The 68,126-nt window shown below is 62.3% G+C and overlaps 1 protein-coding gene and 1 long non-coding RNA gene across 2 annotated transcripts; one reads left to right on the forward strand and one right to left on the reverse strand.

Annotated features, from left to right (window-relative positions):
- The first annotated feature begins 10,648 nt into the window (after positions 1-10,648).
- Prr5 (proline rich 5) lies at positions 10,649-36,402 on the forward strand. Its single transcript, XM_047549141.1, has 8 exons — positions 10,649-11,037; positions 19,645-19,725; positions 26,462-26,510; positions 27,681-27,738; positions 30,966-31,057; positions 31,292-31,432; positions 32,704-32,839; positions 33,958-36,402. The coding sequence occupies exons 1-8, from the start codon at positions 10,901-10,903 to the stop codon at positions 34,422-34,424; spliced, it is 1,161 nt and encodes a 386-aa protein (XP_047405097.1). The 5' UTR covers positions 10,649-10,900; the 3' UTR covers positions 34,425-36,402.
- Positions 36,403-39,310: 2,908 nt separating this feature from the next.
- LOC124982462 (uncharacterized) lies at positions 39,311-42,818 on the reverse strand. Its single transcript, XR_007108284.1, has 4 exons — positions 42,604-42,818; positions 41,824-41,929; positions 39,504-39,969; positions 39,311-39,404 (listed from the first exon to the last, which is right to left on the reverse strand). It is a non-coding gene; the product is annotated as an uncharacterized LOC124982462 (long non-coding RNA).
- Between the last annotated feature and the right edge of the window lie 25,308 nt (positions 42,819-68,126).

Genomic DNA, 68,126 nt, shown 5'->3' on the forward strand with positions numbered 1-68,126 from the left:
CGCACCGGCTTCCATGGGGCCTTGTTCTGTTTTGGGTCCCAGCTGCCATCAGGGGACCTGGTCCTGGTGCTCCTGGCACCCGTCTCCCGCGTGGGGGCTGCTGCCTTGTGGCTGGGTGAGTGGCGTTCATCTCGCAGGGCCGTCCCAGGGGATGCTTCCCAGGCCTTCCCAGGACTTGCTTTTGATCTGTGTGTTGGTGCTGGGGATCCAACACGGTGGGCACAGCGCCCGCAGCCGCCCAGCCCGGCGCACTTAGGATATCACTCTGTGCACTCCGAGGCCCGGCGCCCGCGGGCCGCCCGTCAGTGGGCTCAGGCCGAGGCAGACCGGCTTTTCCGTGTCGCTGGTAACCACTTTCCTGGCTGCCACTGACCGAGGCCGGGCTCAGGCCGGCGATCTGCACCGAGCAGGCGGTCTTAGTGTTTAGTGTTAGAGCACGCGTGCTGGAAGCATCTTGGGATATGTTGGCCTTGGCGATAATATTAACCCCCTGGTGGAGAGTGGTATAGTCTTAACGGTGACATTGCTCTGATCCTGCTGAACCCTGGTGACTCCCTCGCTTTCCTACAAGCAGGTGGTCATCTTGCATTTGCAAGTACAGGATGTAGGCGGGAGCTTTCAGGTTATCTGATTCTCTTGATTTTTTTTTTTTCCCAGTACCACTGAGCTACATCCCCAGTCCTTTTAGTTTTTATTTTGAGACAGGGTCTCACTAAGTTGTCGAGGCTGCCTCAGCCTCCCGAGTATCTGGGATCACGGGTGTGGGCCACTGGCTGTTCTCCTGATCTTCCCAAGGCCAACATGGTACTGTATAAGAACACCCCTCTTGTTGCGCCTTGCCAGGCGCTGTCCAGAGCTGGCCTGCCGGTCACCTCTGGAGTGCCTGGAACCCAGCGCCATCCACCCCCTGCCACCAACAGCCTGGTGACTCACCCTGTATCTGCAGATCTTCCAGCCCTTATCAGAAACCCTGATGTGCTTTTGGAATTCCTGTTGGACCTTGGAGTAATAATACAGGACCTGTCCCTTGATGTCCCCTTCAGGCATCTGGCAGCATGTGACAGTCACTCCCAGGGAAGTTCCTGCTTGGAGAAGTGGGGTAAACAAAGACTCCAAGGAGCAGCTGCAGGTTAGGGTGTGTCCAGGGACTGAGCTCCGTGCAGACTGGGACCTGGCCACTGGTGACCAGGACAGCAACCCTGCAGGGGAGTGGGGGACACAATCTTTCCCTGGAGTTTTGCTCCAAGAGGAGGCAGGAGAAGGTGGTGCCGGCTCAGGGCATCAGGGGCTGTGAGCAGAGCACATCCAGAGGGCGAGGGGTGAGGCTGAGGGTGGGGGCAGGGAAGCAGGCTGCAGGTGGCAGGAAGGAGACGCAGGTGCCCAGCTGGCCAGGATGGCAGGGAGGCAGCTCAGGCGTGGAGGAAGGCCCTGTGGGGGCAGGCGAATGGCGAGCTGTGTCCCCCAGTCTGATGGGGCAGGCAAGCACAGTCCCAAAGTCCTGCCACCCGATGGAGGGACGGAGGAGTGGGCGGGGGCTGCTTCCCACTCAGGGGCCCAGGGCAAGTTGGCACCTGGGCATGGAGGACCAGAGGCCACCCTGGAAGAGTAGGTAGGCTTATTTGTGATGCCAGAGTTAAAAGACAAAATTTCAACAAATCCGAAGACCTTAATTGGTTTTTCTTTGGGGTTCTAGAATCTGGCAGCACTGCATTCCATAAACTAGAACACCAGCTGCCCTGCTGAGCGCAGGGGAGACTGTGCAGACAGGGCTCGGGGAAGCAGGCACAGCGACAGAAAGAGGGTAGGTCGGTTCTCAGGGACTCTTGCAGAGGCTGGGGCAGAGGGGACTTCCTTGTCCTGTGGCTGGAACTGGCTCGTCGGGGAAGCTGGTTGTCGCCTCTCTCCTGAGCTCAGGCGAACAGCTCTCAGCTTGGAGCCTGGATGGCGTGGAACCTCAGCTCGTGACCCCACTTTGGTTCCCACTGTTGTGCCTGGTACGGGAGCTCAGTCCAAACCAGAAGCTTCCGGTGGGTCTTCTTGAGCCAGGGCCGTGCGCAGGGAGCACCTGCCTGGTGAACACAGGCACAGCCTGGCCAGCCCCGGGGGCAGGGGGTAACTGGGACTCCCATTCTGCAGACGGGGAAACCGAGGCGCAGCTAAACAGAAGTCATCAGCCCAAGGCTGATGGCGACGCATGGCAAGGTCACAGCAGTTCTCTGGACGCCACTCCGCACTGCCATTTATGTGGTTACCGATGAAGGACTAAATGCCAGCTGGGTGGGCAGGGCAGAGCCTGGGCCAGGCCTGGAGGCAGGAAGCAGGCAGAGGGTGAAGGGGCAAGGGACCTGGAGGGTCAGTAGCAGAGGACACAGGGGAGGCTAATGCTGCAGGCGGAGGGCCTGGCCCAAAGCCCGTGAGTAGGCAGGGCAGGATCACACCCGGGATCTGAGCAAGGGTGGCTTCCAGCAGGCAGCCAGGGAGGCCGGGGCGGAGGAGTCCTGAGCCCACGGCCTGCGGGATGGAGGGGCACGCCGGCTGCAGAGGTCAGGAAGGCAGCAGCAGAGTCCAAGCCCCGGGCGTCAGGCAGGCAAGGCCTGGGCCACCTTCAGGATTGGGGTCTGCACCCGGCCATGCGGGAAGCTGGGGAATGGAACTGGGACTCTGGAGCCAATCCTGACCCTGCTTCTCCCTAGCCTGTGACTCTGTGGGGACCTCAGAATTCAGACCCTCAGCATCTGCCTCCGCGGCTTGGGGATGAGACTGCGGCCTGGGCTGGGCACAGGCAGGAACTCAGCAAGGGACATTCTTCCCCTGGACTTCGGCCAGGCACGCTGGGGTGGCTGCCACCCCTCCAGGAAATCCAGTCACAGCTCCTGCTCACAGGAGAGTTAGAAGGAGCCCCTCGCACAGGCGCAGGGTCCTCCTGGGACTGTCTCAGCCTCCCCACCCGTGACACGGCCCGCTCCCCAGCCCAAGGGCCTGGCAGGCATGCTAAATGCCTCCATCTAGGGACTGGCAGGTCCAGATGACCCGACAGCAGCCCCACGACAACGTGGAGCTTGATTTACAAAGTCAAGGATGCAGCCAGGTCTTGGCATGGCTCTTAGTGACTGAATCCCTGGCTGGGAGCAGCAGCTCCTACCTCACGGGGTGTTTGGAATGGTAATGAAACAATGACTTTGAAACATGCACTTCCCAAGGCCCCAAGCCCCACAGCAAGCAGGGCGCAGGGGTGTCCGGCTCCTCGTCCGGGGCAGTGTCAGCTGAGGTCTGATTTCCTAAGCAGCGTCCTTCTTTCCAAGGATTCTTCTGAGAAAGGCTGCTGGCAGGGAAGGAGCGTGGAGGTAGGGCGGGAAGGCAAGCCAGCCCGCGCCCGCCTGTGCAGCTTTCCTACTGGGGCACGTGATCCCAGTGACTGCAGAGGCTCAGGCAGGAGGATCGCAAGTTCAAGGCCAGCCTGGGCAAGTTAGTGAGACCCTATCTCAGAATCAAACGGGCTGGGGATGTGGCTCAGTGGGTTCAGTCCCACTGATAAACAGGGATGGGGCCTGCCGCCACAGCCACTGGGGATTGCAGGTCACATTCCTTGGCCAGTGTTCAGAGCTCAGGTGGCAGAGGTGAGCGCTCCCTCCCCACACCCCGGAGTTGTGTTTCCCTGCTGCAGAAAGCAGGTGCGGGGACAAGGGGGTCTCCAGTGTGTGGATGGGGTGGCTGCAGGTTTCCTGAGGGCCGCAGCCAGGGCAGGGCAGGCGTGTGGCCCTGTTGGAGGAAAGCGGCGTGCTCGCGTCCTAGAGCCCTGGCAGGACCAAGCCTGCTGGCCCGGCAGGAGCTGGGTTTCTCCCTTCTGGAAGCGAGGAGTCTGAGAGCAGGCTGTCCGCAGGCCCGGGCACCTCCCCACCTCCCGCACCGGCTGCCGCGCTTTGGTGTCCCTCAGCTTGTCGCTGTGGCTCTCACGTTCTGCCCCCATCGTCGAGCCTGGCCTCTGGTCCTGCGCCCGGTGCCTTTCTGGGAGGACGTTGTCCCTGCGTTAGGACCTGCCTCGCTCCAGCATGACCTCCTCTTAGCCTAGGGCCTCTGCAAAGACCCTCCACCAATAAAGTGGCATGCCAGCACCAGAGGGCAGGACGTCAGCTTGTCTTCTTTTGGGGGTCTCGGTGCAGCCCTCTGCAGGTCAGTGGTCTGATGCCCCAGGTCCAGCTGGCCAGGAAGACCATTTTGTCTGGCTTCAGTTTTAATGGGGATTGCCAGGCAGGCTGGCAGGGTGGTTCTCAGGACGAGAGGCTGCAGGGGTCAGGCCCTGGGTGGGGCTGGCCTGGATGTCCCACCAGCTCTCTGCCAGCATCGCCTCTGACCCTGATGCTGGTTAAGTGAACATGGCTGCTCTTCATGCTGGACCCGCCCTGCCTGGGTCCCTGGCAGACAGGGCGGCAGCTGAGTGCTGAGCGCAGCTTTGCCGAAGCCAGACCTCCTGGGATGAGGACCCGCTGGCCCAAGCCTGGTGACCATGGAGGACACTTAGCCCTGCAGGGCCCACTGACTCACCTGCAAGCTCGAATGATGGGAGGGAGCAGCTGCCTCCTGGGACCGTGTGGAGTTCGAGGGGGACACTGCCCCTTGCTGGCCATGAGGAGCCCAGGGTGCTGGGAGGTGCCCCTTTCACCTCCCCAGTCAGGATGCCAAGACAGGGCTCAGGGGAGGGGCTTGTGGGGCAGGGTACTGCAGGCAGGTGTGGGGCCGGAGCAACCTGGTTGGTGGGTGCATGCTCCAGCGCTGACAGGAGCCCCGCTGGACCTGGGGCACCTGTTGATCAGCCAGCATCAGGTTTGTGAAACACCTGCCCCAGAGAACCTTAGGAAACTTGTGCTCAAGCCGGGTGCAGTGGACACCTGTCCTCTGAGCAGCTCAAGAGGCCGAGGCAGGAGGATCACAAGTTTGAGGCCAGCCTCAGCAACTGAGCAAGTCCCTGTCTCTAAATCATAACAAGGGCTGGGGATGTGGCTCAGTGGTTGAGCACCCCCGAGTTCAATCCCTGGTACCACAAAAAAGAAAAGAAAGAAATTGGTTGTTCTCAACCTTGTTTACAGATGGGAAACAAGGCTTAAAGAGTCTTGGCTGCACTTGTGAGGTTAGGCGGTCCTCTCTGCAGACGAGAGCCGCTCACTCACCCCACCCGGGACCAGGAACAGAACTGAGGGAGGGTCAGTGTGGAAGGGCCGAGCTCAGGCCTGCTGGGCTGCGGGGGAGCAGGGGATCCTGGGACTCAGCTGGGAAAGGGAAGGCCTGAGAGAAGAGGCCATCTGTCCCCAAACCTCCGTGGACAAGGTAGCAGACGGTAGAGAGGCTGGGCCGTGAGCTCAGTCACAGCTACGGGACCCTGTCTTTCTGTCCCCCACTGTTTGCCTAATACCTACAACAGGGCCTGCATACAGTAAGTGATCAATAAAAGTGCTAGCAAGGGCTGGGGGTACAGCTCAGGGGTGGGGCACTGGCTGGCACGCAGTGCTGGGGAGGTGCCATTGTCACCAAGAGCAGTTGGCCAGCTCCCCCGCTCTCTGCCGCCAGCCGCAGCCCGAGCAGCGGCTTTCCTCCCAGCCTCAGTCTCCATTCACGCAGCGCGCGAGAAGAGCTGGTGCCGGCTGGGGCCCTGGAGGGACAGTCCTGCAGAGCAGCCTTAGCTCTGGCGCTGGCCCCCGCCTGTCACTTCCGATGGGCCTGACTGGCACCCGTCTGCCCTGCGCACTGGCCTGGAGATCCAGGCTGAGAATCAGTTTACAGAGCAGGACCTGCGCGGCTACAGCCCGGGGTCACCAGTGCTGGGGTCCCTGCGGGGCTCCAGGCTCACCTCCACCAGCAGCCCGGCTCAGGGCTCCCTTGCCAATGCTCAGCCACAGCGGCAGCCGTTCCCTAGCCCAAGCCTGCTCCATGTGCACGAGTTGCCCACTCCACCCTGCCCCTCACAAGGTAGTGGGGTCACTGTCCCCATCCAGGGACGCTGGCACAGACCCTCCCTGTGCTCCCCATGCCAGCCCCTCCCCAGGTGTCTAGATCCCCAGGGTGCAGAGACTTTACCAGCCCACCACAAGGGGCAGGAGGGATGTGGGGAATCGGCTTGGAGGAAGCACCAGTTTTTGCCACCGGGGGGCAGAAGTGCCTCTTGGGAGCAGGCAGTGCCTGGGAGGAGGGCAGGGCGCCCATTGAGGTCGGTGACGATGACAGAGCTGGGCTGCCTCTTCCCACTCTGCTGTTGGGCTCCAGCTCAGCTCTGCCGCTTGCCGACTGTGACTTGGAGCTCAGGCCTCTGCCGCCCTGTGCCTGAGCTGATCTGTCGGTAACCCGCGGCCTGTCACCTGGGGCAGCAGCCCCGGGAGGACTCAGGAGGTCTTGTGTGTAAGTGCCACCCTGCCCTGCCTCAGGGGACCCTCCTGAGCTGGCCCCTGAGGGACAGGCTGTCTGCCCCCTCTGATCACACGGAAAAAGGAGCTGGTGACATGGAGACCATGAACTTGGCCCAGGGGACTAGAAGTCCAGGGGTCTACATGAGAGATCTGCCGCTGACTTCCTGTGGTCCCTTCCTGTCCCCAGATGCCAGGCTACCCATCTGTAAAGTGAGGGGCCAGGACAGGCTTGGGGTCAGAGGCCCCCGGGCACCACCAGAGCTTCCCAGGTGCTTCTTGGCAGTTGTTGGCAATCCCCAGCTGCCCCCCAAATTCTGAGTTCAGGGTTCGGGCAGGGCTGGGAAGGGCATTCTGGGCCGGCCCTGGGGACTTCGATGCCAAGTCCTGGAGCAGAGTCCGCCCGCGTGTCCAGGCCTGTTTTGAGGGTCAGCGCCAGGATGCATCATCCTGGAGATGAACCTAGACAGCCCCTCAGCTGAGGTTCACCAGAGTCAGTCCTCTGTCTGAGGCCCTAGAGGTCACCCGACTCGGTGACAGGGCTGTGTTTTCATTTCCAGTCACCCCCTGAGGCTTGCTCTCCATCAGAAGGGCACATCCTGGGCTCTTAGGGTTCCCTTTGGTCATCGGGGTCCTACCCCAGCTCCCTGCACCCTACTGGGCAGGCGGGGGCGGGATGAAGTTTGGGTCTGGGGGAGGAGAGGGGTGGCTCTGGAGTGGGGTGACTGGTGGCTTTGGGGACTGTGAATGTGTCTCCTACCTCCCATGCCCTCAGAGGGGCATTTGCCTTCCCTGAGTCTCAGACACAGATGGACCCTGCCCAGAGCCACCCCAATACGACTGCTCAATCCCCAACCCCTCTCTTGGGCTTAGAGGGCCCTGCAGGGGCATGGAGGGCCCAGTGGCCACCAGAGCCTTCCTGCCTGCTGGCAGGGCAACAGCCCAGCCTAGAGCGGTGGCAGGGCTGGCCCAGAAGGTGTCCCAGGGAGCCAGAGCAGGTGCTGCCGGCCACGCCACTGTAACCAGGGGCGGGGGTGGTCAGGGGCTGAGCTGGCACCTAGCTCCCCAGTTGCCCGCTGCTCTGGGTTCATGATGGCCTCTGTCTCAGATCTCCAAGCTCAGGAGCTGAGCCTGTCACCGAGCAAATGCATGGGGCACAGCACCTCCGCACCTGCCCTGCTCTCCTGACACAGGCTGTGGGTGTGGACTCACGGCAACCCCACCTCCGCCTGGAGATGGCCCTTTTTCAGTCGTCCTGGGGACGGAACCAGGGCCTTGCCCATGTTAGGCAAATGGGTCACATCCCAGCCCCTTCAAAAGTTTGTTTTGAGAGAGGATCTCGCAAAGTTGAACTTCGAACCCTTCTGCCTCAGCTTCCTAAGTGACTGGAAGACAGGCGTGTGACACCCCCTTCATGAGAGAGGCCTTCTGGATGGATTACTGGCTGCTGGACCCTCCCCCAGACCCCCGAGAGCCCCTCCTCCCACTCCTCCTCCCTCATCCTGCTCCTCCTCCTCCTCCTCCTCTCTCCTCCCGCTCCTCCTTCTGCTCCTCCTCCTGCTCCTCCTCCTGCTCCTCCTCCTCCTGCTCCTCCTCCTCCTGCTCCTCCTCCTCCTCCTCCTGCTCCTCCTCCTCCTCCTCCCTCCTCCCGCTCCTCCTCCCGCTCCTCCTCCTGCTCCTCCTCCTTCTCCTGCTCCTCCTCCTCCTCCTCCTGCTCCTCCTCCTTCTCCTGCTCCTCCTCCTCCTCCCTCCTCCCACTCCTCCTCCTGCTCCTCCTCCTCCTGCTCCTCCTCCTCCTGCTCCTCCTCCTCCTCCCTCCTCCTGCTCCTCCTCCTGCTCCTCCTCCTGCTCCCTGAGATTCGCATCCACAGCAGTCCCACCTCCCCCACAGCCCAGCTCCTCCCACCCCAATGTGCTGAGCACACAAGCAGCCCTCCCGGCAGAGCCTACCCCAGCCCCAGCGTGGGCACCGGTCGTCCTGGTCATTCCGAGGTCCTGGGGGCTCTGCTGCATCATCGCCAGTGGCAGCAATGTGACAGTCTCATGTCTGGTGTGGGGCTCCTCAGCCCTTCCACAGGACGGTCGAATGCGATCCTCGTCCTGTGAGATGAATGTGTACCCAGCCATTCAACCGAGTGCCCGCTGAGCGGCTGTGTGGGCTGGCTTGGCACCAGAGACTGTGGCGGTGAACCAGTCCTAGTCCCTGCCCATGAGTCCCAGTGGCTCACGGCAAAGGATGGAAAAAGGCGTCGACTGACAGGAGGGCCAGCCGAGCCCCACTGAGGATGCAGCCAGTCAGGGAGAGGGCAGGAGCTTCGGCCTTGGCCAAGGCAGTGCTGGGCCTGGGGAGCAGGCAGGTCCTAAGGTCCCTCAAGGCTTGGAGGCTGGGCTTCTCATCCAGCGCGGAGACAGGGCAGCACTGGGGGCTCGCCACCCAGAGAGGGGCCTGTGGTCCAGGCTGAGATGCCAGGAGCTGGGGAAGGGAAGGCGGGCAGTGGACGGGACACGAGGTACATCTTAAGGGGGAGAGACCACCGGGGCTTTGCCTGGTGCCATCGGGGACAGGAGGAGTCCCAGCTGTGTCCACCCTCCCCACACTAGAAACAGGCTCAAGGTACATGGTGGGCCCAGGGCACCACAAGACCAGCGCAGCAGACGTGGCCCTGTTAGGGACCCTGGGGAGCACCCCAGCCACCCTGACTGCACCCCACCCCTGTGGGCTGCTGGTCTCCCGGTGGCTGTCTTCACAGGCGTACTTTTCCAACGCGGACCAGCGATCCCGGCACTTCTGCGTACTGCTGTGACAACAGCCAGGGAGGAAGCCCTCGTCCAGCTGCGACCTGGGGCCAGGGAGGCAGAGCACACCTGTGGCCACCTGAACGTGGGAGGGTGTGAGGAAGGGGTCCGGGCAGGCCCCGCCTCCCCTGAGCAGAGTTCCTGGGGACAGGTCTGAGCATGTGCACACCTGCTGAGGGAGCCCCCATCCCGCACCTCAACCTTCCAGCCCTGACTAGCTGCTCACCCTCATGGGGTCCTTGCCACCCACTGTCCCCTTCCATCCCAGAAGAAGCCATCAGCACCTCCTCTGTTGACCCCAGCTGCTCCTCCCTGGTCCTGGCTGAGGCATGCTGGGCACCCGAGCCCAGGGCCCTTGACTGTGGGCAGGGGAGCCTGACCCCTCCTGGCAACTCAAGTGGCTCATGAGGGCCTCAGTCTCAGGGTGACAGGCTCTGTGGGAGGTTCTTGGGGAAGAGGAGTGGTCCCTCTGGCTCTGCCTCCCTAGGACAGGTGATGTCTGGCACATAGCAGGTGCTCAGGAACACGAGTTGGGTTGAACTGCACAGCGACTCCTTGCAAGGTTCTATTCCACTCCAGGTGGGGCTCCCCCAGCAGGGGGACGAGTGCCTGTCAGCGCCCTATGGAGCAGGCAGGTGAGCCCTGTGGGAATCCCAGGAGCTGGGGCAGGGAGGCCCTGTGCCAGGCACTGGCCTGCTTCGCCACTTGGTGATTGCTCAGCTTTGGGGCATGTTTACCGTGAGCCTCAGTCTCCTCCGCTGGGGAATGGGGAGATTCCTGAGCTCAGGCATCCGAGAGTGCTCTGCACACCGGAAGCACCTAGGTTGTGCCCTTCCTTGACTGAAATCACTGCCCCAGACAAGGGACTTAGGAGAACGCACTCGCTTCCACCATCCTGGGGGACAGGTCGTCACAGTGTGGCAGGTCTGTGCCCTGGAATGACAACTAATATTCCTTCAAACTCCAGTCCAGCAACTCCTCTGGGCGGCCAGACAAGACTACCCGCCTCCCTGAGCTGCGGCTCTGGGTCCGCGGGACCCACCGTGGGGGCTCAGGGCCGGAGGCTCGTCTGGGGCCAAAAGCCTTGACCCCAAATTGAGTGAAAACCGCAGAGGAATCTGTCAAGCAAAACGATCTCGAGGGGCTCTGTGTGGGCCCAACCTTCTGGAGGACGGGAGAGAAGGAATGACTGCGGGAGACTTGTCTGGGGGGTCTCAGGCTGCGGTCCTGTGCACGGTGTGGGTGTGACTGCGGCGTGGGGTGGGGCTGTGCGTCCTGTGTGCGCTGGCTTCCTGTGGGCACGTGTGGCCCTCAGAAGAAGGGAGGGGGCTGTGTGCGACCCCCGCGACCACGCACGGAGGGACACATTGGTCGCCTCGGCCGCGCCTAGCTCGTAGCCACGCCCCGTGTCCGCCCCTCGCGGAGGCCCCGCCCCTCGGCCCGGGCCCCGCCCCCGGCTTGCGTTTGCGCGGGGCCGGTGCCCGCGGCGCTCCTGGCTCTGCACGCTGCAGCCTCTGGGAGCAATGATTAACCCGGCGGGGCGGCCGGCGCGCGGCCCGGGGCGGAGGCGCGGGGCCGGGGCGGGACCCCGCAGGGCCGCTCAGCTTCCTGCTCTCGCCCAAGTTTCCTTGTAGAGGGCGCAGCGCCGGCCGGGCCCGCGGCGTGGCGCAGCGCAGGGCGCGCGTGGGCGCCGAGCGGGCCGCCGGGTCACCATGAGGACTCTCCGCAGGTTGAAGTTCATGAGTTCGCCCAGCCTCAGTGACCTGGGCAAGAGAGAGCCGGCGGCCGCCGCCGCGGACGAGCGGGTCACGCAGCAGCGCCGGGCCTGCGCCAACGCCACCTGGAACAGGTAAGTCCGCGCCCTCCCGCCCCTGCGTCGGCCCCGGGCCGGGGCGCCTGGGAGGGGGTCTCGGAGCCCGACCGCGGGCGAGTGGCCGCCCCGCGCGGGGAACGGCGCCGGGGCACCGCGTTCAGCAGTTTGCGAAGAACTTGCTCCGCCCGCCGGAGTGGCGCGGGCCGGAGGGAAGTTTAGTGCAACGTGTTCCTGGAGCGGAGACCGAGGCCCGCGAGGACCCGGGGTGGGTCGGAGCGCCCCGCCAGGGGCCCGGGGCGCTTCCAGGTCTGCGCCCGGTGGGCGTGGCGGCCGGGAGGTGAGCAGCAGGAAGCGTTTTCCCCATTTTCAGATGAGCTCTGAGCCTCGCGGCTGCCCGGTGGGGTGCCGCCGCACTTCCTGTGTCTGCGTGTAAAGTCCGGCGAGGGTGGGCGGTGACTCTCCTCGAGTGGCCCCCTGCGCCGCCGGCTGTCAGCAGGGGTGCGGCAGCTGCCTCGCATTCCTTACAGACCCTCCCCGGGAGGCGCGACCCCAGCCCAGCGGGGGCGTGGGAAGCCCCTCCCGCAGCCGTTTGCAGGCGTGCTGGGATCTGCGGAGTGCGCTCATCTGCTCCTGAGCGCTTTCAGAAATAGGAACTTCCACCAGAAAGACACCGGGGGCTGAAGGGGTGAGGCAGGCTGTTCGGGGGTTCTGCCGACCCCACCTCCACCGTGCCATCCTGCCAGATGCTCCTCCCAAGCTGTGGGCTCAGCCACAAGAACCTGGCTGTCACTTAGACACATGTCTGTTCATTCCGTCCTTCACGGGCACCCTGGTGGGCATGGGGCTGCCAGGTGGGACCCTGTCTGAACACTGGGCAGGACCTGGTTTATCTTGTGTCCTCTACTACATCGCAAGCTGCTTGAGGGCTGGGGCATGGCTGCCTTGGTTTCCCTCTCTGGGGGGCATGCACAGTCCTCACAGGGTGGGTGGCACAGAGGGGAAGGAAGATTCCTGTTGGGGAGTCTCACTGGCCCTGTGACTCCTACTGCTGGCCTCAAGCCTGGTTTCCTCCTCTGCACTACTGTGGATGGAGAGTCTCCTTGTTTCTTGCCTTGGTTTAGTGGAAGGAGCCGGGCAGACTTCTAGTTCAGATCCCAACTCTGCCCTTGCCCTGCTGTGTGACCTTGAGCAAATCACTTCACATCTCTGCTCAGATTTATCTATACAGTGGGTAAATAATGGTGCCCACCTGTCAGGGCAGTTGTTGGGACTGAACGTGAAAATGGATAGTGAAGCCCCCGGCATGGTGCTTGGCACGTGGAAGGTTCTGACTTGGAACTCAAGCCCAGCCCCACACAGTGCATGCCTGTAATCCCAGCCACTTGGGAAGCTGAGGCAGGAGGGTATAGGTTCAAGCCTGGGCAACTTAGCAAGGCCCAGCCTCAAAATATAAAAGGATGGGGATGTGGCTTAGTGGTAGAGAGCCCCTGGGTCCAATCCCCAGCACCAAAAAAAAAAATCCCAGGCCCAGAGTCGCTCAGGGCAGCATCTGGGGAGCTCCTGGGGAGCCAGCCACTTGCCGAACCTTCCGTGACGGCAACTTTGCGAGCCGCCCACTTGCCAGTCTCCTCCTGCCATTTCCAGGTGGGAGCCCTGGCTGGGCCCTTGCTTAGAAGACTAGGAATCCCCTCCCTGACCTGCGTGACCCTGGGGGGCTGGGTCTCGGGTGTCTTTGGGAGCCCAAGTCCCTCCACTGGTGTGTCACTGGGTGGCCCTGCACACTGCAGAGAAATGCCAGCCCTTTCCCAGGGCTCTTGCCCTGCCAGCCCCTTGCCTCGCAGCCTGGGATCCCATCAGCTGTCTCCTGACCTGGGCAGCAGGCCTGCCGTGTCCTTGCTTCCGCTGTGTGCCAGGCCCCATAAACACCCGTGCTGCCCTCTGCCCAGCCTGGGTCACAGCCCGCCCGCATGGGCCCGTGCTGCCCTCGGTGGGCAGGTGTGTGCTGAGCTCAGGAGAGTGAAAGTGCCTTCCCTGTTTAGGGTGGAAGCAGTGGCGTCCAAGGTCCCCTTCTGGTCCCTGACCTCATCTGCCCGCCCCCTCTCCTGGCCCATCCCTGGTGTAGTGTCAGGGAGCTGGATACCCCCTTCTGTCCGTATGGCCACCATAGTTTTCCTGGGACTGCCGGAATCAATGACCACAAGCTGGGTGACTTTAAACCAGCAGGAGTCCTCTCGTAGTTATGGAGGCCAGAAGTCCATCAGGGTGTGGCTGGCTGTGCCCCTGCTGGCGGTTCCGGGGCAGTGTCCTTGGCCTCCGCAGGCTCGCTGGCTCCAGCCCTGCCTCGTCTCCTCGGGGCCTCTTCCTCTTACTGCCCCAAACCCGGCACGGCTCCACCTCGGGCCCCTTCCCCGTCCCACCTGCCCAGAGCCCACTTCCCAGGCGCAGCTGAGGTCGTGGGTGCACAGGAACAGGGCGGGCGTCGTTCGCCACTGCAGCGACCCCAGGCCCCCCACCCCCAGCTGGCACACCTGCGTCTCCTCTGGCAGGAGGCCGGAGCCCACAGCCCCACCGGTCCCTCCTTCTGTCCCGCACTTGGTCCCCTGCTGGCGCTCGGCTGCCCAAGCCAGAGGAGGAGCCAGGAAATAAGCAGGGAGACGAGCCACGGCCAGGTAATTGCAGGTGGTGCCTCGCTCAGGAAGGTGGCAGCCTGGGCCTGACCGCACCGCTGGCCGGTGCCCCTGGAGCCGGCGTGTTGGTGCTGCCGCTGGACCTCCCGCGCAGACTGTGAACGAGATACCCGAGGCCGCCTCCTGACACTGCTGCCTCGCTGGGCAGATGTGGCCCTTTCCCGGCCTGGGCTGAGCCACAGACCACGGGGCACTCCTGGGAGTCCACAAGGGTGCCCGAAGGTGCCCCTGACCTACGTCACCGCAGCCCCAGTTCCCTCCTCACTGCCTGTTGGCCCCTTGCTTGCTTGGAGCTCTAGTTCCCTGAAGTTCGTGCCCTTGAACCGAGGGGCCAACCCTGGTGGAGCAGGAGATGCAGGGGGTGGCAGCTGGGTGTACCCTGAGGGGCAAGGACCACAGGCCTCTGGGACCAGGGCCTGGTGGGGATGCCCAGCAGCCCTCTGACCCTCTGGCCAGGCCTGCGGGCATGCCACAGGCCCCTGGCAGGGGTGCACCTCCCATGCCCCCCACCTCCCCCATCCCCAGGTCCCCCAGAGACACTCCTGGAAGATGCCCAAGATCCACGGAGGTCCCAAGGTGCTAGGCTGTCTCAGCCAGCGCCTAGACAGGGTCCCCACCTTTGTCTGGGAAGCCCCAGTTGGGGTGGGAGGGGCCTCCCCAAGCCCACCTGCAGGCCCACCCATCAGGAAGTGCCTCCTCCTCGCCAGCCCTGCTCTGCCTAGAGGCTGGGGCCTTGGAGAGCAGGTGCCCACCCTGCTCCAAGCAGAGGCCGTGCAGGCAGGAGCAGGGTCGGGCGCGTGCCCGAAGCAGGCCCAACTCCCAGGCTGGCCAGCTGTCCTCAGCTTACACACAGTGAAACAAGGCCAGAGGGGAAAGGGACGGAATTGGGGTCCCCATTCTGAAGGGCCATCCTCCTGGGACACATGAGTTCCCCACTAGGGCCAGGGTGAGGTGGGTGTGAGGGGCAGAGCCGTATTCCACAGCTAGTGGCAGGCAAGGGGCGGGGTCAGCTCCTCCGCTGGTCTGGACGGGAGCCGACTGGCCCCATCCTCCAAGCGTGGCTGAGCACCCCATTCCCTCCCAGCAGCCGACCCCAGCCTGTGCTGGGACCTGGGCCTGGTGCCCTCCCCTCATCCCCACGGCCCTTGAGGTGAGGTGGAGTTTGACGCGCCCATTTTGCAGATGAGCAAACAGGGCTCAGAGAGGTGCACACATGGGTCAGGGCAGAGGCTAGCGTCCTATTGGGTCCACCTCCGCCGGCAGCCTGGAGGCAGGCGGTGAATCTCTTTTTCTAGTAGGTTCTAGGAGGTTGAACCAACCGCTTTACCACTGGGCCCACCCCGGCGCACCTTGTTTTTTATTTTGAGACAGGGTCTTGCTCAGCTGCTGAGGCTTTGGCCTCAGCCTTCCTGGCCTCTGGGACAACAGGCATGCACCAGGCCCAGGAGGGTCCTAAAGGGCCAAAGCTCGTGGGCTGAAGCTTCCAGACTGGCTGGGGTTGGCAGAGTCAGGCTGGAGGTGGCAGAGCTGCCCGGGGCCCCATGCTTGCTGGGCACACTGGTCCTGAGCCAGCCCCGAGAAGCAGTGGGTGTGGTCAGCAGGGCAGCGGCCACACTGAAGGTGTCCACACCTGGTCCTCAGCACCTGTGAACGTGGGGTTGTGCGGGACAGAAAGGACTTGGCAGCTGTCACCCAGTTAAGAGTCTTAGGTGGCCCTGGACTAGCCGGCAGGCTCTGCATAATCATAGGGTCAGAATCAGAGGAGGAAATGACAGAAGCAGAGAGGGACTTGAAATTGTCACACTGCCGTCCTTGAAGGCAAAGTAAGGAGCCAGCAGCCAAGTAATAGGGGGCTTGTGGAAGCTGGAAAAGGCAAAGAGTGTCCTCCCAGAGCCCCTAGCCCAAGGTCACCAACCCACCTGGAGCCGAGCCAGCCAGGCTGAGCACAAACTTGTGTGCTCTGAACCATGAGAGAACAGATTTGGGTCATTTTAGGAAATTCGTGGCAGTTTGTCTGTCTATACCAGGGGTTGAACCCAGGGGTGCTCACCCACAGAGCTACACCCCCGTCCCTTTTTGTTTTTTTGTTCTGAGACAGGGTTCCACCAAGTCACTGAGGGTCTTGCTTAGCTGCTGAGGCTGAACTCAGGTTTGCAATCCTCCTGCCTCAGCCTTCTGTCGCTGGGATCTCAGGTGTGTGTCACTGTGCCAGCACCTGCCAGCACACTCATATACCAGGCTTCTGTCCCTCCCCAGCCCCAGCCAGTCAGAACCCGGCCTCAGCAGGTGGAAGACTGAGGAGGGACGGGAGGCAGAGGTGGCTTGGGACAGGCAGGCAGCAGGGGGAGCACACGGACACACCTCAGTGTCCCTGCAGCCTGACTGTGGCAGGGGGACTAGGTGCCTGCCTACCAGCCTGGACCCAGGAGCCTCCCGGAGGACCCAGTGGGCTCACACCTGCCCACTCAGGTGCTGTGTGTCCCTGGGGCGTGCAGCTCGGTGCCAGTACTCACCTAGCATCGCAAGGCCCTCTGCTGTGTCCCCAGCACCAGAAAACCTGCGGTGACGTGCAGGTCCTAAGAGGAGCAGAGCCAGGCTGCTGCTGGCGGGAGGCCTCAGCGGGCGCAGTGAGGAGGGGGCCTAGCAGGCGCTGAGTCTCCTCTCCGAGCCCTCTGGGGCCTGGGACAGAGGGGACCCTGCCTCCTGGGGACCCCTGATTAGGCAGGTGCGCCTCCCACCTGCCAGCCCCAGCCCACCTGCTTCGTGGCCCCCAGGACCCGCCTCCGTCTCAGCAAGAGCCCGTCCAGCCTGGTGGCCGCTGACCCACACTTCAAGTCCTGGCCTCTCTCCTGTGCCCACCCAGCACGCAGCCGGGACAGGCTGGCCCCAGCCCTGGGACGTGGCTGTCCCCCTCGCGTGTGGGAGGCTGCCCCATGGGGGGACACAGGGCCCAGAGGGGCTCCCGGAGGAGGGGGTCGTGGATAGTTTCCTCCTGCCCCACCCGGAGTCCCCTCTGGGTCCTGTGGGTTCCACCAGACTGTCTGCAGATGCGCAGACTGGCCCTGCCCCACCCTGGTCGAGGCGGCCGTGGCGGGACAGCCAGGGTTTCACTTCTGTTTTGCGGGTGACAGTCACGTGAGGCCCTCCGGGGCTCCCCACCCTTCCTCAGCCTCCGAGTGGCCCACAGGGCTCTTTTGTTCACCCAGCTTGGATTTTGCAGAGAACAGGGAGCCTCCTGGCGCTCAGGAGGGAGCGGAGGGGTCTGACTTGTGCACCCGAGGGTCCTGTGGGGCGTGGGCGGGGACCTGGGCCAGGGTCCTGCTCGACTCTGGCTCTGCTGGGTGTCCAGCGGGGGGACCCCAGCAAGCCCCGCGGCCTCTGCGCCTGGGGGTTGTCTTCTGTGGCCTGGGCTAATGTCCCCACTGCCTGCTGGTGGTGAGCAGGAGACAGACGCTGGGCACACAGGGCTTAGGTGGCCTGGCCGTCCAGGAGGCTGGAGGAGGCCCAGGGTCCACCGCGGGGTCGGGGTGAGGGGCGAGGATGGCGGAGCCCTGGGCGTGCCCTGGAGCCCTGGAGCCTGCTGGGAATTCCCGGGCATTGTGCATCTCGTGTCCTGGCCTCCCTCAGCCTGCGGGACTGACAGCCAGAGAGCCGCCTCCTGGCCCAGGGAGGCCACTGCCCGGCTAGCCGTCCACACAGCACCGGGGAGGAGGACCCTGGTCCTGCGGGCCGGGACACTTCCCTGGGACAGGGAGGGGACCCTCCGGGGAGAGGGAACAGCACAGGTGGGCCCGAGGCAGCAGGGAGGACCTTGTCCACTCACCTCTGAGCAGGGGCCCACAGCAGGCCGGGTTCCTCCAGAGGTGTCATGGGGAGGAGGAAGGACAGGCTGGCAAGGTGGGTCCCTGAAGACAGTGGCAGAACCAGGCCACCTGAGCCAGCAGGCCCCTGGGTCCTCCCACCCCGGAGCCTTTGGGCTCCTTCCCCTCCCCCCACCTGGGGGCTTGGCCTGACATAAGTCCATGGCAGTGGGGGCCTGCACCCAGGGGACAGCCTCGGCCAGGGGCCAGGAAGACTGCCCCTGCCACACGCCTGAGCTCCGCCCTCCCCTGCCTGAGGTGGGCAGAGAGCTTCCTGCCCTGGGGTTCCAGGGCGGCAGCTGGACTTCCTGAGGACTGGCGTCTGTGTCTAGTCTGTTCGGGGAGCAGCTTTACATGGGCCTGGGGCCGCTACCAGAGATGGTGGCCAGAAGGAGCGCTGAGTCAGGTTTAGACACTGAATGCAGCCTGGGCACAGGGTCTGTGACCCTGTTCCACAGACGGCATGAGTCAGGGGGCTTTGCGCCAGACACATGAAGGGGGATGTCAGCCAGGGTAGTCGGCAGCCAGGTCAATGGCACGTGCCCGGCGTGGTCTTGGCCAGTGGCTGCTGAGAGGCCAGCAGTACCTCCTGGCAGGGTGGGGCCTCGGCCTCTGGCCTGGCACCAGCTGTGGAGTCCCCTCGGCACATCTGGGACACGAGGCCTGGGGCCCGCCTGCCCCCCCAGGGCCTGGAGATGGGACACGTTACCAGGCTTGGCTCCATGCGGGGACACTGGCTAGGGAGAGGGTGTGACAGGGGACACTAGATTGCTAGCTCTGTGACGTCTGGCATGGGATCCGGTCTCTCTGGGCCTTGGTGTCCGTGTCTGCAGGATGGGCCGCCAGCAGGGAAGGTTGATGAACGGATACCAGGAGCACAGGGCCTCCGCTGCTTCCTGTGTGGGTGGCAGCGCGTGACCAGCTGTCCCTCAGGGCTGAGAAGAGTGGCAGCTGGTGTAGTGCTGAGCTTTAGTGACACTCGGCCCTGCCTGGAAAGCTGCGGGCCCAGCCCTGGATTCCTACCACGGGACTCTGGGTGGTGGCAGGACTAGCGGGCATGAGGGTCCGCACGTGCTGGTATGTGACTGGGCATGGGGAGGGGAGGGCAGGAGGGCTTCCTGGAGGCAGTGGACACCAAGACCCAGAGGTGTGGCCTGGCCTGGGGCCCTGTGCTTTGTGGGGCTTGAGCCCAGGATGCCTGGGTGGCCGGGAGGGAATGCCACTCTCAGGACCTTGGGCAGGGGACAGCTGGCCACTGCGGGGCGGGGGGCAGGAGAGGTCCAGGAGCGGGCAGGGAGTCGAGTGACAGCAGCCTGAGCAGGTGCCCGGGATAGGCGCAGCCAGGAGCAGGGCCACCCTCTGAGGTCACGCGTCGGGTGCAGAGACCCGGAATCCCAGGCAACGGCACACCGGCCAACGCAGGGCAGGCACGGAGCCGCGCAGGAGCCAGGCCTGGGCGGAACCACATGGCCAGGCACAGCAAACATGGACACAGGCCGGGCCCAGCAGGGTGCCACTCGGGTCCTTGACCACCTGCTTGTCCAGACCCGGCTTTACTGGGACACAGCCCCTCGTGCACACCTGTCTGTACCCACCTTCCACCACCTTGGCGAAAGGCTGGATGGTCACCAGCGTCCGTCCGGTGGTCAGTAAGGCTGGAAGAGCCCCTCCGGTCTTCACAGAGGGTGCGTGGTGCTACTCCAACAGGCTGGGGCTGGGGAGCCAGGGTCGCCTGGGGCAGGAGTGGCCACGGAGGTGGAGAAGGGTCCCAGGCAACAGGCCTTGAGCAGGCAAGTCAGTGGGACGTGGACACCCTGGGGGCAGGAGAGGCCAGCGGAGGGGCCCCCTCCCGTTTCCAGCCCAACGAAGGGGTTAGGAGCTTGGGAAGGAAGTGAAGCTGGACAAGGTGTGACCAGGAGGGTGCAGGGTGGCCAGGAGGCACCTGGTGACACCGGCCTTCGCTCCGAGGAGGCCAGGGCTGAAGTCTGGGTGTGCGGCAGATCCTGAGGGACCCGCCAGCCTGCTGTCCCTGCTCCCGGGAGGCTGAGCAGGAGAGGGAGGCCAGCCTCGGGTGACGCGCCCCTCTGCCCCCGCAGCATCCACAACGGGGTGATCGCCGTCTTCCAGCGCAGGGGCCTGCCCGACCAGGAGCTCTTCAGCCTCAACGAGGGCGTCCGGTGAGTGCCCACCTCCGCCTGGGCCCCAGTCTGAGTGGCCAGGACCTGGACCCCCGTGACCTCGGCCAGCCACTCTAGGTGTGGGGGCTGGGTCTCCACGCCTCCCGGGACGTCCTTCAGGAGGAAGCGGGTGGAACTGGGCATGAGAGGACACCCACGTTGCCCGCCAGTGTGGGGCATCGTGAAGGGCATTCACTGTCAGAGAGGAAGGGCCCACCTGCCTGATGACCAGGGAAAAGCACCCTCAGCCAGGAACGCCCCTCATTTCCTGTGGCCAGCTGGGAAATGAGGGGACGGAAGCAGCCGGGGACTGACGAGCACCCTCGGGGCCACTGCTGCAAAGCAGGCAGCTGCAGCTAGAGACGTGTGGCAGAGGAAGCCAGAGCTCAGAGTGGTCAAGCCACTTGCCCAGGGTCACACAGCACTGACCCATGCTGCCCTGTCCCCATGTCGAAAGCATATATGGAAAAATAGGCAGTAAACCTCGGCCTTGTTATCCAGGGCGGGTGGAAGGTAAGCCCGGGTGTTTCTTAGCAGGTGCCCAGGACATAAGGTTAGCGGAGCCCAGGGAGGGAAGAAGGCGTCATGGAGAACTGAAGCTCCAGTCTCCCAGGCCCTTGTGGTTCTGCTTTTCTGGTTGCCCAGGCGCCACTTGCTTTTCTGCTCAGGGAATCGGGTTCGTGACAGGCCTCGGGCGCCTGCCTGGTGTTGAAGCAGCGAGCAGGGGCAGCGCCCCGCCGAGCCCCAGGCCTGGTGCACCTCCCACAGCCCTGGCCTTGGCGCTCACCTTGGCCGCAGCCTGGCCTGTCCCCCCTCAGGAGGGTGCGCGGGGCTGGGCACAGAGAAGCTGCCAGCACCACGATCTGGGGCAAGTTGGTTTTAGCCAGCTGGAGATGAAGCGTCGGGAACCTTCAGTAGTAGCAACGGGGTCTTCCGCGGAGCCTCAGGGCGCCAGCTTCACGCCAAGAGCTTTCTGTCCCCTTGCGCACTCTGTGCTGCAGCCCTGGGGCCTATTGTCTCATTTGACAGATGGGGAAACTGAGGCACGGCAGTGGAGTGGCTTGCCTGCAGTCAGAGCTGGTGAGCTGGAACTCAGCCTGGGGGTCATTCAGAACTGCCCGCCCCCTACCAGCTCCTGACCACGCGCCCACCTCAAGGTCAGTGGGCCTGGTTGAGCGTTGACGCCACAGCAGCTGATTAGCTGTGGTCCTGCGAGTCCAGCTGGAGCCATGAGAGCTGTGTCCAGATGTCCCCAGAGCTGCTCAGTGAGGCGGCCCCTCGGCCGGGCAGGCACAGTGGCCAAGGGCCCTGAGGGGGCACCACTCACCCCTGTGATCCTCGCAGCTCCTCACCAGTCCACGTTCCAGAAATGCCCCCTTAGGTGACTTTGTCCTCCTGCCGACATCACAGAGGGCCACCCCGGCTGAGGCTGCGTGGCAGAGCCTGGCACTCCTAGCCCCCGAGGGACGCTGGTGTCCAAGGATCTGGACACGGGAGGGCGCGGCAGGACTGCGGTCGCGCACCGTACCCTGGTGGTCATCTCGTGAGGCCGTCGCAGTCAGGCCCCCTTGTCTGTGGGTGTGACTCCCTGCCATGAAAGACCCCGAAGCTGCTCTAGCACGTCCACAGTAGCTGCCAGGCCCCTGCCTCCTGACCACGTCCACCAGCCCAGGAAGAGCCCCCAGCGTCAGTGCGCTCTGCCCACCGCCTGCCCCTGCCCTCCGGAGCTGCGCGTGCCTGGCGCCCCTTGCTTGGCCGGCCGGCCCTCACTCGAGCTGGAGCATGTCGGGGCTTTGTGTCCACTCACCGGGATGGGGACACAGCTGTCCCTGCCCCGACCATGATGGTGCTGCTGCTCACGTCTGTGCACAGGATTTGGTGGCCTGTGTGACCTCGTTCCTCCCTGTCTGTCCAGGGCTGGAGCTGCTGGGCTCTGTGGGAACCAGGTGGGTTTGGGGGTCAGCAACTGCCCCACTTGCTGGCCCCTGATGACGCTGACCACGCGGAGCCCCTTCCCAGGTGCTGTCTTGGGGCAGCCTGTCCACCCCCTCCTGCTGTCCTTCCTCGCGCACCTGGGTCTAGACCCTGTTGGTGCTGCGTGGCAAGTGTCCCTCCGCCGCTTGTCCTCTCACCTTCCTGTGGGTCCTTTGAGGCAGGACGGACCTTTGGGTTGTGAGAAGGCCTGTTGTCTGACCCTGTGCTCGTCCCCTCCTTGGCTAGCGTCCTTCCAAGGTGCAGAGGTGAACTCTCTTGGAGAAAGGTCCCAGGGAGCAGGTCCAGCTGGTCACCTTGGCACCATGTGCTCACCCCGCCTGTCCCGCCTCTGTGGCCTTGTGAGGGGTCATGCCCCGCTGGCCAGCTTCCCCTGGGCTTGGTGGCCCACCTGCTCTGTGCTGCACGTCCTGGTGCCTGGCTTGTCCCCTCGGGTTGCGTCAGGGCCCTTGTCCCAGGCAGCCTCTCTGCGGCGCCCGGGGCTGCTGCTGGTCTGCCTGGGGCAGGACGGGCGCTCACTGCTTCGGTCACCATGACAGCCCTCCCTGCTGGGCTCCAGCCGAGCACCGGGTCACCCATCCCTGCCCAGCTGCAGCACGAGGTGCCCGGCCCTGCCCTGCCCAGAGTCGGTCCCTCCGCGCCCCTCCCCCCACGGGCGGCGCCCGTGTTCCCAGGTGCCCTGGGAGGGCTTGGGGCTTCCTGGGGTGGTGCCCCTTCCCGCGGTGAGCAGACCCTGCTGGGAGCGAGGTGGCCGTGTGGCTGTGGCCGGCACCGCCTCCATTGTGAGTTTCCCACAAGCCTGGCTGTCCCCTGCGGGGCGGGCCCCTTCCTGAGGTCCTAGCAGGGGTGCTGGGGAGGAGCCTGTTGCTTTGTTTCGTGAGCGGGGTCCGGACTCCAGCTCCTGGGCTCCAGCGCTCCTCCTGCCTCGGCCTCCCGAGGAGGAGCTGGGGGCCCAGCTGCTTTCGCCCGGCTGGGACGTGGGTTGTGACCTGCAGGACTAGGGAGCGGGGCGGCTCCCTGCCCGAGCACAGGCCCTCCCAGAGCCCGTTCCCCATCTGAGGGGGGCAGGGCCCTGGCGAGGCTGGGGTCCTTGTGGGTGACCCGCTCCTGTCTGGAACGTGTCCCCGGAGTCCTGCGGTGCTGCGGGCTGCTGGGTGGCAGTCAGCTCCATCCTCCTGGCCCAGCTCCTGCTACGCCAGCCTCTGGAGGTCCACCGGGAGGCTGCCGGCCGCGTCCCCAGGCAGGGGCAGGGGGCTGACCCTTCACCACCAGCCACGGTCAGCACAGGCCTAAGAACGCTCTGGGCAGCCACGTGGCCTTGTCTTACAGAAGCCGAGTGCACGGTGTCAGTGGCTCAGCCCAAGTCGGGGAGACCGGCTAGCAGGAGCCTGGCCTGCCCAGGGAGGTGCAGCTTGGGCTGACCCAGTGTGAGCTGCCCTGGGCCGGGAGGCCCGGGCAGGGCAGCCTCGCCAGACACGCTCCGGCCCCCCTGAGCGAGCCAGGGGCTGCTGGCCCTGTGGGGACCCTCACCCCTCACCTTGTCTGCACTCCCACTGCAGACAGCACTGTCCGGGGCAGGAAGAGGCGAGGAGGTCTCTGCTGAGCGCCTGCTGCATGCACTGAGGGCCAGCCGTGATCCCGGGCCCCAGAACCCCCACCCTGCGTCCAGGCTCCCTCAGGCCATGGACGAGGAGGGGCTCACCCGGCATGGCTCGCTGTGCCTGCAAGCCTGGGGGTCACTGCCAGCCCCACCCCAGGACCACACGGACACGTCCTTCTCCCCGGCCAGTGTGCTGGCCTTGCTCAGGGTGGCCTTCAGGTGTGGTGACCTTGAGACAGGCCACCTGGACATGGGATGGCTCACAGCCTGTCCTTGGAGAACCAGCTGGCTCTCCTGGGGACAGGGAGAGGAGGACCGCTAGGCGGGGCTGACCGAGAAGGTCTCAGACACCTATAGGCAGCTCGGGGTGCTGTCCCCGCACTTACCACCCTGTGGGCTGGAGCTGATTTCAGTTGTGCAGGGGCCGCTAGGCCTCTAAGCTGCTGAGAAACTGACCAGGGGAGGCTGGACTCAGGGCTGCCACAGCTGACCTGCAGCTTCCTGTCCCTGAGTTGGGTGCCCTTCCACCTGTCAGGCCATGGGCCGAGGTCAGTGCCTGGCCAACCCAGCTGTGGGAGCTGCACCTCCCTCCCCATGCCCACACAGGTGCTGTCCGAAGCCCTGAGCACCTGTGACAGCAGGTGGCCAGGATGCAAGGGCCACTCCATCCTAGTGACCTGTGTGCTGGTTCCATGGCCCAGGCCTCTCGACCTCTCTGGGCTTCACCGAGGTCTCAGAGCCCCAGGACTGGTGGGATGAACTGGGGTCCAGCTTCCAGCTGCCCCAGGATGGGTAGCCACCCCCAAGGGCCTTTGAAGGCCCGAGCACCCACTTTCTCCAAAGGGGGAAACAGTTCATCGCCACTGCCCCACCCCAGCCCAAAGTCGCCACAGCTGATTGGCAGCAGGGACGGTGGGCTTTGCCACCCTCTGTCTCCTGAGGGCCAGAGTCACAGAGTCACAGTAGGAAGAGTGCCCCTCCTGCTGAGAGCAAGCATCTAGGGCTTTTCCACATGTTGCTTTTGAAAAATCCAACAGATCAGACCCTAAAACTTGTCTGTGCATGCGGAAGCTGCAGAGCGACCTTAGTGAGCTGTGTGCACTTCTATGACTGCTCTATGTCTTTAAAAACTTTTGTCAAAATAGTAGAACCTCATACTATTGGTTAAAATGTTTTGAGGAATAAAAAAAATCCCAACGACTGGGAGGCTGAGGCAGGAGGATCGCAAGTTCATGGCCAGCCTCTGCAACTTAGGCCCTGCCTCAGGAAATCAAAAGGACTGGAGATAGAGCTTGGTGGCAAAGCACCCTGGGTTCAATCCCCAGCACCAAAAAGTAAAAATAAAGAGAATATTTGTTGAACATTAGGAACTTCGAGAAGTATTTTATTTCTTGGTTAAAAAAAGCAAACACCAAAACTTACCAAGCTGGGTGCGGTCACGTGCATCTGGAGGCTGAGACAGGAGGATTGCAAATTTGAGGCCAGCCTGGGCAACTGGGCGAGACCCTGTCACAAATTTTAAAAATAATTTTTTAAAAAAATGTTCCCAGCATAGTTGGAGTGGCGTTTGCCCGCGCAGCACCGCCCCTTCACTGACAGACCATCCCCGGCTGGCGGTGACTCAGTGTAGATGGCGTTTTGACTTGACCATGGTGCAAAGCCACAGGCAACCGCTGCTGCTCAGGTTGAGGGTGGTGTTCAGCAGCTGTTCACCTGCCTGTTCCGCACTTGGTTTGAAGCAGCCTTTGTTGGGTTTTGCCTGGCTGTGGGCGAGGTGTGGCCAGGATGTGGGTGGGGGTGTGAGATGTATTTCCACCTGAACCTTCAACTCACAGTGAGATTTGGGAACATTGCCCTGTCGTAAGGCGGGGAGTGTTGTGTCTGCTGCACCTCCTTGAGCCAGTTCCCCTTTCTCCCCCGTTTCTAGAAACATCACCTGGATCTACCACAGGAGGCGAGTAGACAGCACAGCTACACGCTTTGCTGTCCGTGCTTGAGCTGAATAACAGGTGCTCAGGGGCCAATCACGGTGACTTTGAATATTACTGGTCACTGATCACGAGGCACCTCCGCTGTCTGTATTGTGGTCGGTGACCTGGGAACTGGCAGGAGAGACTGCTTTATGTAGTTGCTCAGTTAATGCCGAGGGAACTAAAACTTGAACTGTGTTGTTGGGTGACTGTGGTGACTGAAACCTGTTGCTGGAATTCCCACGAAGTACAACCATGCAAAGTGAGGGGTGCCTCTAACTCAGAGCTGGCTTATTTGACTTATTTATTTACTTTTGGTAGTGGAGATTGAACCCAAGGGTGCTCCACCACTGAGCCACATCCCAGCCTTTTTATTTTAGACAGGGTCTCGCTCAGTCATCCACGCGGGCCTTGAACTTGTGATCCTCCCGCCTCGGCCTCCTGAGTTGCTGGGATTGCAGGCCTGCGCCCCTGCACCTGGGCCAGGACGAGTTTAAAAGTTTCTCTAATAGCAGCTTTTTAAGTCAGGATTTCTGTTGAGTTTGTTTCGGAGCATAAAAGACTGTTGTTGAGGGTGAGTTGGTGACTGAGTTTTCAGCCTGTGACGGGGTGGGATGACTTCATTTTGGCCCTGGAGCTTTCAGTGGGAGCAGTTGTCAGCATCGCGTAAAAGACAAGAGTCAGACCCTGATGCTGCCATGTGCGGTGTGGCCTTGGACCAGTCACTTGACCTCTCTGAGCCTTTCCTGCCTCACCTGCAGTAAGGGGACCCCAGTCAGGACCTGCCGTTGGTCCCTGAAGACTGCACGAGCTGCCGTGGAGTAAGGGGAGGACGCTTGGGGCTCTGTCAGCTCTGGGGTTTGGACCGTTGGCAGGGCCCTGGGCCCAGAGTGGGAGGCCAGCCTGCCAGGCGTCTGCTTGAGAATGGGGAGGAGCCGCACTCCTTGCCGTCCTGGGGACCCTGCAGCCCCCTCTGAAGCAGGTCGGCGCCGTGCTTGGTGCATGGGTTCCAGGGGCCCGAGCGCAGCAGGCCCGGCCCTGCCTGCGCCCCTGCTGCCAGCTGCAGGTTGGTCTCCTGCTGCCCAAGTGGTCGTGGCCCGGTCCCCGTCCCGTCCCACTCGCTGGCACCACCGTGTGGCCTCGCGCTCACCCTCGCCTTCCCTCCCGCCCGCAGGCAGCTGCTGAAGACGGAGCTGGGGTCCTTCTTCACCGAGTACCTGCAGGTGGGTGGGCCTTGCTGGCCAGGCAGGACGGGGCACCTGGGGCTGGTGGGCATGTGGCTCCAGCTGCGCGTGGGGCCGCAAGGGGTCACAAGGACTCGCCTCTTGGTGACGGTCTCCCGTGTGGCCGTCGTGGTTGCTGTGGAGGTGGACGCACGTGAGAGGACTCACAGTCCTGCTGATCACCCACCTGCCGCACGACCAGCGCAGGACCCCCCGTGCTGCGTGGCTCATCTGTGCGCCCGGCCTTCGGACCGGGGTGCCCGCGGCAGCGAGGTGTGGGCTTGCCTGAGCCTCTCCCCAGGCTCTGCGCTACGGCTCCTCCACTGGCCGGCCAGCCCACAGTCCCCGAGCACTCGGGCCCCGGGGCTCAGAGAGGTGGCTGCACTGGCCTGAGATCACACAGCCAGGAGGGGCCGAGGGCAGTGCCTGGCTGGTGCCCAGGGCCCCTGCAGGCGTCCCATACAGGCTCGGCAGGGCGTCTCCTGGGACGAGCACGGGCTGCGGTTCTGGCTCTCGGGTTGGGGTTTTGGCGTCACCCGAGAGCTTCCCTGGTTCACGCCCCGGCTCTGCCCCACCTCGCTGAGCACTGAGCGCGCCTGGCGAACAGCGTCTGGTGAGGAGCGGCCGTGCAGGTGTCGCCTGGCTGTGGAAGGCCCTCGGCCCCTCGGGAGGAAGCCCGGCCTGCCTCTGCACACGCCACACGTGCCCCTCCTGGGGACACCGCTCCATCGTAGGCACAGCACAACAGGGAGTCCGTGGGGCACAGGTCGTTCACCTTGGGCTGCTGTGGAGGTGCAGACGGGCCTCACTCTTGGCCGAGCTGCCCACCGTGTGCCTGGGTCCCCTCAAGTGGTGGCCACGGGCCAGGTGTCAGGAGAGTGTGTCCCGGGGCCCAGCTGCCCAGCCCAGCACACAGGGCTCCTGCTCCCTGTGTCTCGGAGGGTGTCCCTGTGGCCACCTGCCTCGTGATGGCCCGAGGTGCAGGCTCTGCGTGGTGGGCGTGGCTGGGGCGGCCACTGCCTCTGAGCCCCAGCTGCCCGTTGCTGGACCGAGGTCCCGTGGGCTGCCCAGCGGACACCATGGCACTGAGCCCCAGCTGCCCGTTGCTGGACCGGGGTCCCGTGGGCTGCCCAGTGGACACCATGGCAGTGACGGCCCTTCTGCCTCCAGAACCAGCTGCTGACGAAAGGCATGGTCATCCTCCGGGACAAGATCCGCTTCTACGAGGGTGAGTGGTGGCCCGTGCAGGGACCCTGCCTGCGGGCCTGGCCCTCGGGGCCATGGGACAGCAGCCTGGCAGCCGTGCCCGCCAGGGTGGCGGCCTGCTGGGCTCTGCCCAGTCCTGGGGCTGTGGGCGGGAGGTGCTGCTCTCTGGTCAGAGGGGCCTGGAGAACAGAGTGGCCTCGGGCAGGGGACCTTAGGGAGAGTCCCTCCTCCACACACGCAGCCAGGAGGACCTGGCCACCAGGGTAGACCCTGCCCCACCCCACTGCCCACGGGGACTCATGCCCCTGGCGAACCCGTCCCGAGTCCTGGTAGGAGCTGGGTGAGGGTCTTGGTGGATGGGGGGGCAGGAGCCGCTGAGCTGAGTGTCCCAAGGGCCTCGGGTGGGCTTCTTCTCCAAGCTCACTCCCACCGTGGGAGGACTTGAGGTCCTTGTTCCTAAATGAGGCCAATGCAGTGGTGCTGGGCAGGCCACACCGCAGAGATGGGTGGCCACGGTCCCAGGGGCCTCCCTGCCTGGCCAGGCCCTCAGCAGGGGCGGAGGCTTCAGGGCTGCAGCCCGAGTGGGCACCCTCAGTAGACCGTGGCCCAGGCAGGGCAGTGGCCGGAGGAACCCCTGCGGAGCCCCACCTGCCCCGGGCTCGTTGGCCCCTCTGACACCTACGTGCACCCAGCTGCCAGCTCGGCCCCTGGGACAGCTCCTGAGCCGCAGGGCCGAGGCGGGAGCCCTGGGCTCCTGAAGAGGAGCCCCCAGCCCCCCGCACCCCACCTCCCACCGGCTCCAGCCAGCACAGCCAGGTCCTCAGAGGGCAGCTCTGCGGCTTGGCGAGCTGGGCCCCCGTGTCCTGCAGGCCTCCCAGCCCGCACCCCCTGGCTGGCGGAAGAGACAGGGCAGCCTGGGAGGCCGTGGCCAACCTCCCGAGGCCCCTGGGACAGGCTGTGGCTCTCAGTTCCCAGCTGGCCAGACGCATTGTGTCCTGCCCGGCCTCAGTGTCCCCATCTTAGCTCTGTGGGGTGGAGCAGCCTCCCAGGGCTCCTCAGGGGTGCTTACTGCCCGCCAGTCCCAGGAGGTCTTTGGGGGCCTGGAGACGTAGGAGACGCAGGAACGCACAGCTGGGAACAGGCATGGGGAGAGTGTGGTGGACGTAGGGAGAGGGTGGCCCTGGGAAGGAAGGGTTGCTCTCCCTCGGCAGGGCTGCCCGGAGGGGTGGACATCTGGCCCCTGCCGCCCTGCCCTCCTCCCTGCCAGGTTTCACCCCGAGGGATCCGGGGGCAGCGGCAGGCGGGCCCCAGCCCGGGACGGGAGGGCAGCCCTTCTCTCTGGCCTCTAGCCAGGCCTTGGACGTCAGCCAAGCAGGGCGATTCCTGGACAGGAGAGGAGTCAGGGTCCCCTTCCGGCGGGGCAGCCTGGGGGGCTCCCAGGACCCCAGGCCGCAGCGGGTCTCCTGCCCTGCTGCGGAGCTGCCCTCTGCAGCAAAGAGGCCAGGGCTCACGCCGCCTGTGCCCACAGGGCGCCACCAGCAGCCCTGCCCCCTCCTAGCTCCGCCACACTCCCCCGGCGCCCTCGGTTCTGCGGTCTCCCACTTGGGGCCCCGGTCACTGCCCTGTGGTCTTCATCATCGCTGCGGTCTCCCCGGCATGGCTGTGAGCCATGAGCTGACCAGCCAGCTCCACCCCTGTCCCTGGGCTGCACGGCAGGGCTCAGGTGGCAGCCTGCCCTCCTGCTCATCCCAGGCCAGAGGGCCCAGGTTCGGCTCAAGCCGTACACGTCCTGCCACAGCAGGTGCCGGGTGCTGCCCCACCTCAACCACAGGCTGTTCCTCAGCCACGGCAGAGAGCGTCTCCCTGGGGCCGACCCCAGCCCCCGACAGCCGCTCGGCCCCAGCGAGAACCCGGCCCGGCCCAGGCTCTCTTCCCTGGCCCCGGTCAGCCGGGCTCTGGCGGGGGCTGGACTCTGCATTTTACAACATCTGCTTTCCGCAGTGTTTCCGCCCTGTGGGCTGGAGAATGGCCTGAGCTCAGCGGGACACTGGCCTGGCTGGCGCCCAGGGCCACCCCACGGCCAGCCTCGGGGACTGAGCAGCCTTTCTTCCTGCACGACAGCAGGGAACTGAAGGACTTTGTGTGCGGGCAGCGTTCTGCAGCGGAGCCGGCATCCGCCTGGCCCAGCCTTCCTGCTGACCGCTTGGCCCTTGCGGCCAGGTGTGACCACCGGGAAGGCAGGCGCTGGCCTCCCGCAGAGAGCAGCCCACACAGGGAGCAGGGCCTGCCCCATGGGGCTGCTGCCCCTGGTGCCTTGCCCCTCCACAGACCTGGGGGCTTGGAGTGGGGACACAGGGCCCCAGGGAAGTGAGACGCGCTGGACGACGGCCGTGGGCTGGCCGCCGCATTCCGTGGAAACCTGGAGCTGGACAGCCTGGCAGTGCAGCCTGGGGGGCCGACTGGCCGGCATTCAGGCACTCCCCAGTTCACTCAGACCCCAAGCGCAGAGTCCCTGCAGGCGGCAGAGGCCGGGGGCACCTGCTGGGGCTGCTCCTTCCTGGGCCCTTCACTCCAGCTGTCTCTCCGGGCTGAGAGGCCCAGGCCCCGCAGCGCGTCTCCTGCAGGCGCCCAGAGCCAGCTTGGGGCGTCTCCGCTGCCCTGTTCCTGAAGAGAGCCACCCATTGGACAGCAAAATGCCCACAGGGCTTGTGCGAATGTCCACTATGCACATACCTGCTTCGGGGGTCCACATACCAAGACAGGCCCCCCGGCACGCTCCGCTCTAAACCTGGCCTGGACGTCACCTCAGACCCTCCCTGCAGACCATCCCGCTCCTGCCGGGCACACGGCTGCTGGTGAAGTGGGCTTCCTGGCTCCACAGACCCCCCGCAGGCAGGCGGGCGGCGTGCCAGGCCATGGGGCAGACCTGTCCCTGGCTGCCCGGTGCCCAGCCTCAGGCCCGGCCGTACGTGTGCGTTGGGCAGATTGGGAGGCCCGAGCAGGAGGAGGACTGCCCGGCAGGGTCCTCAGCAGGAGCCAGAGACGGACCTGAGCTGGCTCCCACAGGTGGGCGGGCCGTGTGGCGGGCAGGGGCTGGCCGCCTGGCCCTGGGCTGCCGAGCACCAGGGCCTGCTCTTATCTGTCCCGTGGACTCTGGGAAGTGGCCTCCCAGGTGGGCAGGCTGGGCATGGAGTCCTGCAGGTGACGTCGCCGGGCTGTCCAGGCAGTGACCGCTGCTCGTGCCCACAGGACAGAAGCTGCTGGACTCCCTGGCGGAGACCTGGGACTTCTTCTTCAGCGACGTGCTGCCCACGCTGCAGGCCGTCTTCTACCCGGTGCAGGTGCCTGTGCCACTGGCCTCGCCCGGGAGGGAGGCTGCAGGGCTGCTGGGCTGGGGGAGGACCCTGGAGAGATGGGCTCGAGTGGCAGGACCCTTTCCCCTCCGGGCCGGGCTGGAGGGGCCCCTGGGCTCCGTGGGAGGGTCGGAGGCCCGTTCCTGTGTCCGGTCGCTGTGACCAGCTGTGGGGGGACAGCCCTGCAGGAAGGGCGGGGGGTGCAGCGCTCTCTGTCCACAGGGCAAGGAGCCGTCCGTGCGCCAGCTGGCCCTGCTGCTCTTCCGGAACACCATCACCCTCAGCGTGAAGCTGGAGGACGCGCTGGCCCGCGCCCACGCCCGCGTGCCGCCCGCCATTGTGCAGATGCTGCTGGTGCTGCAGGTGGGGGTGGGGCCGTGGCCGGGGTGCTGCGCAGGGGCCCTGGTGGGCACCAGGCCAGGGCTCGGGTCCTGCGACCTAGGGATGGAGGGTCTGTAAGGGAGAGAGGAGGCCAGGCCAGGGGTGTGAGTGGGTGGGGGGTCCCTGTGCCTCCCATCGTCCCGTCCCGTGCGGAGCCCCTCACGTGGGAGACTCCAGACGTCCTCCAGCACAGCCTGGCCCCAGCAGCAAGGCGAGGGCACCGTGCAGAGGGAGACGCTGGGCGGCCCTGGTGCCCCTGCGCCCTGCAGGGGCCACAGTGCTGTTGGGAACCACCTGCTGTTGCCACAGGAGGGAGCACACCTCCAGCCAGCCCGTCGCACAGGCAGAAGAGCGCTGTCCTGCCCGAGCCGGGCCCCACCCCTGGCCTCACCCCTGGCCTCACTCCTGGCCTCACTCCTGGCCTCACCCCTGGCCTCACCCCTGGCCTCAGGCTCCAAAGCCCTGGTCCTTATTTGGAATTCCTCCTGGTGTGTGGAGGTCCCTTTAAAGCTGAGGTCCGTGGGGTTGGCCTGGAGGCAGAGGGGAGCCATTGGATTCCAGAGCAAGGCAGGGGCTGCACTGGGCAGGGGGCCCGGGGAGCTGGATGCCCCCTGGGGGTGGCGTTTCCGGAGCTTTCAGGCCTGGCCAGTCCGGGTGGGTTCTGGGGCCTCTGGGCCAGTCTCCTCAGCTGTGATGGAGAAAGGCGTCATGCCTGGCAGGGCAGGTGTGAGGGCCGTGGGGAGAGATGGAAGGTCAGGAGCTGCGGGCAGCGGGCAGCAGGCAGCGTGGGGCTGGATTGGACCCCAGGTTTTGCAAGGAGAACACAGGGAGGCGGCCAAGGCTGCGCGGTGCTGCCCCCTGGTGGCTGCCGTGCCTCCTTGGCTCTCCAGATGGTCTCGCTGCCCCCAGACCGCCGGCCACTCTCCTCACTTAGAGGGACCTGGTCCTGGTCTCCCGACCCCGTCCTGGCCCCCAGCTGGACCTGCCCCTGCTGTTTCAAGCCTTGGCTGGATCTGAGGTCACAGCTGCTGGCCAGCATGAGTTGGGGGCCTGCTTGCTGTGTGTCCCCGGGTCCCAGGGGAGGGGTCTGGCACGTGCGAGCCCCTGGCCGCGGCCCCCACTCCCTCCTGTGCCGTGGGCAGCAGCGTTCACAGGACGCCCGCCCTGGCTCAGGAGGCGGAAGTCCAGCCCTCGCCCCACATGCGCACCAGGCCCCGCCACCTGTCCCCCGTGTGACGCGCACGCTCTTACAGGGTGTGCACGAGCCCAGGGGCGTGACCGAGGACTACCTGCGACTGGAGGCGCTGGTCCAGAAGGTGGTGTCGCCCTACCTGGGCACCTGTGGCCTCTTCTCCAGTGAGGGCACCTCCACCCATTCCTGCATCCTGGGTAGGGGCCGCCTGGGCCCGGGGCTGGGGCTGGGGTGACCACGGTCCCCATCCTCCCGTGGACAGGAAAATGGGCCCCAGCAGACCTGTCCCCAGCCCTGTCTGACCCTGCTGTGCGCTGGCAGGAGCACATGGAGACGGGGACAGTGGGAAGTGCCCCCAGGCAGCGTGGTGGCAGGGTCCCAGGGTCCCCTGCTTTTGGAATGGGAGGCCACCAGGCATCTGCGCAGCCCATGTGCCCGGACCCTGGGGAAGCACGGGGCGGACACCTGGGGAGGAGGGGAGGGTGCTGAGGCCACCTGGTGTGCGGCAGGAGCAGGCCACCACGCTCCTGGCCCGCCCAGCAGCGTCACGTGGACACCTACTGTGCCCAGCCCACAGTCAAGCCTCACGGGCTCTGGTCCAACAGGAAAGGGAGACCAGGGAGTTCCCCAGAGACTGTTGGGCTGACGGGTGACGAGCGTCCTGGGCAGAGGGGCCAGTAGTGGTACAAGGACCACTTGGGGGTCCCCTCATATCTGCCCACCTGCTGGTTTAAAGCCTGCCCATCAGCTGTGTCAGCTCAGGCAGAGGCCCTTCAGCCTCTGTCCAGACACGGCGCCTGGACCACTCAGCCTGCCGCCAGGTGGTCACTTGGGGCCTGCAAGCTGAGACCTGCCCCCACCCGTCCACCCTCTGCCCATCCAGGACAGCTTCCTGCAGCTCCAGAGCCCAGCCCTGGCCCCCTGGTGGGCCTTCACCTCCCCCTGCCCTGCAGCACCACCACCACCTGAGACCCCGTGTGCGCTGGTCCTCCCCCTGCCCCTGGTGTGCCAGCCTCGGGGCAGCAGCCCGGTCGGCCAGGACAGAGGGCGTGTGCCTGAGAGGGTCTTGATGCAGGCCACTGGCCAGGTGCAGGCCCGAAGCCAGGTGGCTGCCTTGAGGTCCCCTGACCACCGGGCAGAGGCTGGGAATGGTCCTGTCCACCGGGGTGAAGTCCCACGTCCCTCCTGGCTTGGGGGCCGGGGAGTGCAGCCCAGCTGCGTGACCCTTCCTGCAGAGTTGGGTGCTTGGCGGGCAGCGTCTGTCCAGCGTGCCCGGTGCCGGCGGCCAGGCCCGTGACCCTGTGTCTCCCTGCAGAGAAGCGTCTGCTGCGCCGCTCGCGCTCGGGGGACGTCCTGGCCAAGAACCCGGTGGTGCGCTCCAAGAGCTACAACACGCCCCTGCTGAACCCGGTGGCCGAGCACGAGGCGGAGGCCGCGGCGGGTGGCCCGGGCATCCGCCGGCACTCGGTCTCGGAGATGACGTCCTGCACGGAGCCCCAGGGCTGCGCCGGCTCCCCCGGCCAGGGCCCCGCGGGGGCCTTCCGGTCCTCCCCGCCGCCCCACGCGGGCCCCTGCCCCAGCAGACTCTACCCCGCGGCCCAGCCCTCCGCGCAGGGCCCGGCCCGCGGCTCCCCGCCCTCCTCCAGCCCCGAGACCCTGGTGGACCAGACTCTGGAGTCCGCAGACTCCGACTCCGAAGGGATTTTCATTGACTTTGGCCGGGGCAGCGGCTCGGGGGTGTCTGGCTTCGAGGGGGCGGGGGGCCGGCAGAGCGTGGTGTGAGGGTGGGCCGCTGCGTGCGTGTCGCGTGACGTGCGTGTGACTTTTTTACTGCCCCAGCCTCACCAGCCCCCGCCAACCGTCACTGCCTCAGTCACTTTACACCCCCCCTTGGGAAGGCCCTCCCGCCCACTCAGCCAGGTCCTCTGGGGCGTCCGCGTGGGCGCCACCCAGGTGCACGGCCAGCCTTGCCATTGAAGGGACAGGACCGCGGCTCCTCCTGCCTACCCGGCCCCCACACCCACCGGCCCGCCCAGAATGTGAACCTGGGGGGTCCCGCCTGTGCCACCCAGGAGCCCCGAGTGACAGGGATGCAGCGTACCCTCCCCCACACATCGGGGCCCCAGCCAGGCCCCCTGGTGACCGAGGGGACGGGGAAGGGTGGAATAAACTTGTCTACCCACCCCAGGCTCCTGTCTGCCCTGACGGCCTCCCAGGTCCTGGGCCTCGGCCCTCCTTCAGGGCGTCCCTGGCCTGCAGCTGCGGCCCTGTCCTGCCAGGCCTTGTCTGTCTGTCTGCCCCAGTTTCTCCGTCCATCCTGATGGAAAGGCCATCCAGACGCGGGGCCTGCGCGACTACCCGTGGGGTAGCTGGGGCGTCCCCAGCTACCTCTTCTCCCCTGAGCGGTGCTGGAGGTCACCTGGCCTGAGGGACTCGTCCCTGCCCACCATCCCGGCAGGTTCTCTCCAGCCCTCCAGTGTCCAGGGCCTCCCCTGCCGGCAGAGGCTGCGCAGGGCCACTTGCTAAGAGCCAGTGGGTGGGGCAGAAGCCGTGCCCCACTCGGCTTCTCTGGGCCCCTGGCCACCAGCACCCCTCCGAGCACACTCGGGTGCCTTTCAGGGGGTGAAGGAGGAGTGGCCTCTGAGGGGTGAGGGCAGCCCAGGGCAGAGTAACCACGTGGCAGGACAGGCAATGCCCAGCCGCGGGGCAGTGGGCCTCGAGGTCTGCTGGGGCATCTGGTCACAGGCGGGGTGCGGGGGCCCGGGTGGGCTCTGCACTGTCACTGGTGACGGGTGCGTGCTAGCCCCGGGGCTCTGGGATCGGCGGGGCGGGGCCCAGCGGAGGTCTCCACACCACCCTGCCTGCCCAGCCTGGGGCCCCGCTCAGTGGCCAGTGTCCGCACTGAGCTCAGAGATGACGAGGACTTGCAGGCTGGAGACTCGGGCCGGGGGGCTCTAGGACAGAATGGAGAGACCACCAGGGGGAAGCCAGCTTGAGTACACGCTAGGGTCCCCTCCGGCCTGAGACCAGAGCCAAGCGGGGCAGGTTTGAACGGGGACCCTGCCACAGCAGACACGAGCCATTGGTAGTTGGTCTCCAGCCCCAGGAGGCGCCTGTGTCCCTCTCCCACCGCATCCCAGCCCTAACCCACCCCGACCCCTCGGCTTGCCCCGGAGTGCGGTGACGGGCTGGTTGGTTGGTGCCATGTGCCTGGCAGCGTCGCCCAGGCAGGGCCAGCGGGTGGTTTGCTCGGTGTCTCCAGGGAGGGGGGTTCAAGGGACTCGTTGCTTTCGCCTTCTGTGTGTTGGGGTGCTACAGGGGGTCTCAGGAACCCCCGCCCCAGCTGCACCCTATCTTATATCAGCCAGGGCTGGGGAGCCACGGGAAGCCACCGTCACCAGCCAGCCACCCCCGAGCTTTGGGGGCAGATGTGCCAACAGCTGTCTAAAGATGAAAAGTTGTCTAAACAGGTCAACAGCACAGGGAGGCCCTGGGGGCTCCCTCCAGCCCGCAGGGTGCTGGCGCCTCCTGGAAGGACACTCGTCCTGCAGTGCACCCTCTCCGCCTCCGACCTGGGGCCAGCTTCCTGACTTCTAGAAGATCCCACCTCCAAACAGCCCCACGGGCAGGGCTTCAAGGTCAGAACTGGGGACTCGGCCTAGTCCACTGCACTTGGGGCGGTGGCCCTTCTAGGCCTACCCTTGGAGCCAGAGGCGGCTCACCATGGAGACCAGTAACCCGTCCAGGTCACGTGAGCCTTGGCCCCAGATGGCAGGGGCTGCCAGGGGGGGCATTTGGGGAACTGGGTGGGGCCTCACCTGCCAACCCACTGAGTGGACATCTGCTCCAAGCATGTGGGGACTGGGGGGAGCCGGTGAGGTGGAGATGCCCACACCAAAAGCCCCTGGGGGAGACCGAAGAGAGCAAGGCCGGGACATGCCGTGCCGTGCCGGGAGGGGTGCCCCATTGGTGATCTTCCGTTTGACTGTGAGTAATATTTGGCTTCTAATTAAAGAACAACTGGGCTCAGGGGTGCTCACCTGTAATCCTAGCAACACTGGAGACCAAGGCAGGAGGACTGCAAGTTCGAGGTCAGCCTCAGCAACTTAGCAACATCTGGTCTCAAAACAGAATATAAAGTGGGCTGGGGGTGTACATAGCTCAGTGGGTAAAGGCCCAGGGTTCTGTGGAAGGGAGGGAAGACAGAACCTGGGTGTGCTCCCAACGGAATTGAAGCAGGGCCACAGAGGCGTTCATACTTTTCATAGCATCATTTACTAGAGTCAAAGGCAGAAAACCCTGAGACAGTGACAGGTGAGTGGATAAACAGAAGGTGGTAGGTCCATGCAATGGAATATTATTTGGCCTGAAAAAGGAAGGAAATTCTGATTATGCAAAAACTTGGATAAACCTTGGGGACATTACTCCAAGTGAAATGAGCCAGTCACAAAAACACAATACCATGTGCTTTCACTGATGTGAGGCACCAAGAGGAGGCAGATTCATAGAGACCATGTAGTGTGGTGATCGCCGTTGAGAACTGCAGAATAGGATTAGAGTTTTAGTTTGGCAAGATGAAAAGAGTTCTGGAGATTGGTTGGTCATTGAGCCACGTCCCCAGCCCTTTTTATTTTTTTTATTTTAAGACAGGGTCTTGTAAATTGTTTAGAGCCTCCCTAAGTTGCTGAGGCTGGCCTAAACTTGCAATCTTCCTGCCTCAGCCTCCCCAGTTGCTGGGATTACAGGGGTGCACCACTGCACCCAGCAACAATGTGAGTCTATTTAACACTACCCAACTGTGCAAATCGAGGAGGAGGAGACAGATCTCGCTGTACTGCCAAGGATGGTCTCCAACTCCTGGGCTCAAGCCAGCCTCCTGCCCCAGCCTCCCAAGTAGCGGGAGCTCCAGGTGGGCCACCTGGTGGGCTGAGCTGTGTGCTTTAAAATGGTTACGAAGGTAAATTCTATGTGTTTATCACAAATTCTTTTTTAAAAACACGGAAGGGAGGGGAAGAGAGAGACCTTCCTGGCAGTTCTCCAGGGCTGCGTCCCGTGGGCTGTGGGCCGCCCTGACCCCCTGGCCCTGTGCTGAGGCCTGGTGGAGGGGGGGTGCTTCACAGGCCCCGAGACCTGTGGGGCCACCCGGGACGTCCTGCGGGCACCCATGGAGATGAGCCCCTCGCATGCGCTTCCAGCGGTGGCCCCTGCCATCCATCTGTACCTCCGACAGAGGCCTGTGCTTCCCGGTCCCCTCCTAGGGGGTGGGGTGACCAGTGTGTTCCTGGGGAAGGAACGCGGGCCCTGGAGCCACAGCATTCTCTGCCGATCCCGAAGGAGCCCTTCCTGGGCTCTTCCCTCCGTGCGGGGCGTGGGGACTGACCAGGCCCCCGGGCTTGGTGGGTGGAAGCCCCGAAGCTGGGGTGCTGTCCTGCAGCATCGCCGGCCGGCTTCAGCTGTGACCTCTTCTGACGCTCCAGAGGCAGGTGGGCCTGGGACAGGGAAGGGCCACTGTTGTGCCCCTGGGCAGAGCCAGGGCCGCCAGCACAGATCTGCCTGGTCGCTGTGTGAGATCGAGCGGGTCCTACCCCTGGTTCCTCCGCCCGCAGCAAGGATCCTTCCAGATGCAAACTTCTGTGCTGGCCAGCGGCCCTGCCCCGCCCTGGCCAGGGGCACCCTGCACGCCCCGAGGATGGTGGTGCCCCCAGCAGACCTGTGCCCCGTGGTTCTGCCCTGAAGGCCACGGCGCGACAGTGACTGCTGACGTCCCTCCTGATGGCCGCTGTCTGCAGAGCTCAGAACTGCTACCACGGCTGGACGGCTGGAGACGTGGGGTGTGGCATCGTGGGCCAGAGGACGTGCCTGGGCCTCCGCCCCCTCGCAGGCACGCCCGTCAGCCTGTGTTTGGCAGGTGGCGGGACACAAGGGGGCAGGGCTGGCCAGCTGTGGGGCAGACAGGCTGCTGGTGCAGAGGAGCTTATTAAACAGTGCCAGGAGTCCCTGGGGCGCAGCCCGGGCAGCTTCCAGGAACAGTGCCCCACAGCACCCCACGCCAGGGGACAGCAACCACCGCTGGAAAGAAGCACTTGGGCTGCTTCCGCTGCCCAGGTAGCCTCCACCACACAGGATGACCAAGTCACAGAGTCACAACAGCCACCGGCACTGGTGCCCGTCTGTGTGTTCAAGGTCCTCAACCTCGTAGCGCCTGTGGCCTCCCCACCTCTCAAGCCAGACCTTCCCGCACTCAGCATGGCCTCCTCTCTTAGGGTGACATCACAGTGGTGGGGTGAAGGCCCTGGTGGCAAAGGAGTCTGGACAAGCCATTGGCCACCTGGGGACAGTGACATTAGTCAGGTGGGGACGTCTAATTACACAGGGCATCTGAAAGGTGCCCAATCCTGATGTCGAAGGGGCATCGATTGCAGGGCGTGCTCAGTTGCCAATCAAAAGGGAGTCCATCACCAGGTCATGGGGCCAGAACATTCAGTGGACAGACACCTGTGCACCTGCACGCACGCTCGCACGCACGCTTCGGCCCTCTGCCCTCGGCCCAAGCAACTAAGTGCCTTTGCTCTAGGACCACCGGCCAGGGAGCAGGACTGAGCTTGGCCACCCAGCAGCAAAGCCAGCCCCGACCCCACCCCCGGACCCGCATCCTGGCACACAGGGGCTGGAAGAAGGTCGCTGTCACCCATGCGTCACGGGGAGATTCTGGCTCCATGGTTTATAAGGCAGGCCACGTTGGTCGGAGCAGCTGGGGTCCAGCTATTTGGGGGAAAATAAATGGATAAATGGGTTGCCCAGGACCTCGGACAGCGGGTCTCTCCTTCCCGCTCCCAGGCCTCGCCCCCAGCGCTTATGAACCTGACCGCTGCTGGGGAGGCCGGCCAACTTCACACACTCGAAGAGCAGATTTAATAAAGCTGGGGACAAGGCCGTTCAGACTGATGCCTCCATTTGGCATTACTGTTCTTTCTTTTCTGTCGCAAAGCATTTGAAACGCAAGGAGTTGGTATAGGGCGACAAAGGAACCAACTCCCTGGCTGATATCTGGTGAGGCAGCGCTGGGGGAGAGCAAGAGCCCACAGGGAGCCTCCGCTCCAGTGCTTTCCCGTCTTCATCGGGGGCGGCGGGCACACCGCAGGCCCGCCACACGGTCACCCGCCTTACCACCTTACGGTGAATCTTAAAATTGCTAAGCGGTCGTTGTGGGATCGGCAGGAGGGGCGTGGCCTGGCGTCTCGTCCGGAAGTGACGCTGCCGGCCCAGCTGACCCGGTGCGGCAGGGCGCCCTTACTCTTGCCCAAAGTCGACTTCTAAAACACAAAACCTGTAAAATAAAAAATATTTCAATTAAAAAAATCTGAAGATTGTCCCTCTTCCCCAAAGGACCGATCTGGCGGTAGTGATTTCTAAAATGAATGTGTACAGGGCTGGGCTGCAGCTCAGTGGTAGCTGAGCCAGGCAGGCACAAGGCCCAGGTGGAGCCCCAGCACCTCAAAGAAAAACAAGTTTACATACCAAGAAAGGAAAAGAAAAATGAGCACAAAGCCCAGGCTGGTTGTGCTCCTCCGAGATGGACGTCCCCTCAGTTTCTGCATCAAGTGCCCACCCAACTGGAGGCTCAGACGCACATGCATGTAGCACAGCAGTAGCGCACACCTGTGACCCCAGCAGCTTCGAGACTGAGGCAGGAGGATCGCAAGTTGAAGGCCAGCCTCAGCATCTTAAAGAGACCTAAGCTGATTTCCACATTATGTCATAACCTTGGGCTCTCTGGTCACATTTTCCACTACCACCTGCTCTGCTTCCAACCTGAGCGTAAAACACACGTGTCTGTGTCCTCTGGTCTCCACTTCTTAGGAAGGTTCCCGAGTCGCAAAACGCATCAGTTTGTGCACTGTTCCTCTGTTAATCTGTCTTTTGTTATAGGGGGTCTCAGCTGTGATCCGAGAAGGCTGAGTAGGAGATTCCTATCCCCAGTGCCAGCTCCCTTAGTGTGCCAAACTTCCTCATCTAGGTTTGGGGACAGAGGGCATGAGTAGGGTCTTCTTTTTCCCTACCCACACAGGCCATGTCCAGCAGGACACTCTGGGCTAGCTGGCACTGCCACCACGGCCAGGGGAAGGCCCGTGCTGGTGGGCTTAGCCCTGTTACTTCTGGAAACTGAAGCAGTGGCTGTGGCGGGGGGCTATTTACGCCAGTTGTCCCCTGCATTCAGATCACCCCACTAGAGGTGCCACAGGGCCAGTCCCCCAATGGTCTCTGCTGCTGTGCACTGACTTCCAGGGGCCATGAAACTTGGAGCTCTGCAGCCATGCTGAACCACGTGGGACGGCAGGGGACTGTGGAGCTGCCCCAGCAGCAGGAGGGGTGGGGAGGAGGTGGACACCAGGAGGGACCCCCAGGAGAGGGTCCCCGGCTGCTGTGCTGAAACAGGTGAAGGGGGCAGAAGCTGGAAGCAGGGCCTGGACCAGGGCTGGTGAGGGGAGTGGTGCCCCAGAAGCCTCTGTTAGGAGGAGCCATCAGGGCTTCACCGTGGACCACGTGTGGGTGCCAAGGGTTTGGATGGGGCCCATGGAAGATGGGGATGGGAAGGCAGAAGAGGGGCCCTGTGGACCCTGGAGCCCCTGAGTTGCTGGCCAAGACCTCCAGGCCCAGGTGTCCTGTGGGCTGATAGAAGCAGGAGCGGGCTGGGGAGTCAGGCCTGTGGGCAGCGGGAGGTGAGCTGGGTGAGACAGCGCCCCTGGTGGAGGAGCGTTGCAGGAAAGAGGCCGGGCCCTGGGTGCTTGTGGGTCTGCAGAAGTAGGGAGACGGGGAGCAGGCAGCCAGGGGAGGCCAGGGAGGTGGGCAACGGACAGGGCCCTGGTCCACCCACCCTTCAAGCGCCAGGACATCCGCGAGCCCTGGAGACAAAGCACCTCCAAGGATGCTGAGTGCCCAGCTGGGGCCTCCAGAGCAAGCCTCCCTGATCATGAGCAGGCCCAGCGCATCCCTCAGGGCAGGGACAGCGACGTGCCCATGGCAGGAGGCAGTCCTGCCCCTCAGCCTGGCTTAGGATCGCCTAGCCCCTGTCACCACAGGGACCCCTTGGCACCCGGGGGGAAGTGCGCTGGGCACCTGGCCCAGAAGGTGCTTGGGGCCTCGTGGAGTCGGTTTCCCCTCACCTGCGCGCACACCCTACCCTTCGTTCCTCGGAGGGCACATCCTTGAACTGGGTGGCGAGGAAAGAGCGCGGGTGCGACGCGGGAGGGACGCGCGGGGTCCCGGAGCTCGCTGGGCCGAGCCACCTGCGGAGATGGGAGGCGGTGGGAGGCGGGTGCCCGCCCCAGGGCGCGCGGCCAGCAGGGACCCAGCTCCGGGTGGCGCGGAGGGAGAGTGGTGGAGCGGGGCCAAGGGGCGGGGCCCGGGAGCGGCGTCCGGGGCGGGGCCAGATGAGCCGGGGGCGCGGGGACCAGGTGAGCCAGGGGCGCGCTCGCGGGCACCCTCTGGGGACCCGGCCCGCGTGGGCACGTCCTGGCGCGCACGGCCCTCGCTCCCGGCGCCTGGCGCCCGGCGTCCCGCGCCTCGCTGCTGCCCCCGGCCCCCCCACACCTCCCTCCCGCCGTTCTGACCCGGACGTGTCCCCCAGAATTTTGCCACCTCTTTTCCGCTGCCGAGTGGACTTTCGATGCGCGGTTAGCGCGCTGCCCAGGCCCCTCCACTCCGCACTCCAAACCTGCCAGCTGGGTGTCACTGTTCCCGCCTCGCAGACGGGAGAGCTGAGGACAGAGCTGTGCGGCTTGGCGCCCAGAGGCTGGGGCTGCTGGCCGGGGCCGGGGCGGGACCCCGAGAGGTACGCGTCCAAACCAAGTCGGTCGGCCTCGGAAGTCGCCGCCCAGGGAAGCGAGCGTCCGCTTCTTCACTTTTCCTAACCCTGGCGCGGCGTCCCTGGGAATCCGGAGTCACTGTCAACATCACTGACCTGGGAGTGTCTGGCCGGCTTCGCAGGAGTCCTAGGGCCCCTGCAGGATGGGCTGCGGAGTCCACAGGGGGAGGGGCGGTATTCCTGAGTCCTTGTTTGGCACCCGTGGGGACAAGGGCCTTGGCTGTCTGGTGGCTACCGACTTAGGGTCTGTGGCAGAGGCTGTGGCCCTTCCTTCTGTCTCTGAGACGCAGTGTCCAAGTGAGAACGCAGAACTTCACTTGACACAGCGGTTGGGAAACAGCTCCTTCCCGGCAGGCCGGTGTTGGGTTTCAGGGCCTGCTGGGATTCCTTGTTTACTGCCTTGGCTAACCCTTCCTCCTACCTGCGCCAGGGCAGGGGAGGGGGACCTGGTCTGAGCCCGGCTGGCCTGTGGTCTCAGGCTCAGGGCCTGATCCCCGTGTGAGAGCCACCAGAGGCTGGGGAGGCCAGGGGGCGCTTCCTTCAGGAGGAGGCCTGGGAGCTGGAAGCCATTGAGAGCAGGTGGTGGTATCTAGATGGCCAGGAGTGGCTCACAGGTGTGGCGGGGACGGAAGTGTCGTCACATGCCCCACAGGTGGGGTGGTGTACTTGGAAAAGACCATAGAGTCCCTGAAACGCCACTGCAGGGAGATGCTAAGGCCCAGGGCCTGAGACCTTAACTGAATATCCCCCGAAGTCCGGATGCTCTGGCTGCTGCCTCTGCTAGTGCAGTTCAGCGGGTCCAGGGGTGCAGTTCAAGAGGGGGCAGCAGAGAGCTCTGGTCACCCGGAGGTGCGTGTTGTCATCTCTCACCACACTGGAAGCCCATCCCGTCCCTGATTTTACCTCATCCTCTGGTGGGGAAGCTGACGCACAGGCAGTCGCAGGTGGGAGCCTCAGAGAGGCAGGAAGGAAGCCCCTGCTGGCCAGCCTGGTGACTGGAGAGGCCTGCGAGCTGGGCGGCCTCTTCCTCCCTCACACCAGCCTCCCGAGGCTGTCCTGTGACTCTCCGCTGTCCCAGACGAGGAGACTGAGGCTGGCCACACTGTAGCTGAGTGGAGGCCAGGCTTGGAAGCCGGCTGTGCTGGGCAGCAGTGTCCCACCCTCCCGCTGCCCCCAGGTGGTGTCCATTGGAGCCACCCGAGGCCTGCAGGTGCTTGCCCTTCAAGTCCATGTGAAATTATCACCAGGCGGAAAAATGATGTTTCCATTTCCTCCCAGATAAATTGTTTAGCTTCCCCCTCGATGGTTAGATTGACCCTGATGCCTCATGGGTGGCCAGAGGTGGAGCCCCCGCCGTGGGCAGGGCAGCGGAGGACACACAGTGCCCCTGTCCCCTGGCAACGCAAGTCTCCCTGTCCTGGCAGCCAGTGCTGTTCGGGTTTCTGGGTTCCCTGAGGGTAGAGGACCTGGCTGAGTGACTTTCCCTAAGCCACTTCTCCTGTGTTCTCCCCTCTCTTGGGAGCGTCCTAGGCCAGCAGACTCCGGAGCACCGGCTGTGTGATCCGTGTGAGTCGCTGCCGCAGTGCCCTCTCCTGTAAGGCGGGCAGTGCTCTTACCTACTCGCAGGGCTATGGAGAGGCCATGCCTTGACAGCCCATGGCGCCTGCCAGGGCGTACCCCATCCTGAGTCTGTGTCGTGGGCATCTGCTCCACCTGCTGTCCATGGGGCAGCTCTTAGGGAGACAAGGAGCGGAGCTGTGGCAGCTGGTCCCCCGATCATCATTCTGTCTGCAGGGGGCAGAGCTGAGTGGCAGGGGAAGGAACTGGTCTGGCCAGTGGGGATTCCAGAAGCTTCTGGGACCTGCCCTCCCTTCCCCCATCTAGTCACAAAACTGGACGGAGCCAGGGAACCCTGAAGGGCCCTGGGCTGCCTGGACCTGGCTGCTGGGTTTCTTACCTGCAGGAGAACCGAGCCTGGGCCCTGGGCTATCCGGGGACCTCTGCGGCCCTGCCGCTGCCTCCTGCTGCTGGCTCCCACCACCCCTCCAGCCCTGGTGCCCACCTCTGAGGATGCTCTGCCTTTATGCAGAAGGTTTATTCCTTCAGGCTTTTCTTTTAATTTTTGGAGGAGTTCCGGCCCTCAGAGGACAGCAGGATGAATGAGGGCCCTGGGCTGGGTGCCCGCTCCATCCCCGGGTCATCTCCGAGCACTTCCCAGGCCTCAGGCTCCATAAATACTGCAGTGTGAATGGTCGTTGTTAACACACCATTGCTCCCGCCTTGAATGAGGTGCGATGGATGAGTGGGAATGGTTTCCGTTCACAGGGTGAATCGCAGCCTGACGGCTCCAACCGTGCGCGCATGCGCAATGACTGAAGTCGGACTCAAGCGCGACGGCGACACTTCTGTGCTTAAGACAGTCGGCAGGAAGTCCTGAGGTCCTCCGAACCCACTCGGTATTCAAACTCCCACTCGCTCCAAACGTCACGATTTCTTTTAGTTCTTTGTAAAATCAGGGTCCAGACGACCCTGACCGCACATTGCAGAGGGTCACTCTGTCTTTTAAACCCTCCGCGCCAAAGCCTCTGGGAACGTCCCTGGGAATGTCCTCCGCGTCGCATCCCTGTAGGGGCAGCGCTGCCTGCAGACGGATGGATGAGCGCCCTGACCAGCACGTCCAGCCTCGGGGCAGCCGCCTGGTGTGTGCAGGTGGGGCAAGTGCTACAGGCGAGGTGTAGGGTCTGGGCAGGTGCCGCCATCAGGGGGGACCTGGGCGCTGCTCTGACACCCTCACAGAAGTCAGCGCAGGATGGTGGGCACGGAGTCGCAGAGGGACTCAGAGCTGCCTTGAACTGCCCCTGGGACCGGCTGCCTGAGGGAAGGCATTTGGCCTGGCCCAGTTAGCCAGATCTTTCTGTGAGGAGGCATCTGCAGGTCAGGTGGGGCTACTGAGACCCGAGGACCCCCCTTCAGTTTCAAAGGAGGCCAGTGACAGCCGTTTTTGAATTCAGACAGAATGAACTGCACCTCGGTCACTTCCGGATCACTTCCTCTGGGCAGGGGCTGTATATTTCAGGCGAAAGCCCTGGGGCAGGGACAGCTCAGTGTGTTTGAGGAGCAGCCAGAGGCGTGGCTAGAGCGGAGGAGTTGGGTGGAGGAAGTGTGACAGGGCCAGGTGACAGGGTCTTTCAGCCTCTGGTGGGAGTTTTATTCCAAGAGCTTTAGGAAGCCCTTGATCAAAAGAGGGCCGTGTGGGAGAACTTCAGTGGGCGTTGGGATAGTAAGTCTGAAGGCAGGGGAGAGGTGGGGCCTGAGACCTGGCTTTGGTATGGAGAACACAGGATTCAGCGTCCCTTAGGGCAGAGGATTGGAGCCAACAGTGCGGAGGTGGGGCTGGCCCTGCATCAGGCACGAGCAGCCCAGGCAGGCCCTGGAGCCCTGGGCTCCGTCCTGGGCCCACTCCTCTCCTTATTGAGCCCACGCTCCCCAGCTTGTGGCCCCCACCCTGGGCTGGCTGAGTGCTGGGGCTCAGACTCAAGTCGGGCAAGACCCTCTGCAGGGCACACACCGTGTCGGCTCAAGAAAGACGCACAGAAGCCTGGACAGTGCCCCACGTCTGCAATCCTAGCTCCCTGGACTGAGGCAGGAGGATCATAAGTCCTGGGCAACGTAGTGTGACCCTGTCTCAAATTTAAGGAAGTGCTGGGGGTGTGGCTCAGTGGTAGAGCACCTGCCTGGCATGTGTGAGGCCCTGGGTTCGATCTCAGTGCTATTTAAATAGGAAAAGGACATAGACACATGGTGTAGACTGGTGAGGGATCTCATGGAACGAAGGGCTGCCGGGGCCCCAGGAAGCCCCTTACCCAGCCTGGGGTGGGCAAAGCACCTGAATGCTTTTGTCTATAGTCAACAGAAAACCCAGCTCTGAAATGGCCTGAGAGTCGAGGGGGATGTACTGTCCATGTAGCTGGAAGGGTCTGGGGATAGTATGGAGGTCAGGATGTGGGCTTGGTTATTCCCTGCCTTCTTTGTAGGCCCTGGATCTTTAGGGGGGCAAAGAGCTGCAGCCATCTAGGCCTTGACTTCAAACATCGTGGAGAGGCTCCTCCAGCCATCCACTCTCATGGACGAGAATCTTCCCCAGAGCGCCCCGATCTGACTGGGAACAGGGGAAGCTGCTTGTAGGGGTGGGCTCTGCTCGCTTCCCGCAGGGCTTTGAAAGGGCCTTGGGTTATTCTCAGCCTTATCAACAGGCCCAGGAGGGGCGGCCCAGCCCCCTGCGGCTGAAGCACCCGTGTCGGGCACACCGGGAGCACCTGGGCACCCTGGGCGGGGCCACAGGGTGCAGGGACAGTGGTGTCTGCTGTTCTGAGGCTGGTGCAGGAGCCCAGAGTCTGGGCATTGGTCTCCCCAGAGCCTCAGGAGGGTGTGGGAGGTCCCAGGGGCCCTGGGGTCGGTGGGCAGGTCCCCACAAGGTGGGGACACAGGTCCCAGTCCCTGTTTAGACTTCCTGCTGCCCCTCTGGTGTCACACGCGGATGTCCTGCCTCTCACCTGGACGGGTGGTCGCACTGGTGGCCTGCCAGCAGCAGGGGAGGCCTTGAGGTATTTGTGGTGAGGAGTGGTCAGACAGGGTGTGGATCCACAAATTAGCCGCACAGTCGAGACGAAAGGGTAAAAATTGCTTGTCCCAGTCTGTGGGGACTCCCGCCAGGCTCCTTGCCTCCCAGGAGCCCCATGTCAGCACCCGAGGCTGCTGTGACCATGTGGCTCTTTCCCCGGGGCCTTGGAGGGTGGGGCCTGATGGCTTCGGCCCTTCCCTCCTCCCTCCAGAGTCCTTTGTCAGACTCCAGCTCCCAGATGGGTGCGGACCCCGAGAGCTCTCCTCTGCTCGCCCCTACCACGGACGCCACTCAAATTAAATTGGGTGCTAATTTGCCGGAGGTAAGTAGGTGTTAATTTGTAGCTACAGCATTAAGATAATTGCTGCAAGGGTCTATTTGTGTAATGTGCAAATATATTTTTACAGCAACAAACCGTTTTGCTATGAATTATAAATAGAACACTTGGGTGATTTGAAATCTATTTTGCATAACATGCTCCGGCGGGTCTGCAGCTCTGCAGAGGGCTGATGGTCCTCTGTGCCCAAGTCCCCACCTGACAGAGGCTCCTGGGCCCACCAGGAGGGATGGGTGAGGCGGTGAGGGCTGGGAGTGAGTGTGGGCAGGGGGCTCAGCCCCTGAGGCGGGCCGAGGTGGGGCTTCTCCCCAGGACCAGGAGCCCATTTGCAGCGTCTGGTTGCTTTTACTTTTTAATTTAGGGGGCCGTGCACTTGCCAGGTGCTGCACCAGGTCCTCCAGGTCCTGTTTGAGCCCAGGCTCAGGAGACTCATGGGAACATTAGCCAGAGGGTCCTGAGAATAAGCATCCCCTCGCCCCTGGTTGAGAGCCACGAGTCATGGATGTGGCTGCCAAGGGCGTGGTGTGGGGTCAGAAAGGGCAGACAGAGTGGACCCACAGGCGGGGCTGCATGAGCAAAAGAAAAGGAGTCTGAATTTGGAGGCAGGGAGTGTAGCTCAGCGGCAGAGCCTGCCTGGCATGCCCAGGACCCTGGGTCTGTCTCCCTCTGGAAACCCTGGAACTGCCTGAGCAACCGCGGCGTCTTTTGATATTCATGACGACTCAGTCACGGCTGAGTTTATGTCCGTTAGGCAACTCGAGGGGCAGTTACCTTCAGAACGGGGGCTCCTTCCAGAAACGACCGTGCATGATTGGTTTGAGATTTCTTCCCTCCATCCCTCCCTCCCTTCCTTTGGCAGTGCTGGGGGTTGAACCCAGGGCTTCACGCAGCCAGGCAGGTGCTCCACCACTGAGCCACACCCGCAAACAGGGTCTCACGAAGTTGTTGAGGCTGGCCTCCAACTTGCCTCAGCCTCCTGAGTAGCTGAGACTGCAGGAGGAGCCGGGATCATAGGTGTGCCACCAGGTCCTGTGGGCTGGGACTTTCTGAAGGTCCTGGCTGACAGGTTGGGGCCCGCCCACATTAGGTAGGGCCATGCTTCGTTGAAAGTCACCTGATTCAGATTTGAACGTCACCACAAACGCCTTCACAGCTCCACTGAGACCAGTGTTGACCTAATGCCCAGGCACCCAGGTTGGCACGTGGAAGAGCCACTCACCTGCTGCAGGGGCTGCTCCCCAGGGCCCTCCAGCCAGGCTGCACCCCGCCCCCCTGGCTTCTGAGCCAGAGACAGGCTCCAGGGGCACAGGACACAGCCTCCTGCCACTCCCAGGCCCTCAGCAGTAGTGCTGGATGGGCTTGCGTCTAGGGCCCTGGACAGCACCCACGGCAGTGGGTGCTGGGACCCGTCCACACACATAAGGGGCAGGGGAAGGCTGGCGGCCACTGGTCCAAGCCCACAGGGCATTGTGGGGCACCCGGAAACCTCACCTTCTCCTGCCGTGGGACTGTGGGGGGGCCTATGGGGAGCAGCCCCTGCAAGGCTTTGAAGCAGGAATGTGCAGACGTGGCCCCTCCTGGGACAGCGCCCTGCCCTTGGGGAGGGGCGTGTCCACGCAGGCCAGGGCCCCCCGAGTCTGCTGTGGCGCTGTTTGCTTGGCTTGTAGCAGGTTCGCACTGAAGTGTGTCCTCGACGCGGGCCGGGTCCCAGGCTAGCCCATGGAAGGGGCACTGGCGGGCTCTGGAAGTGGTGGGGGAGGGGCACCTGAGGCTGCACGGAGTCCAGAAGGAGTGGGAGCGGAGACAGGGAGGTCCCAGGCTGGCGCCTGCCCCTCCTCCCTCCATGGAACATGGGGAGCCCCCCGCCTGTCATGGGGTTTACGTGGACTGACAGGGTGACGGGAGTGTCCCCTGAGGGCAGGGGCAGCCTCGTCACCCCTGGGCCCAGCAGCCTGGGCTTGCGAGGGCCAAGGGACGCGTGGCCTTCCTGCCGAGTCCCACCCGGTGCTTCTCCCCACCGGCTGCCTCGGGCCGTGTCCCGCGGTGGTGCAGGCCCAGTTGCTCTGCTCGGCAGGTCGGGCGGCTCCCCTCAGAGTGCAGGTCCCAGGTCTGGCTGTGGCCCCACAGCCCTGCCGGGTCCCCAGCGGCTGCTCCCAACTTGGGGGAAGCTGAATTTGGAGGAGGTGCTGGGTCTCAACCTGGAGAAGGGCCAGCAGGACCCACACTGCCTGGCCCTCGGGGCCCTACACCCCGCCAGGGAGGAATCCGAGCCTGAGCTGGCTCCGGGGCCCTGCCAGCGGCTTCATGCCTCTGTCTACCCGCCCGCCCCAGAAGCCGAGGCCCAGGTCAGGCAGTGGTGGGAACCCAGAGGTTCAGGCCCAGGAGGCTGCGGGGCCCAGGCTGCAGGCCAAGGTCCTGGTGTGGGTGTGTGTCCTGGGGACTGATGTGGAACCTGCGGTCGGCTGCCCTGGAGCCGGAAGGATGTCACTCCAGCGGGCTTGCTGGAGCTGGGCGGTCAGACTGCAGGTGGCAGTGTGTGGGCCGTACCTGCTGCCTGGCTCCCTGCTGGCCCGAGCCTCTCTGCCCCGCCTCCCTCCTGGCTCCCTCCTGCTCGGCGAGGGATCCCCTGCCAGCAGTGCCCTGGCAGCCCTGGGGGCTTGGCAGCAAGTCAGCGAGCAGCAGGGCAGGGTTCTTGCTCCGTCTCACAACCCAGATGGCCAAGGGGACAGCAGTGTGGCAGCAGAGTCCAGCCCAGGGGAGCCAATGGCTGGGGCTCCAGGCGACGCCAGTGGGCGGAGGGAGGAGGCTGGTAGACGCCAGACAAGGAGCCCAGGGAACGGAGCTGAAGACATGGCCAGGGTGGCGCTGCCCCTGTGCCCCACCCGAGCGCCCCCACAGGCAATCCCATTTAATGACGCCAGTTCAGCATGAGCGTGGCAGGGTCAACCCAGCAGCGGAAGGCCTGCCCAGGCGGGGGAGGTGTGGGCTTGCTGCGGACCTGGAGCCAGTGCGGGCACTTGCGCAGCCTCAGGGTGGCATTGGTGGACGGGCAGCCTGAACTTCATTAGGGCAGGGGGTGCAGCCAGGGCTGCCTCCTCCATCCCTGTCCCTCCACCTCTGCTGTTATGAAAATTGGTGAGACCACAGGAACGTTGAAGACACACGTTTATTCCTCAGTTTGGAAACAGTAGGGTTCCTCACGTCTGCTCGCTACCTCCCTCTGACCCCGGATTCCTGGGGCATGAGTGGCAGGGTGTTTTAGCACGCACACACCTCCTGGACACAAAGCCATTCTCCCGTATAGCCCAATGCCAGTATTGCACCTGAGAGAGTTGGCGGCAATTCCTTAATACTATCCACCACTCAGGCCATCTGCAGGTTGCCCCGTGTGTCCAGGAGCATTTGGGCTGGGGAGGCTGAGGCAGGAGGACTGCAAGTTCAAGGCTAGCCTCCACAACTTAGAGAGGCCCTGTTTCAACATTCAAAAAGAGGGCTGGGGATGCAGCTCAGTGGCGAAGCAGCCCTGGGTTCAATCCCCAGCACGATAAAGAAATAGATAAATATGTTAAAAGCGTGTAAACCGGAGCCCCTCCTGGCTCCTGCGCTGCATTTGACCCTCTTCAGGGTTTTTCCATAAAACAGCCCCGAATTCCCCCTGCTTTTTCTTAAATGGCATCGACTTTTTGAGAGGCCAGGCTGCCCGTGTTGTAGAAAGTCTCTCATTCTAGTCTGATCTGTTCCTGCTCACGCTGCCGTCCCTCTTCCTGGGTCCCGTAGGGGACCTGCATCACTGAACGCACTGCTGCTGGAGGCTTAGATAGAGTCAGGCTCGGCCTCTCGCAGGAATCTTCCCGGGTGTGGGCCTCGCTGTTGGAGTACGCAGGCGGGCGGCCTGGGAGCCGGTCGTCCCCCTCTCTGGATGCTGGGTTTGCTGGCTTGGCTGAGCCTGTGACCTCCAGAGTCTCCACCACCGAGCTGCATTTTTTCCTGCCACGTGAGTGAACCTGGGTGGGGATCGACTTTGGCTCTTGATTGGACAGCCTGTACCCTCTCATCTCGCCTGATGGGTCTGAAGGCGGCCCAGGTCTTTGCCTAAAACTATCCTTCCTCCCTCCCTCCTTCCCTCCCTCCCTTCCTTCCTTCCTTTTTCTTTCCTTCCTTCCTTCCTTTTTCTTTCTTTCTTTCTCTTTCCTTCCTTCCCTCCCTTCCTCCCTTCCTCCCTCCTTTCCTTTCCCTTCCTTCCTTCCTTCCTTCCTCTTTCTTTCTTTCTTTCTTTCTTTCTTTCTTTCTTTCTTTCTTTCTCTTTCTTTCTTTCCTTCCTTCCTTCCTTCCTTCTTTCTTTCTCTCTCTCTCCTTCCTTCCCTTCCTTCCTCTTTCTTTCTTTCTTTCTTTCTTTCTTTCTTTCTTTCTTTCTCTTTCTTTCTTTCCTTCCTTCCTTCCTTCCTTCCTTCTTTCTTTCTCTCTCCTTCCTTCCTTCCCTTCCTCCCTTCCTCCCTCCTTTCCTTCCTTCCTTCCTTCCTTCCTTCCTTCCTTTCTTTCTTTCTTTCTTTCTTTCTTTCTTTCTTTCTTTCTTTCTCCTTCCTTCCTTTCCTTCTTCCCTTCCTCCCTTTCCTTCCATTTCCTTTCCTTTCCCCTCCCTCCCTCCCTCCCTCCCTCCCTACCCCTCTCTCTCTTTCTTTCTTTACAAGGGATGAACCTAGGGTCCTTTACCACTGAACCACATCCCAGCCCTCTTTATTTCATATTTTGAGATAGGGTCTCTCTGAGTTGCTGAGGTTGGCCTCAAACTTGCAATCCCCCTGCCTCAGCCTTCCAAGTCACCAGGATTACAGATGAGCACCAGCACCTCCAGCCTTGGGAAGTGTTTGACCTTAAATGTGTGGAACTACTTCTGGACTCTCCGTTGTGCCCCCCTGATATGCACGCCTCTCTTTATGACAACACTACACTGTTCTGATTATTGTAATTTTATAATAGGTTTGAAAGGGAAGTCTTTTGGTTCTCTGCCTTTCTAAACTTATTTTTGCTCTCGTAGGTTCTTTTCAGTTGCATGTAAAGTCCAAAGTCAGTTTATTAATTTCTATGAAAAGTCCACTAGGAATTTCTTGAGGATTGTGTTGATTCTACAGATTGGTTTGAGGAGAACTGACATCTTTACCATACTGTGTCTTTTATTCCATGAACATAGTATACTTTCCCATTTATTTAGACCTCTTTGATTTTTTTAACAATATTTTGTAGTTTTTTTGTATTCAGATTAGGCACTTGTTTGTGTCTCTATCCCTAAGTATTTTGAAAATTTGTATACTATTGTTAGTGAATTTATTTTATTTTAATTCCCAATTTGTTCATTGCTTGCACCTAGAAATATAATGAATTTTTACATATTGATTTTTTTCTAATCTTTTTTGTCCCCCTTATTTATTGATTCAAGTAGATCTTTTGTAGATTCTTCAGTATTTTCTGCTTAGATATCATGTAATCTGTAAGGAAAAGTTTTATTTATCTTTCTTTCCCTTTTATGTGCCTTTTCCTTCCTTTTCTTGTTGCAGTGGGTGGGGCCTAGCATATATCAGGAGCAGAAGTGGTGAGCGGGGTCACCATTGTCCTGCAAGTTTCAGCCTTTCACCATTGTGTGTGATGTTAACTGTAGGTTTTTTGTAATTATTCTTTTTCAAGTTTAAAAAGATCTTAATTTTGCTAGTTTTCATTATTGAACATGTCTTAAAACACCTTTGCATAGCTGAAATAAACTTCACTTAGAAATGATAGATTGTACTTTTTACATATTGCTGGCTTTGATTTGTCAATATTTTCTTTATGATTTTCATGTCTATGTTCATGAGTGACATTGGGCTGTGTTTTTTTATTGTCTGGTTTTAGCATTGGGGTAATGCCGGCCACATAAACCAAGTTTGTGGGTATTTCCTTTTCTTCTCTTTTCTGGGAGAGTGATGCATCTCTTTTGTCTGGGTTGTCCCATGTATTGGCATAGGCCATTTTGGTTTTCTTGTCTGTAGTATCTGTAGTGTTGTCTCCTGCCTCCGGATCCAGTTCTGGTTGCACGTCTGCATTTGAAGACCTTTACTTTGTAAACTCTGTGTTCTAGTCATTGAATTTAAGTACCCAAGTGCTTTTATATAGGAATAGTACCCTTCCCACAAGACCCTAAAAGCTCCACTTCAGCTCATTACACTGTCAGCAGGAGTGTTTCACAGAGTGCTTTCCTGGACAGTTGTTTCCGACACCAGGGTGGCCTGGCCTTGGTGAAGCTGTGTGAAATGTTGACTAGTTAGCCAGCCTTTTAAACAGTAATGATCGTGGTCGTGAGAACATCCACTGCATCCCAGCCGGTGACAGGCAATCTGCTGCATTATCTCACTAAGTCCTGGTACTGTCTCTGTGAGGAAGTACTGTTACCGTCTCCATTGACTTTCCTAAACCAGGAAATGGAGGCAGAGAGGTTGCGATAGTTGCTAAAGCTCACCCAGGTGGTCTGCCTGCTGGCCCACACTCATTCTGCCTTAAGGACTTACAGGTCTGCTGTCTGGACTCCAAATTCCATGCTTGTCCTTCCCCACTAGGTTGTTTTTCCCCAGTCACGGGTTCAGTTTAAGGGTAGACACTGCTGATGAAGATGGATTCCATCTTGGTGAGAAGAAGAATGTTTTAGCAGTCAGAACGGAGCCATGATGGAGTGAGTTTCAGGGAGGTGGTGAGGGTCTGGTCCCTGGAGTGTACTTACCATGGCTGGCAAGAGGAGGTCAGGAAGCCTTTGCCCCAGTAGTACGACAGGGGCTTGATGAGAGTGTCTCTGACAGCAGCTTGCCGTTTGCTTGTTTTCCTTAGAGCTGTTTCTTGATCCGTCAGGAAGGGCACTCTTTAGTAGGCGCTCCAAGGGAACGAGGGCTCTGGGGCAGCAGCATGCCTCAACGGAAAGGAAATGTGCGCTCAACACGTCGCAGCGTCACCTTACGTGCCGGGCGAGCTGGCCTGAGTTTATGGCTCAGCAGAGATGGTGAGGGTCCAGCTGCCTGCACGTCTGCCTCTGGTGGACCTGGCCACCTCCCCCTCAAACCTGCCTGACCATGATGTGGGGACAAACACCCCAAGCAGTGTCAGAGCCCCGAGGGATGTAACTCTTTCCTGGAGGGAAACATTTAGTACTTGAATCATTTTCTACCACAGATCGTATTTAAACAAGTCTGTTTGTCCATATGACGTAGCTACTTTGGATTTGGGAATCAACCTCCTTGGTAACCCGCACCCTCCTCCACTGCCCCGACTGGGCCACAGTTCCTGACCTGCTCTCATTTGAACCTGCACCTTGTCCCACCGGAGGCCGGTAGCCTCCTTCATCCTGGGAGAGTCGTCTGCTCCCGTCGTATAAATCAGGGTGAAGGAGTCACCTCGAGGGTCCCAGCGTGAGCTGCCATGTTTGAGTCTGAAACAGCCCATCTCCTGAAGCTGTCCCAAGAGCAAGCTGCTTCCAGAGACTTCCATGGTCCTCACGATCCTGAAGGCATCAATGTGCTGATCATTCCCCTCTCCGATGTGCTGGGGCCTCTCGGCCACATTCCCCCACGACTGGTGCCATGGCTGGCTGTGAAAGTCATGCAGTGAGGTGTCTGCGGTCCCTTCTGTCTCAGATTCCTCATTAATGTGAATGGGCCTTCACCCTTCTATTCTGAATTATTGAGGCTTCACTGTCCATTCCTAGCTCTGGGCCCTGGGAGACCTGTGGAGTAAACCAGGCCCGGCTGCAGCAGGCATCGAGCAGAGCAGAATCCTCGACACCATCCTCTGAAGGTGGAGGGCAATGGGGCACCTTTGGGAAGAGGCGTGTGCTGGTTGCTTTGTGACTCTCCTCCTGCGAGCCCCTCCCTCAGCCTGCCGTGGCCCCCACTCTGTCCACACAGCTGTGCCGCCTCCCTCCATGCTGAGCCTGCCTCAGTGCCCTTCGGTGCCTGGCCCCATCCATTGCCCCTCCCCCATGCTGCCACGGCCGCCGGTGCCCTGCCAGGTGCCCACGGCCACCCCACGTCACCCCTGCCCTGCAGCCCACTCTGCGTGCTGTGCTCCTGCCGTGCTGGTGACCACCCATCATTGCTCCTGAGGCTGAGTCCTTGCTGTCCTAGGTACAGGGTCCCAGGCAAGCATGGCAGGGTGGCTCCCTACACAGTGGGGAGTCGTGTGTGACGGTGGCATCAGGCACCAGGTCACAGGATGGTCAGCCGGAGGCAGGGAAGGAAGTCATGGTCTGCTGGCTGTGGACAGGATCACCGATCTCCTCTGGCCTCATGGCCGCCCCTGGGTGGAGACCATTACTATTCCACTAGCCACTGGGCCCTGCGGCACCTGCAGACTGGGGTCCCCTCGGCTCTGCTCCTGGAGGCACTGGAGGGCCTGGGCCACTGCAGGTCCCCTCAGCCCAGCCTGTCCTGCTCAGGGACCCGCCGCTCTCCCACCACGCGTCCCCAGGTCTGCGTCACCCTGCCCCGGCTGCCGGCCTTCGTCGGGCCCGTCCCCTGGCGCTCGCCCAGGTAGGGGACCTGCCTGTGCCACACCCTGGCACAGTTCCGTGCTTGACCCTCATCTTGACGTGACTCCTTCTAGTCAGTTGAGCAAGAGCCCTGGGCTCCTCTGTTTGAGGAAAGTCCCGAGGATTAGTCCCCAGGAAGCATGCCCCGGTCAGCTACGCCCATTTAACTAAAGTCCTCCCCAGTCATCTTCCTCTCCACACAGCTTCGCAGACCCAGGTCCCTGAAGAGGGTCACCCTCTCAGGCTTGAGCACTCACGACCACTCCACCCGTGTCCCTTTCCTTCTGGAAGGTTGTCAGTGGTCAGGTGAGAATCAGGTGTCCAGAGTCAGTCTTCCTCCCCTCCCCCCCCCCCCCTTCTCTCTGGTCCCCTCCCCCTCCCCTCTTCCTCCCCCTCCCCAGGTGGAACCAGGGCCACCTGTACTCCAGGCAAACACTCTCCTCCTCTGCCCAGGCTGTTTTCTGTGCCCCAGGAAAGATGGCAAGACAGAAATAGGAGCTCAATCCCATCTTGGCTCCCAGTTTTAGCTCCTTGCCAGTCTGCTCGCCTCTTTTTGACCCTTGTCAAGGTAATTTTCCGGGCTGGACTGGGGCTCCGTGGGTGAGCGCTTGCCCTGCACGTGCGAGGCCCTGATCGTGATCCCTGGCCCTGAGACAAAAGGCAAATTTCAGAAAAAGGTAAAGTCATGACTTCCACGCGGATGTGAAAGTAAACGTGTTAGGGATTTTATTTTATTCTAAATGAGCAAACCAGGCAGACGATATCTGTTCGAAGGACCAGACCCGTGAGCGGCCCAGGAGCCCGGTGGATGTGCAGAGAGGGAGAACTGGTTTGCCAAGGAGTGGGCAGAAGGGCAGACTGCAGGCCAGGGGCGTTGCCCTGATGCACAGCCTGAGTTGTGAAGCACCCCCAGCTCTGAGGAGGCAGGGGCCGCGCCACACCCACGGGGCCCTCAGCAGCCTGGCCCGGGTTTTTTGTACCGGGGCTTGAACTCAGGGCACTCCACCCCTAGCCAGACCCCCAGCCATGTTTTGTAGCACTGAGTTGCTTAGCGCCTCCCCATTGCTGAGGCTGTCTTTGAACTTGAAATCCTCCTGCCTCAGCCTCCCGAGCCACTGGGATTACAAGTGTGCACCCCCGCGCCCGGCAAGGTTTGAACCCAGAGAGTTAAGAGTCCGCCGTTCCCTCCCTTCTGTCCACCCCCTCCCAGGGAAGCTTCCTCGACCTGCCACTGTGCCCTGGATGACCCTCCACCAAGGTGTCGGTGCTCAGTGGCCATGTCATGCTGGTCAGCTCCTGGCCTGTCCACTCCCCTAGGGATAGCCCCGAGGGACACTGCTTCCTTCCTGTCCCAGGGTGGGCAGAACCTGCCGTTGCAGGGGTCTTCTGTAGCACCTTCCAGAAGGCGGTGTCCGCCATGACCTTGTGCCAGGGGCTGGTTTAGAGCCCGCCTTCCCCACGTCGGCCGAGTTCACCTGGAGCCTCTTCAGCTGCTTTCTGGTCCTGCGAGGAGTTCCGTGCCCAGCAGGGGCATCGGCATTACCAAGGGGGCACGGCCCTCTCTGTCTTCCATTGTGGGTCACACACGACCTGATGTCACCAGGCAGAATGTGGCCTAACATGTCTACTGAGCCCAGGGACCCCAAGGACACTCCTGCACTGGGGCTTGGCGGGGTAGAGGGTAGAGGCCCAGAGGAGACCTGGGCGGATCTGAGGCTGTGGCAGACGGTGACTCCTTCCATAAGTCAGGCTGCAAGAGAGGCCAAGGCCCAGCAGCTGGACCAGATGGGTCTGGAAAAACCTGTTGTAACAGACATTTGGGGTCACCTGGGGAAATCTGCACGTGGCCTGGGTGTTTGAAAGACTCACAGCTAAACATGACTCATGGCAGAGGTGTTGAGTGGGACACAGGAAACACAACAGCAGCTATAGGGGGATCTCGCTTCCAATGACAAAAATCTGTGAGCCGGGCGAGGTGGCGCATGTTTGAGAGGCTGAGGCAGGAGGATGAACGACTTAGTAAGGCCTTAAGCAATTTAGTGAGACCCTGTCTCTAAATAAATAAATAAATAAATAAATGAACTGGGATGTGGTTCAGTGGTCAAGCACCTCTGGGTTCAATCCCCAGCCAACAAACAAATAAATATATATATATATATATATATATATATATATATATATATAACTTCAATGAAGCCTTCAGATTGAGGATTGGATGGCGGGGTTTTAAAATTATTTTTGTTCATTGTCTGATTTTCTATAATCGACATCATAGAAAACATCAATACATAACACAGCAGTCCATTAGCCATGCCTGTTAAGAACACGTGGCGTGATCCTTCCTTACCTGCCGTCTGTTATCACCTTGCAGATTATCCAGAGTATGACTTTCTGCTGTGTCTGCAGGTTGTTTCCGAGCACCTCTCCCCAAGCGTGTCTGCAGCCACACTAAGGAGGGTCCCTGCTTGTCACCCGTGCCCCCAGGGCCGGTGGGCAACTGTTGGGAGGGAGTGGGATGGAGGACTTCGGGTCAGCAGAAGATGAAGACCTGAAGCAGTGACCTGGGAGCCCCACTCCCACCCTGGTCTGGAGAGGTGGGGGTCTCGCCAGAGCAGGGGACAGCAGTGTGCCAGGACAGGAGGTGTCCTGGGGACAGCCCCAGCCTGCCTCCCTGCTGTGTCCCACTGGCCAGAGCTGCAGGAGCTGAGAGCGGGCAGGGCAGCGGCTGGACTCCTGGGCCCCTGGGCGGCCCACCACCTTCCCTGCCGCCCCCAGCCTGCCTCCTCCTGCAGCAAGGGACGCAAGGTCCCCGGCTGCTGGGGACGGTGCTCCTGGTGGTGGGGCCTCAGGTTGCACATGGGGTGTGGGATACCGTGGGTCCACATGGGCTGAGAGGATGGTCAGTGGCAGAGTGTCCATGAATCTGATCACAACTCCATGAAGCGTGTGCCGGGGGACAGGGACTGAGAGGCGCGGCAGATTAGCAACCATCGCCCGGGTGGCCAGACTGTCCCCCTCAGGCACTTCCTTTCTTGTCGTCTTGTTTGGCATTTGGACTCGCACGGTCTCCGGGCGGACCCTCATGCCACGCCTGTGAGGCGGCTTGTCCAGCGTGGCCGTGGCTCCCGCGAGTGTGCACGTGGGCACGACAGAGGGATTGTGAGTCCTGGGGACAAGGAGTTCGAATTTTTTTCACTAAAAATTTTTAATGAGATCCCAGTGTTTAAACATCGAGCTCGTTTCCCATTTGAAGGGGAGAATGGAGACGGCAGCGAGGCCCCGGGACGGCATTTCCTTTTCCTCCCAACCCCGCGGGCTTTGTGGGCGCCTCTGTGACAGTGCTGGACAGACACCCTGCTGGGCCCCTGGTGGTGGCAGTCTTGGGACGTCCAGCCCAGCCTCCTGGGAGGCTGTGTCCAGACTGGACTTCTAGGAGTTGGCGAGGGGGCAAGGGAGGTGCACCACCCTCGGGGAGAACCCTCCGTGCCTGATGCAGGTGACAGATGCAGGTGCTCAAATACCCAGCCCGAGCAGGGCAGGCAGGAGGCCTTCCTTGGGGTGAGGTGCAGAGGGGCCATGCCCTCACTTGCTGCCCTGAAAGATGCCAGGTCTGTGCCCCCATTTTACAGACAAGGAAACTGAGGCTCAGAGGGCGAGGGGCCGGGCTGGGAGGAGCGGCCCACTTCCGAGCGCACGGGGAGTCGCCCTCCTGGGCTGCGGCCTGGGTGACTGGGGGTCAGGCCCTGAGTGTTCACGCCAGGTGCATCCAGGGACAGGGACGGGAACTGGACTACTGAGCGCTCCCCTCCAGTGCAGATTTCTCCTCAGGGTTTGAAACAGCAGGAGGCGCCCTCGAGCTCATCTGCTGCCCAGGACTTGGGATTTTCCTCCGGGTTTACTGTCACCCCTTCCGGCGAGCAGCCTCTGTAATCGCTCACGTGACGGACAGTGGCAGGATCGGCGTTTGGGCTGTTTCTGAGCTGAAGCTGGAAGGGTCCAGGGCCTGCCATCCGTCTCGTTTCTCTGCTTGTGACCTGTCTCCTGTGGCGTTTCTTTCTTTTTCTCCGCCCCCCACCCCAGTATTGGGCTGAACCCCAGAGCTCTCTACCACTGAGCTTCATCTCCAGCCCTTTTTATGTTTTATTCTGGGACAGGGTCTCCCTAAGTTGTCCAGGCTGGCCATCCTCCTGCCTCAGCCTCTGAGTAGCTGCGATGACAGGTGTGGCCATGGGGCCTGGCTCTTTTAATCACCATGAAATCCGCATAACCAAGGTTCTTCCTCCTGAGCACTCGATTTGGTGGGGTTTTGTCCATGGTGTTATGTGCCTGCTGCCCCATCCGCCTGGGTTGGCAGCCACTCCCCTGTCCTGGATGCCACCCCCTGCTGTCCGCCCCTGAGGACCTGGGCTCTTGTTCATGTCCTGGCAATGGGATCAGCCCCGGCAGCCTCGTCTAGCCTGGTGTCTGGCTGAAGCCAGGTTCCAGGTCATCCCTGTTGTGACAGGTGCAGAGTGGCACTCTGCTTCCACCCCACACTCGCTGGCTGCTCACCTGCTCCTGGGCCCCTGGGCTCCTGGTCCCTGGCCCCTGACCCCTGACCCCTGGGCTCCTGGACCCCTGGCCCCTGACCCCCAGGCTCCTGGGCCGTCTCCTTCTCCCGGGACCGTCACCAGTGGCCTGTGTGCATGTTCTCGTCTGAGTCTGTTTCCGGTTTTCTCGGGCGGGCGTGCACCTGGGAGTGGAACAGGAGACTGGAGGGTTGCTCGCTCAGATTCCGGGGGCTCCCCAGGCCTCCCTAGAGGGATGGAGCAAGAGCGCCAGGGACAGCTGCCTTCCTCGAAGACCCTGTGGCCTTTGGTCAGGGCTCTGCCACCTGCCAGCCTCTGAGACAGCTTTCAGCACATGGACTTCGGTTTCACATTCCATCCGCAGCCCTGGGCCGAAGGGCAGCTTGCGTTCAGCTTTCTGAGGGTCCACGGAACCGTCAAGCGTCAGACACCCTCCCTCTCTCCTGGCGGTGCTATCCCCACCCCCATCTTCCTGCTGAGACCCCAGGGGCCTTCTGGTCCCCCGGAGTACAGCCCAGCTCCTCGCCATGGCTCCCAGAGCTGCTGTGACACATGACCACAAATTGGTGACATAGAAGTTACTCTTGGACAATCCCAGGGGCCTGAGTCCAAAATCCAGGCGAGGGTCTTACAGCTTCTGGTGGCTCCAGACGTCCCCTGAACGGTCAGCCACCTCGCCTCAGTCTGTGCCTGGGCCGCACCTGGGAGGCCCTGCGGACAGCACCAGCTTCCCCAGCGGTCAGGCGGGCAGCGTCCTTCAGACCTGGGTCAGGGCGTTGGGGCTCAGGTCCAGACCTGTCACTGTGTAGCCTCGGGCAAGTCACTCTCTGGGCCTTAGGTCCCGCTCCTGTCGGTGTGGACAGAAGTCACTCTGGGCCTTAGGTCCCTCTCCCGTTGATGTGGACAGAATTCAACTTGGGTCTCGTTTTCCTCCCTCCACGCGCTGCACACTGGGGGAGCATGTGGTGGCTGTCCGGCTGAGTCAGAGTGCAGAACGGGCGCCCACAGAGGCGGGCATGTGGTGGGTTTGCACAGCAGCAGGTGCAGAGCAGAGGCTGGTGACTGTCTCATAAAAGGACCTCAGAAGGGTCCCCCGCCCCTATGTGAGAGCACGGTTGACTTCCTTCCCCCCACTGTCCACCGCAGAGCTGCAGAGACCAGGGGGCAGCGGCGCTGGGTGCTGCGAGGAGGCCCTTGGGGTTGCCCCTGGCCAGCCAGGACCCTGCACTGAGCAGGAGCCACACGGTCTGCGATGCAGACACAGCATCCTGCAAGTGGCAGGTAAGTCCCCAGCTGGGTGGTCCCCAGGTCACCGGCAATGCTGGGCGCCCTGGGGGATGGAGTGGGCCACCTGGCCTCCCTCGGGCTGTGCCCAGAACGGAGTCTGATTGGCACAAGCTGGCTGGCGGTGTCTGAGGAGGCAGTGACGCCTGTCGGAGCGTCGCCCCGGAGTCTGGGAAGCCGAGGACCGTGCTCCGCCACTCCGGGGGCTGAAGGGAGCAGGTCCTCCCCAGAGGCGCTGCTGGGCTCCCCGTGCGGAGCGCTGCCCTCTGCCAGGCCCCCGCCCCCACCGGCCGCATCGAGGGGCGCACACCAGCTCTCCAGCCTAGGCCTGGCGGGGGCCCTCTGCGCTTCTCAGGGGGCGGTGACTGTGACCCCGCCTCTGGGTCCCCCGTGCTCACCCCGTCACCCTGTCACCTCCAAGGAGCTCGAGTCCTAGAGAGGAGGCAGAAAGAGACCCAGCTCTCACTCAGTGGGAGGCCCCAGAATCACGAAGGGGAAATGTTTTGGCACCCACTGGATACAGGAGGGGGGACGAGAGGGTGGGCATTGGGCGTGCACGCAGTAACTCGAAGACCCAAAGGTCCTTTCTAGGAAATGCTCAGGGCTTAGGGAGAAGGGACAGAATGGGGGGCTCAGACCCACAGATCAGGGGCCAGCTAAAGGTGGGTAGGAGACAGTTATTTTTCATAAGGCATAAAAATGTGTCTGTTTATACAATGGGTTTATTATTTTTGAATGAATAAGTATTTTCAGATTTGGGGGCCCAGCTGGGCAGGTATCTGCGGAAGGGACGCACGTGTTCTTAAAGCGCTCCTCGAGGTTGTGGACAACACCCCCTGGAGGAGGCTGGGTTCCGAGCCCGGAAGTCGGAGAGGCAGGAGCCTGGCACACCACCCCGTGGGACACCCCTGTGCTTGGAAAGGGTGTTTGCACGGCTGGGAACCCCAGGCCTTTGAGTTAAGCCGCTGGACTCGGCAGCCTTGCCCGCTGCCCGCTTCTATCAGCAGCAGGAACGCAGGCTGCTCACAGCTCCCCAGCTGGCCTTTGTCGAGGTCCCCTTTGGCTCCGCCCACCTGGGCTCCTTGTGCTTGGAGCTGTGCTGGGCTGTGGGGTCTGGTGTTGCCCTGCGTGTTGTTAGCGGGTGGCGTTGGTGTCCCCCGATACTCCTCGTCCTAAAGTCTGATTTTGGGGTGATGTTCACATGACCACAATAGCTGCATGGCTTTCTGTCCTTGGAGTGGGCAGGGCACTGGGTCTCCTCTGTGATGCGCATTTCCCACACTCAGCTGGTCATTGGGATGTTAAGTCCAATGAGGAGGCCTCGGAGCACCCCTGAAACTGCCACGCGGTGGCTCTGGGTGAGTTGAACAGAGGACAGACATGCATTTGTTCCAGGTTCACTTGCTCTCAGTGAGGAGCTGTGGACCCCTGGGGTTGTGCCCAGGCTCCTCCCAGAGGAGGAGGAGGTGACCTTCACCAAGCGAGGTCCACGGCTGCAGGTTTCTTTGGGAGCTGCTGATGTGGCCGTGATCTTCAGATTCCAGATCATTCTTTGGTTTTGGAGCAAAGTTTTTTAAAGGAGCATCTTGAGAAATGGAGCCACCCTCAGTGAACACGTGACGGCTTCAGGCCACTCTGAAAAGACCTGGCTTTGGCAGGAAGTCCCAGGAGCCGCAGGAAGGAGACAGAGGAGAAGCCCACAGAACCAGCTCCACGCTCCGAGAAGGGGCCTGAGTGGTGGAGAATCCCTCGCTGGAGAAGCCGAGCCCAGCGGGGTGGGCAGGTGGTTGAGGATGGGGCAGAGTGTGAGAGGGAGAGTTAGGGTCCCCAGGCCGCCTGTGGCTGCTCCCTCCGGCCCACCCAGTGGGGAGATGCCTGGCCCCTCTCTGCCGGCCCCGCCCCGGGCCTCACCTCCTTCCCTCCTCTCGAACTCTGGATCCTGCTCCTGAGTTTCCAGTGCTCCTGGGGACAGTTCAGAACCATGGTCCCTTTCCTCTGGGGCTGTTTCAGCAAGGGCTTGACCGCGTCCTTCAGGTCCAGCCAGCTCTTGCCCCCTTAATGAATGGGTTCCCTAACTCCCCTGTCCCCGGCATGGCTGCTCTGATTCACATCCAAGACTTGTCACGAACAGTTCTGCGGGCTGGGCTGTGGCTCAGTGGTAAGCACTTGCCCCGCATGCATGAGGCTCTGGGCTCGACCCTCAGCACCACGTACAAACAAACACAAATACAATAAAGGTGTGTCCACCTGCAACTAAAACCGTTTTTAAAGGGTTTTTTGAAAAACAGTTCTGAACAATCCCTCAAAAACCTTAGTGTTATGCATTTGGCTAAACAGCTTTGTAAATTTTGGCCCTTCGCGTGGTGTTTCACAAATAACATTGACTTCAGTATTTTAGAGAAGCAATCATGGTGGGGCTGCGTGTGTTGGCACACAACTGGGGTTCCCAGCCACTCAGGAGGCTGAGGCAGGAGGATCACAGGTTCAAGGCCAGCCTCAGCAAATTATCAAGACCTGTCTCTAAATAAAAAATAAAAAGAGCTGGGGACGAGGCGCAGGGGTAAATAAAGCACCCCTGTGTTCCGTCTCTAGGAAAAAGGAGGAAAAAAAGTGGTCTCAGTGGGAAATGCATGTTTGGGGATCTGAAGCCTGGATCTGGGACCCAGGCTCAGAGTGAAGGGCAGATGGCGGGCAGCAGGTGGGAGACAGAAGGTTCTAGGCCCACAGCCCAGAGGAGGCAGGAGGCAGAAGCTCCAGATGTGGAGGGGCAACTGGCAGGGAGGAGAACAGAGGACACGGGATCCCGAGCAGGTCGACAGAAGTGCACCCTCCTGACAGCCTCCTGCAGGCCTTCCATGGTGCCCACTTCTGCAGAGACGGTCAGCAACCTCAGACAGGAGCTGGAAAGAGACACAGAACGCCCCACGTGAACCAGCACCTGCTTGGAGAAGAGGCCACAGGAACCTGGGGGCGGCTGGGGGTCCTCTTTGCTCACAGCCCCTCTCCCGAGCCCCCAAGGGAGGCTACACCGTGAACAGCGAGAGGAGAAGGCAACGCACGTCCACCCCCGCCTGGCGCGTCCACCGGGTCTGGCGTGTCCACCCTGGCCTGGAGCGTCCAGCGCTGAGCACTCGTTTCCTTAAGCGGCCAGACATTCCGAAGCCTGCCCTGGACTCGCTGGCCTGTGACCCCAGGACACAGCTGAGGGGCGTGTCTCACGTCCACTGGTGTCTTTAATGCCGCGCTGCCCGTGTCTGGGCCCCTGGGGAGTGGACCCTCAGTGCAGAGCTGAGGCTGTCGGGGAGCGGCTGCAGGTGCCGCCCGCCCCACGCTGGCCTGGCCTCTGGTCCTGTTTCCTCCTTCGAGGTGACTGACGCAGCAGTCCTGAGGCTCCTCCCGTACTGGGCACTGTGCATGGCTTCGCCCAGGCTGTCCAGCTGATCGATTCGCCCCTCCTGCAGCCCCTTGAGGTCAGCTTTATTATTGTCCCTATTGTGCCAGATTCCGAGAGGCTAGCCCAGTGAGGGGGCGGGTCCTGCCTCTCGGGCCACCCCTCGGCCTTGCCCCTCCTTCCACTCTGGGTGTTTGAACGCAGAGGGGGAGCCGTGCCCACCGCCTGGCCTGTGCCAGGCTTCAGAACCTCGCCAGTCTGAGTTGTGCCCAGACGTAACTCTGGAAGGGTATTTAGAAACCTGTCTACGTGCCCCGTGGTTATTGCATCTGCCATCCCAGCAGCCCTGGTGGCTGAGGAGGAGGAGCCAAGGTCAAGGCCAGGCTGGGCAGCTTAGCAAGACCCTGTCTCAAAATACAAGCTTTGTTTTTAAGGGCTGGACATGGCTTGGCGGGAGAGCTCTTGCCTGGCATGCCTGAGGCCCTGGGATCGACCCGAGGACCACACACACACACACACGTCTGTTGATTTGGAAGTAAGGTGCCACGTTAGTTGCCCTTTGGGGTTTGGGGGTGGGTTAAAAAGTTCCAACAGCAGCTGTCTTCACAGTTCTGTATCATGGGGTCCATGGCCCCGCACATAGTGGTGCTCAGTAAGCGTTTATGAAATGAATGCAGGAGCCACTCGGGGCTTTATCCACGCCGGATGCAGGGGGACAGGGGGCCGTCCTGACTGGGCCCGGGCTCAGTCCACTCCTGCCCAGCGCCTTTGCCCTGCTCTTCCCAGGAGCCTCCTTGCCCTCCGCTGGTGGTGGACAGCCTCGAGGTACCATCAGCGCCCTCGGGCCCCCTTGCTGGCTGAGCTGTGTCCAGGCTCCTCAGGTGGGAACCCATCCTTACCCGAACCTCTTGTCCCCATCCTCTGGCCAGGCATGGGCACTGAGTGCTCCCCTCCTGACCATCTCAGCCTGCAGGAGCCGTGGACTTTTGCCTTCCTGCCTGCTGTCCCCCAAGCAGGGGCCACTGGACCCTGCTTCCCCGTCAGGCCTGGAGCATGCCCGGCCCATCTCCCTGGGCCTCTGCTCCTCACATCCCAAGCCTTCCTGGCCCCTGGTTTATCCCCAGTTGTCACTCCGGGGATACTCGGTCCTCATTTGTCACCCGGCCCTTCTCAACCCCACCTGGTGTCCTGCAAAGGCCAGGCATGGGGCCTGTGAGCCAGGCATGGGGCCTCCTCACCTGGCCTTCCTGTCCCCTATCACTGATCCAGGTCTGGGGGTCCTTCTGTCCCCACCTCACAGTCTCCACCGGGTATGCCCTGCCTCCTGGCTAGAGGCCTTCAAATGACCTGGCAGATCTGTCCAACCTCCCCCCGACTCCCGGTGTCCTCAGGACGAAGTCCACTCTCAGCCCTCGTGGTCCAGCCCCGGACTCTGTTAGCCACAGTGCTGGTCCCTCAAGTGCTGACCAGGCCCCTCGAGTTGCTGCTCCCCACAGCCCTGCTCTGCAGCCTCCTGCGGCTGCTCCATGCGGCCCTGCAGTTCCCTGCGGGCTGGGTGCCAGGCCTGTGCCCGGGGTGCAACCTGCCTGGCCTGCCCAGTCCCTCAACCTTGTTCCCTGCAGGGCTTAGCCAGCTAATGAGATCACTGGGGTGCTGCTGCCAGGGAGGACAGCCCAGGCTCCGGTGGCTCGGGTCAGCCTCCAGGAAGGAACGCTGCGGCCCAGGCTCCAGCGCCTCCCTGGTGGGCGTGTGATGCGTGCTGTGCAGGGAGGGCGACCCCCCGCACTCCCTGGCCTCTCCCATGGCCCCTGCCAAGTTGTCACCTGTCATCGGGGGTGGCGGCCCCTGACTTAGGATGGTTCTGCTTCATGTTGTTTTTTGAATGGGGACTGAACCCAGGGGCACTTAACCACCCAGTCACATCCATAGCCGCCCTCGCTTTTTTATTTTTGAGTCAGAGTCTCACTAAGTTTCTTAGGGTCTCACTAAGTTGCTGAGGCTGGCTTTGAACCTGCAGAGGCAGGAAGGAGGGAGGACATCCAGGTGGCAGGAGGACACTCTCAGGACAGGAGGGAGCCTGCGGGAGCTGGTGGGGGCGACCCTGCGACCTGGGACCTCCCTGGGGTGGGCCTCCCTGCCCTGCTGCCCTGTGGCTTGGCACTCATCCCAGATGGTGCTGGCCTGTGTCCCTGGTGTGTAATTATAAAAGAGGCTGTGTGTGCCCGCCGCCAGGGGGTCTGCTCTGTCCCTTTCCTTCTCTTGTCCCCAAGCCAGGGCTGTGAAGTGAGGCCCGGTCCAGGAAGCGGGACTGTGCCTGAGCCTTCCTGAGCCCGGGAATCCTCCCACTCGGGGCTCAGGGTGCAGAGACAGGAGGACCAGGCTGTGGGGCTCCTGCCCCTTCCCTCCTGGCCGTCCTTGAGGTCATCTGGCTGGTTTTATCTCACTAAGGCCCTGCCGCGTGGACGGCCCTGAGTCCAGGTTTGGGGACGCGGCTCTCCAGGTGCACCCTGTGTGGCTATCTTGTGTGGGACCGGCACAGATGTGTCAAGAGGGTGACCTGGCCATGCAGGAGGACAGGGCTGAGCTTGGGACTTCTGAGGGGGCCCGTCCTGGACCACCCTGCTGCCCCAGGCCCAGGCCGAGGGAAGCCCTTGGGCAGGGCAGGGCTGTGGGAAGAGGGGGTGGAGAGGCAGAGGCTAGTTCTGAAGCAGGACATGTCTGGGCTGAAGTCCCAGTGCCCCCAGCCAGCGGCTGGCATGGCCCGGTGACCTGACCCAGCGGGCCTCGTCTTCCCACGCACAGACAGTGTGAGGACCCCTGGGGATGAGCGGGGGAGGCCGGCTGGGCCTGGGGGCTTCCAGGAGGCTGGCACTGAG

Source organism: Sciurus carolinensis, chromosome 4 (genome assembly GCF_902686445.1).
Source record: "Sciurus carolinensis chromosome 4, mSciCar1.2, whole genome shotgun sequence".
NCBI classification, from domain to species: Eukaryota; Metazoa; Chordata; class Mammalia; order Rodentia; family Sciuridae; genus Sciurus; species Sciurus carolinensis.

Coding starts and splice junctions, on each gene's coding strand:
- Prr5 (XM_047549141.1), top strand. CDS start 10,901: ATGAGGACTCTCCGCAGGTTGAAGTTCATGAGTTCGCCCAGCCTCAGT. Junction 26,511..27,680: donor TCTTCACCGAGTACCTGCAG/GTGGGTGGGCCT, acceptor TTCTGCCTCCAG/AACCAGCTGCTGACGAAAGG. Junction 32,840..33,957: donor CACCCATTCCTGCATCCTGG/GTAGGGGCCGCC, acceptor GTCTCCCTGCAG/AGAAGCGTCTGCTGCGCCGC.